The following is a 55,066-nucleotide window of genomic DNA, read 5'->3' on the forward strand; positions in this document are numbered from 1 at the left end:
GTTGTGAGTTGATGGGTGGCTAAGAAGAGGGAGTCTGAAGATGGGTGGGTCAGTTCTTGCAGGACTCCATGTTTCTGGACAGAGTTGCTGCTCCTGGGAACTTTTACTCCCAGGAAAACCCAGGATAGTGTTGGGTCACACTGCAGAGAGGGTCACAAAATTAGAGGACTTAATTGCCACTTAATTGTGGTGCTTAGAAGTAAAACTGGGATCAGAACTCAGTCCACATGCCTTTAGGTGAAGATCATCAGTCTGGGCTAGGAATGGTTTAGACTTGAATGGAAGCACATTGCTTTTCACCCTGACTTCAGCTGATACTCATTGACCAGCATCCCTTCAGCCTAACCTCTTCAATAGCAATGTTTAAAGATGGTCACTGTCATAAGCTGATTCTGGTTTTGTATGGAAGCAAAGTTAAAAGTTTAAAATCTTTCCTGTTTGTAGTTTTAAGATTGAAATAGTGATACCTGAATCTGTCAACTCTTAGTACCTGTCCCTAAGGTACATTACCTAGTGGCTTCCTCATCTTTGTTGCTGGGAAGCTTTGCAAGGCAGGGACACCTGTCATGTTGCCAGAATTTCTTGGAGTTGAGAGTAATATATACATTGGTAGCCATGTTGTGGTGGTGCATGCCTTTAATCTCTGCACTTGGAAGGCAGAGGCCAGCCAGGTCTACAGAAGAGAAATCTTGTCTGGAAAAAAAAAGTACCCCAGTGATTTCTATTGTCCAAGAAAGCTCTGAATGTACGAATGTAGCCGACATGCATAAGATTGACGGGGCCTGTGGGCTATGCAGAGAAGCCCTAAAAGCTTTTTTTTTTTTAAAGCTTCCTCTGTAGAGATTGTCTGTTAAATGGCATACTGTTTTATATTCAAATGCTTTTGATAATCCCATAAGAATCATCCATTAAACGTCACCAATTGGATTAAAAGACTCAGTGTCCGTCATTAAAAAGATTCAACAGGGCTGCTTGGTCTCTAGCCATGATCTCCAATATGGTTGTCTTGAGGGTTTAGAGATGAGGCTTGGCTGGCAGGATTACTTGCTTAGCAGATAAGAGGTTCCACGTTCTGATAACCAGCATTGCACACTGTACATGGTACACATTGGTAGACAATGAGCTGAAAATAACCTGCAATATACAGCACCACGTTGAGGGAAAGAGGAAAAGAGATCCTGAGAATTTAAAAAGTATATGTGCATTAGGTGTTTCACCTGCATGTATGGATACATTGCATGCCTGCCTGGTTCCTCTAGAGGCCAGTAGTTAGCACAGCGTCTCTTGGAGCTGGAATATTTCTTTTTCTCTCTCTCTCTCTCTCTCTCTCTCTCTCTCTGTCTCTCTCTGTCTCTCTCTCTCACATACACACACACCCACCCACCAGTGCTTTTAACTGTTGAGCCATCTTTCTGGCCCCAGGGTCACAGATTTCTGTCCTTGGATTATACTCATAGTTAACATGATCATAACTTTATGCATATTATACTAACCACTAATCTTATAGCAGCTTTGAGCTTTTTGTTTGTTGAGACAAGGTCCCAGGCAAGTGGCTTTCAGTGTTCAAATATGCTGGTCATACAGATGTATTACCTGAATTACACATTACTTTTCTTGACCCCAGAGTTCTACATACGCTAGGAGGCACACAATCACTGAGCAATCACTTCAGGGCAGGAGAGATGGCTCTGAGGTTAAGATGACTCAGAGGTCCTGAGTTCAATTCTCAACAACCACATGGTAGCTTATAACCATCTATAATCAGATCTGGTATTCTCTTCTGGCCTGTAGCTAGTATTATTCATAAATAAATAATACTCTCAAAATCTTTTTTTTTTTTTTTTAATAACCTACTTCAGATGAGAAGACAGGGTCCAGAGAAGTCTCTTGACTTGCCCAAGTAGATGGAAACACTAAAGCAAATATGAGTTTGTCTGGTGTTAATCCTTGAATTCTCGTGGGTGATACAAATGTTGTCTAGTTCCAGAAAGCCTTTATTTTTTGGTTTTATTCTTGAGGTACTAATTCTAAAGTTGCCTGCCTTTCAATTTTTCAAGACAAGGTTTCTGAGTAGCCTTGGGTGTTCTAGAACTTAATTTACTCTGTGGGCCAGGCTGGCCTCAAACTCAGAGATCCTGCCTGCTTCTACCTCTCCAATGCTTCAACTAAAGGTATGAGCCGCCACCACCCACCAGGCTAAAGTAGTTTTCTTTATGAGCGTATGTTAGTTAGACATCATAATGGGTTACACTGTGACAGTTTTACTAAATAATTTGTTCTGCTTGTGCATAACTAAAATTTTTAAATACTTGGTTGGAAAGACTTGGTTTTTGCTATCACACCGACTTTTCCATGGCACCTCTAAACTGTATATAATGGGATGTAATGCATTAAGAGATTGTCCATCACGATCCACTGGAACGCAGACCACCTGCAGCCTGCATTACTCATTTCTTTTGCTACTGCTTTTGCATTAGGTTTCCTCATACAGCTTTATCCTAATAAATGTTTATGAAAATCTGTTTCTGGTTTTTGTCTTTTTTTTTTTTTTGCAACTTTTATGTTAACTTTTTTCATCTTTCAGGCACATAGTTTTTCTGCCTTGTTAAAATTGTTAACCATTTTCTGTTTAGATAACAGCACCTGTCACTCACTGGAATTTGAAGTTAACTCAGGTAGATTTAATGGCCTTGTTCAGAAAGGCAGTACTCAGCAATTTGTCCTTTCATGTGGCTTGTCTGAGTTTTTTTTTTTTTTTTTTTTTTTTTTTTTTTTTTAAAGATTTATTTGTTTTACTTAGGAGTACACTGTCTGTCTTCAGACAGACCAGGAGAGGGCATCAGATCCCATTACAGATGGTTGTGAGCCACCATGTGGTTGTGGTTGTTGGGAATTGAACTCCGGACCTCTGGAAAAGCAGCCAGTGCTCTTAACCTCTGAGCCATTTCGCCAGCCCCTTGTCTGAGTTTTAAAGGCTGTTTAAACGCAGTGGACCATATATAGGGTAGCTGAGAAACACTACTGTTTTTAAAATCATGGCAGGCTTGTGATAGCTGGTTTATGACTCGTTACCTACTTCTTGGGAAACTTGGGTTATAGGGATTTTAGTGGGGACCCAGCTACTGCATCTTTGCCAAGAGCTGGAAAGAAAGGCCATACACTCACCTTGGCAGTACTAGCAAACAGTGTCAGCAAGATGTCACTGAACGTGTATTCTTTGGTATAGTTGACCAAGGCACAAAATGAATGTTCCATTATAGTGTATGCAAAGTAGTACTGGATGTGTGTACACACACACACACACACACACACACACACACACACACACAGAGTGGGATCTTGGTGGAATCAAGGAGTAGGGATCAGAGCCACGCCTAAAAATGAGACCACGAAGAGAATTACGTCTTTTAATTTTATGTGTTGGAGGTATGAGGTCCATCAGTCCTCCACACAATACAGTGTGCTTGTAGAGAGTCTGACTTCCTCAATGTTATAGGTAGAAAGTGTATTCCTGCCAAAACAACATATCTCACAAGTGTGTGGCTCTTAAGCCAGGCCCATGACTCCAGAGTCAAGAGTGGTGTCCAGAGCTGGCCTTTTGCTAAGACATTCTGTATGTTCAGATGGTTAACTGACCTTTAAGCTGATGAAACGTTTTCCTTTTGAACTGTTGAGTATGTTGATCCAAACACCATACTCGGGATTTTTATTCAGGTAGCAATATAATTAAGAGATGAAAGGACCATTTTGAGACAGTCCTGCTGTGTTACTGTTGGCCTCACACTGGGCGGTCTGCCTCTGCTTTCCCAGTATGGCTGGGCTTCCCTATGTAGCCCAGGGCTCGTCTGGAACTTACGATCTTCCTGCTTTGGCTTCCAGAGCCTGGAGATTCCAGGTGTGTGTCCCATGTGCACTGACAGGTCCTTGATTTAAAGGGTTGATTTAAGAGTCACCAGTAGTGAACGCTGGTTTTTTGGTTGCAGAACTTGACTACTCTCTTCCAGTGGTGCTTTCATGATCACAAGATCAGAAGACTCTCCCCAGCTCGAACATTACCTTAGGAAGTCAAAGTGAGAGTTACTACTTTCACGGTAGAACTGAACTTCATTTCCTAAGAAAAAAGGCCATTTTCACTTGGCTCACAACTCCCTAGTGATTGTTCATTGTGTCAAGTTGACAAACCTACCAGCACAGCAATGCAGGCGACTGAAGACTGCTGTTAATGTGTCCCTGGAGGAAGCACTGCCTTTCTCATAAGGAGACACAGGCAGGTGAATGGATACTAGGCTCCACGTGGCAAACTAACAATTAAAGGGAGCCAAGGCTGTCTTGAAAATACAGGACCACACTTAATGCATTTACAAACCAGTCATCTGAAGCAACTACTTAGGAGTAGCATGCAGGGCGGCTGCTGACCTCAATGGTGATGAGGATGACGATCATCCACTCCAGGCGGAGCGCTCGCTTCTCATTGAGGTGATTGCGCATTAGGTCTGTTAGTTCCATGCAGTGTTGCAGTTTTTCATTCATGACCTGCAAGAAAAATCTTAGTGTTGTGCATATCTAGTAAAGAGAATACAGGTAAGAAGGACATGTTAGGTCATCAGATTCTTGCTGCTTAGTCTTCAAAGATGACCAGCTGTTAGCAAAGTGTTTAGTGACTCTATTTAGAAGCATTTTTGTAAGGCAGTTTTGTTTTATTGTGTATGTTATGAATGTGTGTAGATGGTTGTGGGAGCCAGAAATTGTCAAGACCCCTCAGAGCTTGTATTAAGCTTTTGCGAGCTAGCTATATGGGTGCTGGGATCTGTTTTTTTGAGAAGATTTCTCTGCGTAGCCCTGGCTGCCCTGGAGCTCCCTCTGGACACAAACTCTGCCTGCCTCCTGAGAGCTGGGATTAAAGGCATGCACCACCACTGCCCGGCAGGTGCGGATCTCAACTCTGGTAATCAAGCCATCTCTCCAGCACTCATTTATTTTGGGATGGGGGTCTCATAACCTAGGGTGGCCTGGAGTCTTCTTGCTCCCACCTCCAGGAATGCTGGTATCCCATGAACCACCACATCAGTGCTGGTGACTGAACTTGAGGCTTCATGCTTGATGGGCAAACAACCAAATCAGTTATGTTCCTTGGTCCCTTTGTATTGCAGGTTCAAAAGAAATACTTTGCATAATCCATGACTCGTGGATGTTTTAAAAATAGGGTTCCTAGTATTTTATTAGGCGAACTTGAAAGTTTACTCCAGTTTGAGTTCTGCTATGTGTGCTGAAGTAAGCACAAAGGTACCTGCCTTTTTACGAAGACATGTAGTGCCTGTAAACAAACCCGCCACTAGATGGAACCACTATTAGCTGAACTGGCAAAGGTTCTGGGTTATGACGCCCTGCCTTTGATAAGCTGGTTGGAGTTGGGTGTGGATGGGTGTTTCACCAAATAGAATCTACCTTTAAACTTACTTAGAACCTGTGCACTTCTGAAAGCTGTGAAGTCAGGGGTCATTTCTAGTTAGTACAGTTAGGCCAATGTGAGCTGCAGTCCAGGCATGACAGCTTAGCATGTCATACTCAAGTGTTTGCACAGAGTGTTTCACTGCTTTACCAGTGAGGGTCAACACACAGAACACACCAGCTGATAAGGCCACTTTGTAGTTTCTAATCTACAAGTGTTTAGGATGGGCACTGTGGTCCTTTTGTCTTTATCTACTGACTGTTTGGTCTTGGCCTCTAATGTATTTATCTTTTAAGATCCCCTCTCTTGATAGCCCTCTATTTCAAGTACGACCACAGAACAGAGAATGTGTTCTCTCCCAACTTTATTGCTTTAAGAATAATCTGTGCAGTGTTGCTATCACAACTTTAAAGTCTCCTGGGCCTGGGAAGGGCTCAGCAATGGGAGTGGTACTGCTCCTGCAGAGGGCAACCAAGGCTGTTCCCAGTCAGTACTCCTGTCAGGCAGCTTGCTCACAAGTGCCTACAACTCCATTCCAGGGGTTCTCATGCCCCCTTCTGGACTCTGGGCCTCTGCACAGACATAAACATGAGGAACTTTCCTGTAGAAAAGTATTATGAAATCCCAATACCTGGAGCAAAGGCAGGCCAATTTCAGAGTTCAAAGTCAGCATGATCTACATAGCAAGTTCTAGGGCAGCCAGAACTACATAGACACCCACCCCCCCCATCATGAAAAAATTTCTCTTGTTGATTAAACTAAGTTTTCTTTGGTTCAAAGCTGGATTAACCCAAGCATTTGGCATAGGCCAAAGTGGTTTCAAAATCTGGAGAATAAAATGTGTTCCCCTGTTTATTTTACAAATATAGTAGTTATGGGGTTTACACACTAGGGGGGCGGAGTAATTGCTGCTTTAATGGATACCTAAGAATGTCAGTGTGGAGGGCCTGAGATCAGTTGGAGACCCAGGAAGGGAAATGCAGCTAGATGAGTGGCTAAAAGTTACCAAGGAATGGGGGGGAGCAGAGGTCAGGAAAGTGTATGTACAGGTAGCAGTAGAGACAGTCTTGAGCTCATGGCTATATACTAATCCATTAAGTTCATGTGGAAACAGGAACAGGCCGATTCTAAGAGAAGAAACTACCTCTTGGTGGCAGTCAAACTACATCTCATTGTAGTTACTACAATGAAACCCATGGAGAGACATCCAAAAGGGAAATTGGAATACTGGCTGCACCTAAAAACTTGTCACCAGAAGCTTTATTTTCAAAGTAGTGGAGACATAATTTACATAACACACACCCATTCTAAGCATCATATTCTGAGAAACCTCTAGTAACCTCTTCTACCACCACAGTTCACTCGTCCCTCTGCAGCATGTTATCCCACCTGCCAGCCATTCCTTTTGAGACCAGGTCTCATGGAGCCCAGGCTGGCTTCTGACTCACTGTGTAGCCAGGGTAGTATGAGCATATGTAGGTCAGTGTTTATAAAATTAAGCTGCTAAAATTAACTCCCATTTTCTCAAAACCATTCTGGCAGGCAGATTCTAAGATTCCAGCTAAATGTTCCTGATCTGGTAAACTGACTGTTTTAAACAGAACGCAGCAAAAGGGCTGAGTTGCCTGGGCCTGTAATTAGGCTGTGAGATACTGCCTTGTGTGTTGTTCTCTCTAGCACTCTCTTACCATGCACTCAGTAGTAGAAGTCTATGCAGAAGCTTCTCTGGTGAGGAACTGAGACCTTAGTGCAACAGCCTGGAGGGCCTGAGTCCATGTGCAAAGGCAGGGTGTGGATCTTCCCAAGCAGGCCGCAGTTGCTTGCAGCCTTGTGAGGAACCCTGACCCATGAAACTAGGAGAAAGTGCTGCTCTAAGCTGCTAGTTTTAGGGAACCATGTACACCACAGTTAGCTGAGGCCAGTGTTGAAGAGGCCTCATTTACACAGAATTTTGGTCTCCCTCACATCTTCAGCCTGTGTACTCTCCAAACAGGAAAGATGTACTTGTTTCATCTGTCCCAAAAACCTGGATTAGCCAATGGAACTACCTTGACTTAGTCTACTAAAACAAAGCCCTCCAGCACCAGCAGTCAGTCTCTCTGAGCCAGCTAAAGGTGGCATGGTTTGGAATGGCTGTCTTTGTCTGACATTTGGCAAGTTTCTCTACTTTCCTGCATTAGAAGACACAAAGGAACACCAGGATGAGTGAGGACTGTGGGTACCTTTGGTGGGATTATTAATGCACAGGACAAGGGTCTGGGCAAGGTCTTTTTTTTTTTTTAATTACATCTTTTGCTGGATAGGACATGAGATGACTGAGAAGTGAGGGGAAGTAGTATTAAAAAGAGGGACACAGGACAAAGCTGAACTCGCTGCTCTAGGCAACAAAAGAACTGGACTGTAAAAACTGTTGTTTGATAGAATAAAAGTAACAGCAACAGAACCTTTCAGGCTGTTAAGATGGAGCAGTGGGTGGAGGTGCTTGGTGCTGAGCTGAGAACATAAGTTCAGTTCCCACCTCAGGATGGAAGGAAAGAATGGAGTCCTAACAGTCGCCCTCTCACTTACACATGCACACCCTAGCAGCAATGCATTCACCCACTTACTCCCATCCTTGATAAATGTAAAATCGGCATTATGCCTGTACAGTTGAAGCGGATACTAACTGGGCAACAGAGAAGGTGGTGGCTAGGGAGATGGTTCAGCTGATAAAGTGCTTCTCATACAACCAGGGGGACCTGATTTCAGGTCATTAGCACCTAGATTTAAAAAAAAAAAGTCTAGGCACAGGGCCTACAAGAAGGCTCAGCAGGTAATGGCACTACCAACCTGGGTTCAATACCAAGAACCTAAGTGGTAGGAGGAGAATGTTTCCTAATCTGCATGTGTGCTGGCATAAATGCACACACAAGTGGCAAATGCAACTACAAGAGAAAATGGGCATAGAAGCAAATGCCCATAATTCCAGAGCTGGGGAAGGGGTGGGGATGCGGACACCCTTGATGCTTTTGCTGGCCAGCCAGTCTTAGGAACTAGTGAGCTCCATTCACACTGAGAGAGAGACCCTGTGTGAAGAGAATGGTAGAGTATGGAGAGATGGCTTAGCAGTGAGGAATACTTGCTGCTCTTCCAGAAGACCTGAGTTGAGTTAGGTTCCCAGCAACCACACTGGGTAGCTTCTAACAACTGCCAGTAATGCTAACTGCAAGGGATCTAATACTGGCTTCTATACTCATACACCTATACACAGGCACCTATGCATGTGGCAGTACACACACACACACACACACAGAGAGAGAGAGAGATAAATATACTTTTTAAAAGGTGGATAGCCACAGAGTAAGACTGAAGTTACCCTCTAATGCACACACACACACACACACACACACAGAGATAAATATACTTTTTAAAAGGTGGATAGCCACAGAGTAAGACTGAAGTTACCCTCTAATGCACGTGTACATTTACATGTACATGTACAATGAACACAAGCATATACCGCACACATCACATGTAACACACAAACATGTGTAGCTACTTGGGAGGCTGAGGCAGGAGGAGTCCCAAGTTCAAGGCTAGCCTGGCAATATAGTGAGACTTACATTCCCAAAATAAACAAGGACACAAGCATTGAAAACAACAGGGAAATCTCAGGAGTGAACCTTTGACACAGAAAGCTGAGAAGTGGAGCCAAATGTGACTCCTGTTTGTAACCCAAGGACTAGGGTTAGAACAGGAAGATCATGGAGTTTGAGGCTAGCCTGGGCTACAGTGTGATACTTTGTATCTAAAACCCCTCCTGTAAACATGATTTCTACCTTCCTGCAATGTGGTCAAGGCTGAAAGGGTATCTCTAGTCCAGATTGGTCTTGAGTTCAAAAGCAACTGTCCTGCCAATCTCCTGAGAAAAAAGGCTAGAAAGTGGCAGCAGAGAGGACATGAGGAACTGGGAATCCAATAGTATTTTTCCAGATGCTGAAAATTCCAGTCATACTAATTGTAGCAAAGAATGTACTTCCCCACAAACCCTGCCCAAGAGGGTTTCTATGTGCAGTCCTGGCTGTCCTGGCACTCAGAGATCAGCCTGCTTCTCCCTCCAGAGAGTTGGTGTTATAGGCATGCACTGCCACTGGACCACAGACCTTAACTCTTCGAGTGATGCTGAGGAACTGGCAGGTCTTGTCGTAAAGCTCCTCCAGGTTCGCCCTGTCCCAGTAGAAGTCAGGGGTGATCAAGAAGTCTGAGCTCAGGTTTATTCGATGCCTAAATAAAAAACGGACAGCTGAGCTTCTTATTTATGGTGAATTAAAAACCAGCTACTATATAGCCCATATTTTCACAGTGTAATGTGAGCACACTCTTAAATGTCACTCTTCAAAAAATATTGGAGAAATGTACTCGCACACACCTGAGCACCCCAAAACAAAACCAGGAAGTAAGGAACACCAGGAAACCGCACCTCTCCTATACCTGCAGCTTTAGGTTCCTCTATATCCTTTTGGTCATTATGCAAACACAAGACAGGCAAAGATACACTGGATCCCTTTCTGCTAGCTTTGTAGGCTAGCCTGGTCTGGAACTCCTTATGTAGCTCAGGCTAGGTTGGCACTGGGATCTGCAGTCTGTCTCTAGTGTATTAAGAATATTAAGGTACTGTGTGTGCTGCCACCCTGGCCCACTCTCTTTATTTTACCCATCCGTGTATTCCATGTCTGAGCTTACTTTAAAATTACTTAATTATAGGAGACTGATGTTGCGTAGTGTGCTGGCTGGTTCTGTGTGTCAGTCTGACAACAGCCAGTCATCAGAGAGGAAGGGGCCCCGCTGAGATCCAGCTGTAAGGCACTTTCCCTACTAGTGACTGATAAGGGAAGGCCTCGTCAGTGGTGGGTGGGGCCATCCCTGGGCTGCTGTCCTGAGTTCTGTAAGAAAGCAGGCTGAGCAACCCATGGGAAGCAAGCCAGTGACTAACATCCCTCCATGGCCTCTGCATCAGCTCCTGCCTCCAGGCTCTTGCCCTGCTTGAGTGCCTGTCCTGACTTCCTCCAGTGATGAACTCTGAACTAGAAGTATAAGCCAAATAAACCTTTTTCTCCCCAACTTGCTTTTTGGTCATGGTGTTTTGTAGTAGCAACAGGAACCCTAACTAAGACACATAGTAAAACAAATACAAGTAGCTGTCATTCTTTTAAAATGTTGGAGAACAAAGCAGAAATACAGTGGTCTCTTTGGCCCACAAAACAATGCAAAACCCTTTACTCTCCAAGGATAAGGCAGGCCTGAAACACTTGGTATAGCTGTCTGCATATTTCTCATGTATAGATTTGTATGTATGTTTCTATTACGAGAAATAAAAATATTTTGCTATGCAAACGGAATAACTCCATATAATAATTTGAAATTTGATTTTTTTTGTTTTGTTTTTTGGGTTTTTTTTTTTTTTTTTTTTTTTTTTTTTTTTTTTTTTTTTTTTGTGTTTTGAGACAGGATCTCACTGCCTGACCTGGAACTTACTGCATATACCAGGCTGCCCTTCACTTCCTCCCACCTCCAGAGTAATGGGACTAAAAGACTCGAACCACCATATCTGGTACTTTTTAATTTTTCTAAGACAAGGTCTCAGCCAGGCGTACTGGTGCACGTCTTTAATCCCAGCACTTGGAAGGGAGAGACTGGAAGACTTTTGAGTTCCAGGACGGCCCTGTCTACAGATTGAGTTCATCTTGGAAGAAAAGGAGGGAGGGAGGGGGGAGAAAGAGAGAGAGACACAGACAGAGAGACAGAGAGAGAGACAGAGACAGACAAGGTCTCCTGTAATCAGTCTACTTTGGCCCCAGACTTGTTTCCTAGCTTGAGAATTACCTTCTGGTCCTGTCTTCTGCTTCCACGAAGTGCTGGGTGTCAAAGCCAGGGCTGTGCCTGCTAGACAGACACGCTACCAACTGAGCCACAACTGCAGGCTCAGACCTAACTTTTTACCTAAGATACTCACTCAGCTTTGTTTCTTCTCACAGATCATTCTATCTTTAAAAAAAAAAAAAGGTTTATTTATGTGTGCATCTTTGTGTAGATGTGTGTGTGTGTGTGTGTGTGTGTGTGTGTGTGTGTGTGTGTGTGTGTAGATGTCCTTAGAGACCAGAAGAAAGTGTCAGATCTAGATTTGGAGGTACAGGTGGTTGGGAAACAGACTTAAGTTGTCTGTGAGAGCAACAAGACTCTTAATTGCTTTTTTTTTTTTTTTTTTTTTTTGCCTTTTTTTTTTTTCCGGAGCTGGCGACTGAACCCAGGGCCTTGTGCTTGCTAGTCAAGCGCTCTACCACTGAGCTAAATCCCCAACCCCTCTTAATTGCTTTCTAGTCCTATTTTTTTTCGTTTTAAAAAAAGAATTATTAATGTGTTTGTATATGGTGTGTGCGAGAAAGCATGTAGAGGTTAGAGGACAGCTTTGTGGATTGCCTGTGTTTCCAAGCTTTTACTTGGGTTCCTGAGACCAAACTCTGGTTGCCAAGTTTGCTGGCAAGTGCCTCACCAATGAGCCACCTGCTGGCCTGTTACACTCTTTGTAAAGATTAAAACAACAGGGTAAGGAAAGTCAGGCTTTGTAGAAACTATTCAATTTGAGAATTAAGTCTATTTAGTCCTAACTTTTGAGTTTATAGATTATGCTTGTATTAGTTAGTGGGGCAAACAATCTCTCCTACTTCTCACAGAACACAGTCTGTGTGGCTCTATGGTCGGATGCTCTTTATGAATGAATACAAATGAGCATCTCTGCAGTAAGAAAAACACAGATGCTGGAACACAGACCCACTCTCCTGTGGTTGGTCTAAGCTTGTGGGAAGACAGTTCTCAGGAAAACATGTCCAAGGAGCTTTGGGCACGTCATTCTGGAGAAAACTAGATGACACTGCCAGAGAGACCTCCGCAACCAGGATGCATCCCTCCACAACGACAGGAACTTGCCACAGTTAAGTGACAAGCTCTTCCTCACCTGTACAGTGTCAGAAGAGTAAAACTTCCTGGAACCATTGTCTTGTTTTCCTGGGGGTCTTGTGCTAAGTGACAGGTTTAATGTAGATGAGTTTTGCTCTTTCTTGTAAACCCATCAGATTTCCTGACGGTCCTAACAGAGCCTGCCTGCTCCTCACGGGGGTGGAGGCTGGGGGGGGCATTTTTCCTGCTTATTATAGTAAATGTTTTGTCTTAAAGAAAATCCATCATTTACAAGAGAACATCTTACCTGAGGGCAAAGAGCTCACCCATTTTCTGCATAACTTCTTTATGAGACAGTTTGACTTTCTTCCCAGCTTTTAAAGCCTGTTTGGGGACAAAAAAAAACAAAAAAAAACAAACAAACCCAAAACCATATACACAATGGTCCGAGTATGTGGGATGTGCCTTTGTGGACCCCATGAACCGTAGTCAGGAAGTATTAAAAACCATCCGTTTGCCAGCAGGCATCAATGTTTTCTCTGTTATTCTGTATGCATTACAAAGAACACTGACATTTTAGACAAACTGACCATGCACAGCTTTTGTGCCCTGGGTGGTGAAGACTCCTGGAACAGTCAGTCAGTCCTCCAGGCACCAAGGAACACTGCACAGACAGCGTTCTAATACTTGGTCTAATGATGTTAGGTCCATGTAGCCAGTTCTCAGAGGTCACTTCATTTCCTATGGATAATTTAGATGCCTTGCCCAGGTGAAGTCCTAACTCATCTCCAGAGTTCAGAATGCTATTGCCCTGAGGTCCCTCGCTCCTTCCGCTACTGCTCAGACATCTGTCTAAGGCTTTACCCACAGCTTGTATCCTTGGACAACTGTTAAGACTTTCTGAGGTGGAGCAATGGGAAGACACGAGGCCACTGGCTCCACAGCTTGGCAACTGGGGTCACTGTGCCTCCCTTCTCGCTGTTCCCCAGCCACTATGAAGTGAGCAGCACCTTGTCCCAGCAAGTGCTCCTAGCCACAAGGTGCTGCCTCACCAAGGCTTACTAACCAATGTACCTGCTTCAGTATAGCACGAACCTACCAAACTGAGCCAAAATAACTTTCCTCCTAAGATGCTGGTTATCCCAGGTTCATGTCTACAGTAAGAGCAAGCTGATATATCCGAGTATTTGCTCGCATGTATGTCCGTGCACCACATGAGTGCCTAGTGCCAGTGAACACCAGAACCGCGAACTGGACCCCCTGGATCAGGGGTTACCGCAGTTGTGAGCTGCCATCTATGTGCAGGGAACCCAGGTCATCTCTCTGCAGGAGCAGCCCGTGCTCTCCATCCTATGTCCATCTCTGCAGCCCATTCCTATCTCTTAACTGAAAAGTGCGTTCTCTTTCCCTAGAATAATCACATTATTCTGTTATGGTAAAAACCTGGGACTCTGTGAGTGCTGGGCAATTGTGTCACCACTGGGCTCCACGCTGCAGTGTTGTCCCTTCACTGAATCACACTGAAAACACTGCAGTCACAGCAAAGTCATTTCAAGTTTTCAAGTCACAACCAATGTGGAATTCTTGATCCTTACTTCATCGTTTTACGTCTAAGTGTACTATGGTCTCTGTAGCTTTTCTAGGTACTACTTATATTCACTTATGCATATTACTATGTTGAGCAATTAGTACGTTCCCCCAAGAAACCAATTATTGATAAAAAGCACAGAGCTGATATAATTACCTCTGGGATGGACTGAATAGACTCAATAAATTTGTCCAGTGTTGCTTCCCAAATAGCCAGTTTCACTGGGGAAAAAAGGGGGAAGAGGGAAGTTTTCTTAGCATCATGCTCAGACGCTCAGAGTGCATGGTGCACAGTGCCTCTGTTGCCCGTCACTAAGAGGCAAATGCACAGCTGGGCATGGAGCGCACACGTGACGCCTTAATTCTGATGATTTCGAGCCTGACCCAGGCTATAAAAATGATATTTTTGTCCTCTAGTATGACCCAGACATGAGAAGGCAATGAAATATATTTTACTTATTCAATTAATTATTTATTTACTTACTTACTTTTGTTTTTTGTTTTTTTTGTTTTGTTTTTTTTTTTTTGAGACAGTGTTTCTCTGCATAGCCCTGGCTGTCCTTGAACTCACAGAGATCTGCCTGCCTTTGCTGCCTGACTGCTTGGATTAAAGGTGTTGCACCACCTGGCCCAACAATGGAATTTTTAGTCATTTTAATACAAAACAAAACAAAATTTAAAAAAGCCAAAGAACTAAAACTTTAAAGCTAAAGATAAAAGACAGCTTTAAGGAGAAGGAGGGAGTAGACTCCAGACTTCTAAGTCTGTTGGCAGAACACAGTGTATCTCCTAGAATTCCATAGTTCCCCATGTCTCAGAAACCCAGAGGGTTTGAGTCACACCTAGCTTTTACAGGTAGTGCTGTGCTTGAGGCAGGGTTAGACTTTGATGGCCTTTCTATACTCTTCAGGGCTGTGAGTGAATCACAATACCTCAGAGGCTGCACAGAGGAAGCCCTTACAGAGCACCATGGTTTCTAGATCTCAGTATACAGGGCTGGCCTATCTCTGAACTAGAGTACTAAGTAGAGTAGCCATGGAGAGGAGAGAACAAAGGCAGTGCCAGGAATATGAAACACACTTTGGAGAATGGAGCTCTGACAGGACAGTAACAAGGAAGGAGCAACCAGCCCACAGTAGAATTCATACATTTTGTCCTGAGAATCTGAAATCATGATCCAATGCCTAACAATATGGCATCTGTGGCATCTGCAAAGCAGCAGTTTACCTGAGAGGCAAAGAGCGTTGGAGAAGGCAAACTTCTCTAAAATGGAGTCATCTAAGTCCAGCTCAGAATTCAGCTTGATTTCCCCTCTGTGCAGTTTGGATTGCCCCCTATGAAAAGAAAAAGCATGTTCAAACTCGTAAAAGCAGCTGCTCTTCTGAGAAAAACCTTACCATCTTTCAAGAAGCCACTTTGACAATTTTGTTTGTTTGTTTGTTTGTTTGTTTGAGACAGGGTTTCTCTGTGCAGTCCTGGCTGTCCTGGAACTTGCTCTGTAGATAGGCTGGTCTAGAACTCACAGAGCTCAGCCTGCCTCTGCCTTCTGAGGGCTGAGATTAAACGTGTGTGTTGCCAGTTTGGCAACAATGTTTTATTACATTTTATAAATATCCTCCTACCCTTTGACCCACATGATTCTATTCCTAGGAATTAACCCACAAAAATAGTCAGATAAAGCTTGTGTACTCTGAACTTTTTTACTGTATTCCGACAGTGTAACACTAGGCTAGCTCAAACTCATGGGAATTTTCCAGCCTCATCTTCTGAATGCTGGGGTTACAGGTCTGAGATGCTCTACCTAACCAACACGCTGCTGTTGAGCCACTATATGGGTGCTGGGAACTGAACTGGGCCTCTGCAAGAGCAGCCAATGCTCTTGACCACTGAGTCATCTCTTCAACTCCACAATAAACTTTATTGTCAAATGTTCATCATGAAAACATCATGAAAAAATGACTCGATAGAAAGATATAGTAGACTAGTAACTCCACAGAACAAACAGGCTAGACCTAATGGCCTAAGCCTGTAGTCAGAGCACTGAGGCTGAGTAGGGTCTCGAACTACAGTGAGAAACTCAACGAGGCTATTGCCTATCCATGCTTCCTCACCCGAGAATGGCTGTCAGGTCCTCACAGTTCTCAAGGTGGTTCTCTTGTATTCCCTCGTTATGTTTCTGTCTCAGTCAAAGTCAACTGGAAAAACATGGATTTCCTTAAAAGAAAATCCTTCCTGGAACAATCTGATAAATTGTTGGATGACATGGTGAATTTAGGTTGCTTACAAAGAACAGGCTTTAATTTTGGAATAATACTGCTATTTCTTTGCATTAGCTGATACCGCGAGAAGTTAAAAACAAATCCTGCTTTTTGATGTAGGTGCTGGCTATCTACCAGTAGCTTAAAGATCTCCATATATTCGCAATGATCTCTGTTAGCTTCACAGCTCTCCAACCCTCTTCATGCGTGTGCAGAGAAACTGCTTACTCTGTTTTTGTGTAGTTCAGCTCTTCGTTCTCCCAGTGAACCAGAGCCACTTCATAGGGCTGGGTTTCGTGTCTCTCTAGAACTTGCATCACGTGCTTCATCTAGGAGAGAAGGACATTCGTTTGTGTCACACCAACTCCCTTGTAAACCATGTGGGTTTATTTGCTCATGATGGCGTCCACTATTTTAGGAGCATGTTTTCTGAGTCTTAGCTTTAAAGAAAAGGCAAGTTCACTATGACAAGTAAACTAACCGATGACGGGATGTACATTTATTTATTTCAACATTGGAAAGAGCAGATGAGCATAAAAAAGAAAATAAAAATTACCATTATCCAGCAATGGAAAGAAAAACCACTCCTAATATTACAGTTTATTTGTTAAGTCTCTTAAAAAAAGAAAAAAGTACAGACAAATTATTTGTGAAAACTAAAGAAACAGGGATTGGAGAGATGGCTCCTTGGTTAACCTCATTTGTTGCAGAAGACCTAGGTTCAGTTTGCAGCACCCACATGGTGGCAAACTGTAACCCAGTTCCTGAGGACCTGATGCTGTCTTCCGACTCCCTTAGGCACTCAGCATTGACACGGTGCATATACAAACAGGCAGGCAAACCACTCACATACATAAGCTAAATTTAAGAAAAGCTAAAGCAACATAAAGGGGGAAAATGGTCCTGAGTCCTGATCCTGAGGTAACTGTGATTAAACCTCGTAAATACCCTTTACATATTTTTTTCTGCAGGGCTAAGGACAGATCCTACATGTATCCACATGGTTTCTATGAACATCATAAGTGTGATCTGTTTCTTATATGAATGGAATTATACTATGTTGTAGACTGGGTTTATTGCTTATATATGTTAACTGAGTTATCCCAAATTACAACTCGCATGTCTGCATGTAAGATACTGATGGTCCCTGCCTCAAGCTGGTTCTAATTGTTAAATAAAGTTGGCAGCAATCAATAGCTGAGCAGGGAGACAGAGGCAGGACTTTGAGGTTCCTTGGGGATGGGGGGAGGAGAGGAGAAGAACTCAAGGGAAGGAGAGAATGGTCATTGCCCTGAAAGGAGAAGGTCCCTGCCTGAGAAGTGTAGGGCAGAGACCAAGATGCTGCCAATGTGTAAGAGTTGGGGATTGTGGACCATGAGGGTTACTGGCCTGGGTCCATGGTGGCCAAGATAGAACATAGGTTTTAGTAAGTAATGATTCAGGAATACCTGAGGAGTGTGTCAGCCATTATGTTGATAGAAGACTGTGTGTGTGTGTGTGTGTGTGTGTATACGTGTGTCTTTCAGGAAGTTTAGCGGATAGCAATACTACCACTCCAATACTATACATATAGACATCTTCACTGCTAGTCTCCTTAAAGGAATGTGCAATTCATTTATAGACCTTGAATCTTTATCCTTGTGGGATGATTTCCATTCTCTGCCATCTTAGGGCATCAATTCTGCTGCAAATGTCTTTCTGCTGTGAGGTATTTCTGGAAGAACTGCTAAGAGTTAAGGTACAGCCCTATGGCCAAGGCCCACCATCCTAGAAGTGTGACTACTGTTGGTACTGGAAAGAAGGGGGCAAGGGGAAGGGGAGGGAAGAAAGAGGGGTGGGGAGACAGACATGCATGCTTAGAATCCTGGTAAGTATTCCAAATTACTCTCTAAAATAGCTTTTCCTTTTAGAATCTTAAATGTTGATGAGTGCTTATAAGGCGGGGCCTGTTATCAGCCTTATGTCTCTGCAGTGCCAGCCAGCCACTTGTCACATCCACTTTGTTATCCCCACCTGTCCTCCCCTGAGGTGTGTGTATCTCCTTCCTCTTAGTGAATCTGAGAACACAGAGAAGGACCGCTCTGAGATTATTCACAGCTCCCTCTAGGATCAGGATTTCAGGGGGCCGAGAAGGGGTGTGGCTCCTTTCATGTAACCCCAGAGACCACCTCACATAGCAACTGCTCCTTCGATTCTGCATCACAAGTGCCATGATTACAGGCATGTATCACCATGCCCAATTTTCGTTTTGAAGGCAGATTTTCTAACTCAGGTACTGGTCTCTATCTCATAATCCTCCTGCCTCCACCTACTGAGCTCTGGATGACAAACAGTATATTGGTTGCACTTATGAGAGTCTCATTTTGTATCATATATTGAAAATGTAAGACTGGTATATTTTGTAAGGTGAGGGAAATGGGATAAATCCTGGGTGGTACACAGAAAAGCAGCTATGCATTCTATGATGTCCCTGTACTTCAGGCTGCAGATTGCTGAGTGCTAGTGACAAGTTATTCTTAGACTACTCTACTTCTACATGTTTGTGCTTTATTATACTTACAGTTTTGTCTTTTACATTCCAGAACACAGCAGCTCCTTCCCTGATTCAAGAATAGCAGAGTCAACCTCGGCAAAGGGAGAATACATTCTTTTTAGATTATTTATTTTGCCTCCATGCATGTATGTGCACTGTGTGAGTGACTAGTGTCCACAAAGGGTCAGATGAGAGTGAGAGATCCCTGGAACTAGAGTTACAGATGTTTGTGACCCACCAATATATGTGCTGAGAATTGAATGTGCTGGGTCCTCTACAAGAATAACAAGTGCTTTTAACTGCTAGGTCCTCTCTCTAGTACCCAGAAGACATTCTTCAGGGTCAGACTGAAAGCTGTGTTTAGGTAGCCTCTGTCACAGAGCTTCTCAACCTCCCTAATGCTGCGACACTTTTTTTTTTTTCTTTTCTTTTCTTTTTTTCGGAGCTGGGGACCGAACCCAGGACCTTGCGCTTGCTAGGCAAGCGCTCTACCACTGAGCCAAATCCCCAACCCCGCTGCAACATTTTAATACCATGTTGTGATAACTCTTGAACATAAAATATTTTTGTTGCTACTTTATAACTATAGTTTTGCTACCATTATAAATCACAATATAAATACCTGTTTTCTGATGGTCTTAGAGAATCACTGCTCTACAGCATACTGAGAATGCAAGTGAGTAAGATTATTTGGTTGATCATTAAGACTGGCTTGCTTGAGTCCATGGGTGCATTGGGCTTGTGGTGTACATTCTTCTGCATATCCACCTTTCTGTTCTGCTGGTTACTTGTCCCCAGACTATGCTTATTCCCCAAATGCATCTGACTTTCTTTTTCCTCAGTTATGAAAGGGGACAGTTTGTATTTTATGTGGCTGATACTGCCACTGTCACTCATTCAAATCTTGAGACTATGTGAACCAGTGTCCCTCTCTCACGTGTCTGACAGGCAAGCTGAAATACTGCAGAAGGAAAATTAGGACACCACAGACAAGGCTGTTTTGTCCTATTTGCATATTCAGTGAAAGACATACCAGGAAAAGGTGATTTATTTGTTTCAATAAAGTTTGTTAAAACTTATTTTAAAAACTTTCATTTTATAAGATGACATCTACCTGGGGCTGGAGATGGCTCAGTGGCTAAGAAAACTTGTTGCTCTCCCAGCACTTGTTTGAACAGTTGGTTCAGTTTCCAGCACCCACCTATCTACTTACAACTAACTGTAACTCCAGTTCCAGGGAAACTAGTACCCTCTTCTGGTCTCCTCAGACAGGCATGCATGTGGTACACAGACATATAGGTAGGCAAAAACTCATAAACATAAAGTAATAAGATAAATAAACCTTTTATAAAAAGATGTCTGGAACATTCTACAACCTATAGTATTAACAATGTTGTCTGCAACTGCTCGTGTGCTGGCATAGGAAGATCCCAGGAGAGGCGCACCCCATCCTAGAGACTACAAGTATCTGGGTTCACACCATTTTCCCAAAGCCATGCCATTCCTGCCTTACCTGAACAAGAAAATTGTTCCGGCATCGCCTTCTTTTGCAGAACTCTCCACACCCATAACCAAAATATTTGCTGCATCTGTGATATAAAACACCAGTCAAAGCTGTGTCCCGAGTGACATGAGCTACCGAGAGCAACCTGTGCACACCTTAACCTGTTCTTAGGATAACGTCACAATCCAAAGGGCTCCACAATCATCAACTTCTGCTTAAGACTCTGAGGGTTTTAACATGTGAAAGTGGTTAAAAGACTGTTTGCTATTCTTGCAGAGAATCTGCATTTGGCTCCCAAAACCATGTAGTATGGCTTACAACTACGTGTAACTCCAGCTCCAGGTGCTCAAATACCATCTTCTGGCACACACACACATGTGCACGCACACACATATGTGCATGTACACACAGAAACATGCACACTAATAAAAATAAACCTTAGAGGGCTGGAGAGATGGCTCGTAGGTTAAGAGCACTGCCTAGGTTTCATTCTGTGCAACTACACAGTGGCTCACAACCATCTGTAATTTCAGTTTCAGGGGGTCTAACACCTTCTTCTGGACTCTGGAGGACGCCAAGTGTGCACATGATGTACAGACAGAAATATAAATAAAACACCCACACATATAATGAAATGCTTTCTAAAACAGAAAAGTCTTAGAAAATAAAGAGAAGGTAAGAAACTACTTCCTCAGAACATCCTACAACCTACAGTATTAGCAGTGTTGTCTACAACTGCTCATTCGTACTGATGTTGATTCAGTAACCAGTAGTCCAGTTAATAAATAATACAATTTAGGTTCAGTACAACTATAGGTCAAGAATTAAATATCTTTCTACAAAATTAAAATAAAGTACATAGAATCAGTACATTATTTCTTTAAATGACTTAAAAATCTATTTTTTTAGACAAGGTCTCACGTGCTTCAGGTTGGCCTCCAACAGAGCATGTAACTAATGATGACCATGAACTTCTGGTCCTTCTGCCCCCACCTGCTGGGATTACAGGTGTTTGCCACCATGCTTGGTTTTAGTGATGCCGGAGTTCAAACCCAGGGCTGTGGGCATGCTAGGCAAACACTAACAACTGGCCTACATCCCAGGTCCTATTAACTTTTAATTGTATAAAGTTTGGACAAAAGGAAACCCACAGAGAAAACAAGTGTGACAATGTAAAAACCTAGCTAGGTTAATCATGAAAATTACAAGTATAGTCACCTGTAGCCATATACTTTTTAGTCATTCAAATGTTGTAGGCTATATCAATATTCATTTTATCTTTTATATACTGGTGTAATTAGTTCTTATAAGCATATATTCTGTAATGTAAATTGTAAACAATATATCCCAATTAAGATATTGTTACTAATTTATATACAGTTAGGTACAATTTCTTATTTCTTAGTTTTTTGTGTGTTTGAGATACTTCTAGCCATACCCAAGCCTGGCCTACCCCTCACAGTCCTCTCCAGCCCCTCAAGTGCAGACAGTACACTTGGTTTCTCACATTAGGATTCTTAAAGCCTCAGGATTCCTGGAAGGTTTTGATGGGGACAAAAGCCCTAACGACCTTTTAGAGCATATGCCCAACTCCCCTAATCACTTTATACTAACAAGACAGTTTACCTGCATAGCCTCAAGTATTGTAAGGGCAATGTCAAACCCCAGAGCCATTCTAGTGGCAGCCTCCAGTGTCAGTCATGGCTACTCCTGACCAATTTTTCATCTTAGGGTTTCTGGGCAGAGCTTTATTCTTGTAAGTCAACTTGTTTTGTCATCAAATATAGTCTGTTCATACAATTAACAATGAAAGCACATGTCATTTCAGCCGATCATAGGTTAAAAGACCAATGAGTTTTTTTTGGGTTTGTTTTGAGTCAGGGTCTCTATGTAGCCTTGGCTGCCCTGGAACTCACTATGTAGACAAGGCTGCCTTTATACTCCCAAAGATCCGACCTCCTCTACCTCTTGAGTTTTAGAATTAAAGGCATGTACCTTTCTGTACATTTACTACAGGTATTTAATTCAACAACAGGAAGCTAGCACACATGCTCTTTGATCTTCTCCAATAACTGATCCTATATAGATTAAAACAGCATATTTGTCTTAATCTGAAAATTCTCCACAAATACCTCTAGTCATGTCATTTGAATAAAGACCTTTGAGACCATTTTCTTTTTTTTCTGAGATAAGGTCTCACTATATAGCTCTAGCTGTCCTGGAACTCATTGTGTAGATCAGGCTGGCCTTGAACTCAGAGATCCGATTGCCTCTGCTGTCCAAGTGCTGGGTTTAAAGGCCTACACCACTCTGCCTGGCTGGGCCTATTTTCATAATACAAATCAGTGGGAAATGAAGTGGGAACAGATGTGCACCACAAACTCCGTCACAGGAAAGTCACTTTCTAACCCGGTGTACTTGGTGCTGGGTTCAGGCAGCAGTACCTCTAGGCAGGCTTGTCACTTCCACATAGCCACAGGAGACCAGCTCTTGAGAAAGACTTCCCAGGTGATACTCATCTGCTGTTGCAAACGCTGTGCACTGCATCAGGTCCTGTTTGGGGGATGATCACAGGACTGAGGTTAGCGAAGGGCTCAAGCAATGGCAGCTGGAACTCTACTTTGCAAAGCCAGCACTGCAAAGTGTGTGTGAGCCTCAGAGGTGCACATAAAGAGTTCAGTGAGGATGAAGGGGATGAGTTACAGGGAGGCAAATCCCAGCTCCAGTTAAAAAAAAACCCACTTCTGCTAGCCAAAAATGTGGCCTGGGCAGTCCTGAAAGAGAATCCACATTGCACAAGTGGTAGGATCAGGCACACCCTGACAAGGGGAAACCCAGTTGAAAGACATTTCAGTTCTCCAGTCCCAATGGTCTGTGGCTCTGTTCACATCAGCATGAGCAGTTAATGTCACTCAATCCACAAAGGATCCAGTGTTTCCCTGGTTGTAGTAACTAGTGGTCTGCATATCTGAGGGTATGCTGTGATTTGTAGTACAGGACTAAGCAGAGTACAAACTATGCAGACAACACTCACACTGTGTGTGGTAAGCAATGCTCAGGGCTTTTCCAGACAGCAAGTGGCACAGTAACCCATTTGGAAGTTCGCCTATCAATTTAATTGGCTCACACCAGTTTTTTAGATTTATGATTAATTTATGTGTACTGTGTGTGCCTGGGTGAGTGTTTTGTGCACCATGTTTGTGCAGGCTCCCATGGAGGCTAGATGGTATACGATGATCTCCTGGGGATGTAGTCATAGGCAGCTATAAGCGACCAGATGCTAGCTAGGGGCTGAACTTGGGTCCTCTGCTATATCAGGAAGTACTCTTAATTGCTGAGCCATCTCTCCAGCACCTAAACCAGCTTTTCAGACAAATTAGAGGGAGGATGGGCATGCCTAACATAGATGGTTTGATTCCCAGCACTGGAAAACAAGTCAGGAAATACTGCAGATCATTACTCCTAGGATCAAACATTACACAGCTTTCTGACACACATATCTGTTTATGTATGCATTGTGTATCACTCACTATGCATGTAAAGTAGCTTTTTTGTTTGTTTGTTTGTTTTTTTTTTGTTTTGAGACAGGGTTTGTTTCCTGGAACCCAGTCTACAGACCAGGCTGGCTTTGAACTCAGAGATCAGCCTTTCTCTGGCTCTCAAGTGCTGGGATAAAAAGAATGTGCCACTACCATCCAGCTGTAAAATAATTTATTACAAATATGGCCAAAAGTTTGAAAGCTATCAGCATCAGAGCTGATGTCACAGAAAACCAAAAATAAAGATTTCAGATGGGGTTGGGGATTTAGCTCAGTGGTAGAGCGCTTGCCTAGCAAGCGCAAGGCCCTGGGTTCGGTCCCCAGCTCCAAAAAAAAAAAGAAAAAAAAAAGATTTCAGATAATAACTTTGGGGGGAAAAATGTACTTCATTAATAAAATGCTTACTTTATAGAGCTGTTGATAAACTGCTCAGAACTGGTCAGTATTTACTAGAACAGCTTGTCTGTCTCCTTGGCCACGTCAGAAGCCAGACTCTTCCCCATGCTGTCATTCCCAGTAGGAGCCCTGGTGGAGCTGTCTTCTTCATTCTTCCCACTCCCCTGGCCTAACTCTCAACTTCTCAAAGGATGGATTCAGCCAGCCTAGCCTCTTCTGGGTCAGTTATACCTTCTGCCCTGTTTCATAAGCAGCATAGAAGAAAATGGAAGAAAATGTCAGTGTCCACACATATTTTCACACCAAGGAGATATCCACTAAGAAGTGCAGGGAGTAACCCAATGGAAGGAACTAAGCAAGGGCTAGAGGTGGCTTAGCAGTTGGGAGCACTGGCTGCTATTCCAAAGGACCCAGGGTTGACTGCTTAGCGCGTGCGTGCGTGCGTGCGTGCACGTACACGTACACGTACACACACACACACACACACACACACACACACACACAGAGCTCATGACTGTGTCACTCTAGAAGAAACCAAGTCAGATAAGCAGCAACTAGTGAAGAATGTGAGAAGCAGCACCCTCCTCTTGCAGACAACTAACAGACTATGCCAGCCACACAGGGAAAACATGAAAATGCTACCATCCAAGGGTGAAGGGAGCCAAAGATGGGATGGCAGTTTGCAGCAGGCAGCAGCAGGAATGTGCTAATGCTATCGACACAAGGGCCTTGACTCTGACTCCAAACTGTTCATAGCTTAAAGGACAGATGCAAATTGCATCTGAAAAATCTCCAGAAACCCTGTAACAGTAATAATCAAAACAAGAAACACCTGTACTTGCAGAGGGTAAAATAGCCAAGCCCCTACTGCCTCATATGTCACTTCTTTACCCTGTGCAATCACCACAGGCTAGCAACAAACACCCACTGGTTGGCAGTTAAATCTCTTCAGATGCATTTCTGGTTCAGTTCTTAGAAAAACAGGTTGTTTCTCGAAGCTTCATCCTTGCCTGGACTGGATGGCAGTCCCTCTTCTAGCTCTCCCTGGCCTAACTAAGCCTCCTGAATAATGAGGCTTCGCAGTGCTACACTTCTGATATGGGCAATTGACTCCAGCAAGTTAAGCTTTTTGTAGGCTTTAAAAGTTTTATACAGAATTCTGAGCTGGTTGCCCAGTGTTCTTGTGTCAGCAGCAAGGCTATGGTGCAACACGCACTGGTTTAGAGGGTACACAAGGGCAGATGCACTTAAGGGCCTCAGAGCTAGTAGGTTTTACCTCATTCACAGACAGATCTGGAAGGTTGGTCCTGGATGGTTGCCGGGTCCGGGATGCTTTCAGTGGCCTCTTGATCTGGGGAAGGTCTTGTTTGGGAACAAGGGCTTCATTTGATACAGATGAGTGATGCCTTTTCACTGCTTTTATAAACCACTTAGAACACAAGAAATTTGGTTTGTGGGTCATGTTCCTGTGAGTCCCAAAGGCATGCATGCTTGGCTGGTGTTCTTTTCTATCCAACCAATGGACAGCGTTTAACGGAAAGAGTCTGCTTGCGTTTGATATCACCCGGCTCGTTTCCAGGATCTTGGGCTTATTCAAACTGTCAGCTGTTATGCTCGGAAGGAATGAGTCTAAATGTTGCTGTATTGTCAGGCTGTTGTGGCATGCTGTACTTTCGAATTTTGTAAGTGGTCTTAATGTAAGCCTAGTAAGTCTCTGGCACTGATGAGCCTTTGATGATACGCTGTGCAAACCTGCCAGGGTTTGGAGTAGTCTGGCTGGCATGATCACATCTTAGGCTGAAAGAAGAATAATTAAAAGTCAAGTTGGGTTTTAAATATATGTTTAGAGTACACGTATTTCCTTAGGAAATATATTTTATGTTAAAAATTTGTCCAACATGGGCTAGAGAGATGGCTCAGCAGTTATGAGCATTAGCTCTTTTCTGTTTGGTATCGTCACACTATGCAGCCCTACCTGGCCAGGAGTGCAAACTCACTATGTAGAGGAGACTGGCCTCAAACTCATAAAGATCTGGTTGTGTCTGCCTCCTGAATGTGAGGCCTAAAGACTTGTGCAATCCACACCGGGCCCAGCACTTGTTCTTGTAGAAGCCCCAAGTTCAATTTCCAGAATCTACATGGTAGCTCACAACTGCCTAACTCCAGTTGTAGGGAATCTGATGCCCTCTTCTGACACGTACATGCTGTATAAACATTCATAAAACCAAACAAAACACTCATAAAAATTGTAAAACAGAAATATCATAACCTGGATCCCGGCTCACAGCTCCCTGCTCCCAAACCCCGTGGGAGAGAGAGCTCACCGAACGGACAGGTGGGTACTCCTGAGACTGCAGAGCGGGAGAGAAAACCAATACTGCTCACCCCTCCCACATCCCTGGCCCAAGAGGAAACTGTATATGGCCTCTGGGAACTGGAAGACAGGGGCACTAAAGCGGCAGGTTCCCCACAGTCCAGACACCGCCTGGACCTGAAAGGACTGATCAACAGCTCTCTGCACTCAAATCCCGTGGGAGGGAGAGCTAAACCTTCAGAGGGGCAGACAGGCCTGGGAGGCCAGAAGAGACTACACTCTGCCCACATTTCTGACTCCGGAGGAAAACACGTACAGCCATCTAGGACCACGGTGCACGGGGGCTCCGAGAAAAGGCGGCACAGGCCTTCCTGGTTGCTGCCCTCACGAGCAACTTGAGCCGTGGGACCACAGGTAAGACCAACTTTTCTGCTCCAAGCGACCTGCCTGGTGGACTCAGGACAGAGTCCCACAGGAACAGCTGAAGACCAGTAGGCAGGAAAGACTACACGCCCGAAAGCAGAACACTCTGTTCCCATAACTGGCTGAAAGAAAACAGGAAAACAAGTCTACAGCACTCCTGACACCCAGGCCTTATAGGACGGTCTAGCCACTGTCAGAAATAGCAAAACAAGGTAACACCAGAGACAACATGATGGCAAGAGGCAAGTGCAGGAACCCAAGCAACAGAAACCAAGACTACATGGCATCATCGGAGCCCAATTCTCCCACCAAAGCAAACACTGAATATCCAAAACACCAGAAAAGCAAGATTTAGATTTAAAATCACATTTGATCATGATGCTGGAGGACTTCAAGAAAGACATGAAGAACTCCCTTAGAGAAATGCAGGAAAACATAAATAAACAAGCAGAAGCTTATAGAGAGGAATCACCAAAATTCCTGAAAGAATTCCAGGAAAACACAATCAAACAGGTGAAGGAATTAAAAATGGAAATAGAAGCAATAAAGAAAGCACAAAGGGAAACAACCCTGGATATAGAAAACCAAAGGAAGAGACAAGGAGCCGCAGATACAAGCATCACTAACAGAATACAAGAGATAGAAGAGAGAATCTCAGGAGCAGAAGATTCCATAGAAATCATCGACACAACGTTGGTCAAAGATAATGTAAAATGGAAAAAGCTACTGGTCCAAAACACACAGGAAATCCAGAACTTAATGACAAGATCAAACCTAAGGATAATAGGTATAGAAGAGAGTGAAGACTCCCAGCTCAAAGGACCAGTAAATATCTTCAACAAAATCATACAAGAAAACTTTCCTAACCTAAAGAAAGAGATGCCCATAAACATACAAGAAGCCTACAGAAAGCCAAATAGATTGGACCAGAAAAGAAACTCCTTCTGTCACATAATAGTCAAAACACCAAATGCACAAAATAAAGAAAGAATATTAAAAGCAGTAAGGGAAAAAGGTCAAGTAACATATAAAGGCAGACCTATCAGAATCACACCAGACTTCTCACCAGAGACTATGAAGGCCAGAAGATCCTGGACAGATGTCATACAGACCCTAAGAGAACACAAATGCCAGCCCAGGTTACTGTATCCTGCAAAACTCTCAATTAACAGAGATGGAGAAACCAAGATATTCCATGACAAAACCAAATTTACACAATATCTTTCTACAAATCCAGCGCTACAAAGGATAATAAATGGTAAAGCCCAACATAAGGAGGCAAGCTACACCCTAGAAAAAGCAAGAAACTAATCATCTTGGCAACAAAACAAAGAGAAGAAAAGCACACAAACGTAATCTCATACCCAAATATGAATGAAGCAGGAAGCAATAATCACTATTCCTTAATATCTCTCAATATCAATGGTCTCAACTCCCCAATAACAAGACATAGATTAACAAACTGGATATGCAATGAGGACCCTGCATTCTGCTGCCTACAGGAAACATACCTCAGAGACAAAGACAGACACTATCTCAGAGTGAAAGGCTGGAAAACAACTTTCCAAGCAAAGGGTCTGAAGAAGCAAGCTGGAGTAGCCATTCTAATATTGAATAAAATTGATTTTAAACTAAAAGTCATCAAAAAAGATAAGGAAGGACACTTCATATTCATCAAAGGAAAAATCCACCAAGATGAACTCTCAATCCTAAATATCTATGCCCCAAATACAAGGGTACTTACATACATAAAAGAAACCTTACTAAAGCTCAAAACACACATTGCACCTCACACAATAATAGTAGGAGATTTCAACACCCCACTCTCACCAATGGACAGATCATGGAAACAGAAATTAAACAGAGACATAGACAGACTAAGGGAAGTCATGAACCAAATGGACTAAACAGATATTTATAGAACATTATATCCTAAAACAAAAGGATATACCTTCTTCTCACAACCTCATGGTACTTTCTCCAAAATTGATAATATAATAGGTCATAAAACAGGCCTCAACAGATACAGAAAGATAGAAATAATCCCATGCGTCCTATCAGACCACCACGGGCTAAAGCCAGTCTTCAATGACAATAAAGGAAGAACGCCCACATATACATGGAAGTTGTACAATGCTCTACTCAATGATAACCTGGTCAAGGAAGAAATAAAGAAAGAAATTAAAGACTTCCTAGAATTTAATGAAAATGAAGGTACAACATACCCAAACTTATGGGACACAATGAAAGCTGTGCTAAGAGGAAAACTCATAGCCCTGAGTGCCTGCAGAAAGAGTGCCTGCAGGAGAGAGCATATATCAGCAGCTTGACAGCACACCTAAAAGCTCTAGAACAAAAAGAAGCAAATACACCCAGCAGGAGTAGAAGGCAGGAAATAATCAAACTCAGAGCTGAAATCAACCAAGTAGAAACAAAAAGGACCATACAAATAATCAACAGAACCAAAAGCTGGTTCTTTGAGAAAATCAATAATATAGATAAACCCTTAGCCAGATTAACGAGAGGACACAGAGAGTGTGTCCAAATTAACGAAATCAGAAATGAAAAGGGAGACATAACTACAGAATCAGAGGAAATTCAAAAAAATCATCAGATCCTACTACGAAAGCCTATATTCAACAAAACTTGAAAATCTGCAGGAAATGGACAATTTCCTAGAGAGATACCAGGTACCGAAGTTAAATCAGGAACAGATAAACCATTTAAACAACCCCATAACTCCCAAAGAAATAGAAGCAGTAATTAAAGGTCTCCCAACCAAAAAGAGCCCAGGTCCAGACAGGTTTAGTGCAGAATTCTATCAGACCTTCATAGAAGACTTCATACCAATACTATCCAAACTATTCCACAAAATTGAAACAGATGGAGCACTACCGAATTCCTTCTATGAAGCCACAATTACTCTTATACCTAAACCACACAAAGACCCAACAAAGAAAGAGAACTTCAGACCAATTTCCCTTATGAATAGCGATGCAAAAATACTCAATAAAATTCTGGCAAAACAAATCCAAGAGTACATCAAAACAATCATCCACCATGATCAAGTAGGCTTCATCCCAGGAATGCAGGGATGGTTTAATATACGGAAAACCATCAACGTAATCCATTATATAAACACACTGAAAGAACAAAACCACACGATCATTTCATTAAATGCTGAGAAAGCATTTGACAAAATTCAACACCCCTTCATGGTAAAAGTCCTAGAAAGAATAGGAATTCAAGGCCCATACCTAAACATAGTAAAAGCCATATACAGCAAACCAGTAGCTAACATTAAACTAAATGGAGAGAAACTTGAAGCAATCCCACTAAAATCAGGGACTAGACAAGACTGCCCACTCTCTCCCTACTTATTCAATATAGTTCTTGAAGTTCTAGCCAGAGCAATCAGACAACAAAAGGAGATCAAAGGGATACAGATTGGAAAAGAAGAAGTCAAAATATCACTATTCGCAGAGGATATGATAGTATATTTAAGTGATCCCAAAAGTTCCACCAGAGAACTACTAAACCTGATAAAGACCTTCAGCAAAGTGGCTGGGTATAAAATTAACTCAAATAAATCAGTAGCCTTCCTCTACACAAAAGAGAAACAAGCCGAGAAAGAAATTAAGGAAATGACACCCTTCATAATAGTACCAAATAATATAAAATACCTCGGTGTGACTTTAACCAAGCAAGTGAAAGATCTGTATGATAAGAACTTCAAGCCTCCAAAGAAAGAAATTGAAGAAGACCTCAGAAGACAGAAAGATCTCCCATGCTCATGGATTGGCAGGATTAATATAGTAAAAATGGCCATTTTACCAAAAGCGATCTACAGATTCAATGCAATCCCCATCAAAATACCAATCCAATTCTTCAGAGAGTTGGACAGAACAATTTGCAAATTCATCTGGAATAACAAAAAACCCAAGATAGCTAAAACTATCCTAAACAATAAAAGGACTTCTGGGGGAATCACTATCCCTGATCTCAAGCAGTATTACAGAGCAATAGTGATAAAAAACTGCATGATATTGTTACAGAGACAGACAGATAGACCACTGGAATAGAGTTGAAGACCCAGAAATGAAACCACACACTTATGGTCACTTGATTTTTGACAAAGGAGCCAAAACCATCAAATGGAAAAAAGATAGCATTTTCAGCAAATGGTGCTGGTTCAACTGGAGGTCAGTATGTAGAAGAATGCAGATCGATCCATGCTTATCGCCCTGTACAAAGCTTAAATCCAAGTGGATCAAGGACCTCCACATCAAGCCAGATACATTCAAACTAACAGAAGAAAAAGTGGGGAAGAATCTCGAACACATGGGCACTGGAGAAAATTTCCTGAACAAAACACCAATGACTTATGCTCTAAGATCAAGAATTGACAAATGGGATCTCATAAAACTACAAAGCTTCTGTAAGGCAAAGGACACTGTGGTTAGGACAAAATGACAACCAACAGATTGGGAAAAGATCTTTTCCAATCCTACAACTGATAGAGGGCTTATATCCAAAATATACAAAGAACTCAAGAAGTTAGACCGCAGGGAGACAAATAATCCTATTAAAAAATGGGGTTCAGAGCTAAACAAAGAATTCACAGCTGAGGAATGTCGAATGGCTGAGAAACACCTAAAGTAATGTTCAACATCTTTAGTCATAAGGGAAATGCAAATCAAAACAACCCTGAAATTTCACCTCACACCAGTAAGAATGGCTAAGATCAAAAACTCAGGTGACAGCAAATGCTGGCGAGGATGTGGAGAAAGAGGAACACTCCTCCATTGTTGGTGGGATTGCAGACTGGTACAACCATTCTGGAAACCACTCTGGAGGTTCCTCAGAAAATTGGACATTGAACTACCTGAGGACCCATCCATACCTGTCTTGGGCAAATACCCAAAAAGATGCCCCAACATATAACAAAGACACATGCTCCACTATGTTCATAGCAGCCTTATTTATAATAGCCAGAAGCTGGAAAGAACCCAGATGCCCTTCAACAGAGGAATGGATACAGAAAATGTGGTACATCTACACAATGGAATATTACTCAGCTATCAAAAACAATGACTTTATGAAATTCATAGGCAAATGGATGGAACTGGAAAATATCATCCTGAGTGAGGTAACCCAATCACAGAAAAACACACATGGTATGCACTCATTGATAAGTGGCTATTAGCCCAAATGCTTGAATTACCCTAGATGCACAGAACACATGAAACTCAAGAAGGATGACCAAAATGCGAGTCCTGCATTCCTTCTTTAAAAAGGGGAACAAGAATACCCTTGGGAGGGAATAGGGAGGCAAAGTTTAGAGCACAGGCTGAAGGAACCCCATGTGTGGCCCATACATATATACCCACCAAACTAGATGAGTTGGATGAAGCAAAGAAGTGCAGGCTGACAGGAACCGGATGTAGAGCTCTCCTGAGAGACACAGCCAGAATATAGCAAATACAGAGGCGAATGCCAGGAGCAAACCACTGAACTGAGAACAGGACCCCCGTTGAAGGAATCAGAGAAAGGACTGGAAGAGCTTGAAGGGGCTTGAGACCCTTATGAACAACAATGCCAAGCAACCAGAGCTTTCAGGGACTAAGCCACTACCTAAAGACTATACATGGACTGACCCTGGGCTCCAACCTCATAGGTAGCAATGAATAGCCTAGTAAGAGCACCAGTGGAAGGGGAAGCCTTTGGTCCTGCCAAGACTGAACACCCAGTGAACATGATTGGTGGGGGGAGGGTGGTAATGGGGGGGAGGATGGTAATAGGGGGAGGATGGGGAGGACAAGCCCATGTAGAAGGGGAGGGGGAAGGGTTATGGGGATGTTGGCCTGGAAACTGGGAAGGGGAATAACAATCGAAATGTAAATAAGACTCAAGTTAATAAAGATTAAAATAAAAAAATAAAATAGCTGAATAAAAAAAGAAATATCATAACCTCATCCTAACTATATATACACATTTAATGTATATTATGTTAATAACATTTTATTAATATATATTAGTATTTATTATGTTAATATACATGTAGCTGAGGCCATAGTTTGGTGAAAACTTATTTAGGAAAGCAAGGCCCGAGTTTTCTCAGTCTTGCAAATAGACACACTTTTACTTTTTCCATTTACTCATTATTTGGCCTCTTTCTGGGAGATTATAAAATTATAAATCTACTCTCACTAACAAAGATGCTAAAAGAGAAAGAGGTGATGGAACCTCTTCATTACTTTGCAAGAATATCAAATATTTAAAAACAGCTGGGTGTGATGGTGCATGTCTTTAGTCCTAGAAATTAGGAGGCAGAGGCAGGTTCAAGGCTAGCCTGCTCTACATAGTGAGTTCCAAGCCATTAAGAGATATATATGGACACTCAAAAACAAAGCAAGCAAAGAAATGAAAACCTTTAATCAAACCAATATATGCATATGCATACATACACAGACACACCAACCTATGCTTACACATTCTTTTACTCAACCTTTATAATTAAAACATCAACTAGCTGAGGCCACCCATACATCCAAGACCAAGTATCTCTGACATTATATCTTAGCTCCTTTGGAGAAGACAGGCATTTTCTCCTCTTCATTGAAAAGTCATGGAAGAGACCAAACCACAGAGATGAGTACAAGACACCAAGCAAACAGAAAGAGCTCGCTCAGTTCTACTGGAAAGGCTCCCAGAAAGACTGACATGGCTTTCATCTTTCAAGGGGGAAGGTGTTTTCAGGCCGGGGCTGGGCATAGGAGTAGGCTATCAGACATATTACAGACAAATTAGACAGTTAGGCATATTAGACAGGCCCCGAAGGAAATGGGCTGCTATGTGTAATTTCCCTCCTGTACTTAAAATATAAAATAGCACGCTCTTTTAAAAGCAAGCCCATAGTAATCAGTAATAGCAATTCTTAAAAATTAGGTGGCAAAGATTCAAGCATCATTCAGAGACTTCATAATTCACAGAAAACCCAGAGAATTTGACACACAAAATACTATGCAGTCTTGACAAGGGAACACGTGGAGATGAGGAGTGTGGTACACTCGGGTAACATTTGCAATGGTTCATGAAAGGACAGAGAGATCAGCAAAGCAACCAGGCCAGGTACACCGAATTATTTATTTAATAAAAGGGCTGCAACTTCAGCAAAGGAAGAAGTGAGCTACAGGAGATAAGGGTGAAAAACTATCGAGATACAAAAAAAGCACGTTAAAGGATCCTACAGGTTCCACAGCTGGGGAAGTCTGGGCTGTGAAATAAGAGTGTCACATAGTCAGGTGACTCAGAAACGTGTCTCTGCTAATGCTGTGAAGAAAAAGCAGAGAAAGACTCAGACGTGATGTTCCAGTATCTTCTACATTCTAAATGCTCTGTTTTACCTCACAATATAGGAGAAGACTGGGGTCTAAAGGCTAGTTGTTCAGTTAGGCTCAGTGGGTAAACATCCTGCTGTTACGCCTGATGGCCTAAGTTCAATACCCAAAAGCCACATGGTAAGAGAGAATTGGTTCCTGTGGTTGTCTCTGACTGACCTCCATACACTGTGTTATATGTTGAAACTCCACCTCCCACCCCCAATGAAAACAAAGTGAAAAAGCCACCTCAGCTTTCCCTGTTGCAAGGACTATGCTCTTACCACTGTCTTAGTTACCTGGAAAACACCATCAGAAGGGGTTAAATGTTATGAAAGTTAATTTTACTCACTCTTCTATAAATTCAGCATCTACAAAGCCTAACATCTGGACTCATCCCACATTCCGGATTTTGGCCATTACTCCCCAGACTCCACCTATTTCCTGTCCATTCCTTCTACTACCCAAAGCCAACAGCTCTCCCCCTCAGCAGGACCTACAATTTCCAGTCTTTCCTGATTTCCACTTCCTCGACACCCAGCTAATGTTCCATGTCTACTCCTATAATCCTCCCATTCACTGTGAACCCCGCATCCCTCTTCCTCAGCCACTGGCATAACCTCAATCCTGACTCAGCAGGATTCACCTCATTTGTGCCTACACTCTTGCAGCACACTGGAGACAGCCACCACCTCCTAGCTGCCTCTCCAGCCAGGACCACTCTGGGTCTTCTACAATGTCAGGACCCTCTCTCTGCCATATTCTACTGAGCAACCCCCTCCAATTTCCAGGTCTCCACCTAGTTTCTCATTCTCAATAATGACCTCAATTCCTCCTCCACTAACAAAATAGAAACTGAAAGTTCTACAAGATGATTCCTCAGCCATCATGATGAGTCATACATATTTATCTCTAAATCACTCAGAGCACCAATGATATAACAAGCTCAAAACTGGGCATCTGAACTCGTCCACAAAACCATTATGGCTTCCATATTGGTTCCAATTGGAACCACACGCTTCCATATTCAAATGCCAATCATACGCTCGTATTTGCATAAGCCCTAAACTTGGAAGTGGCTTCAACTTTTCTCTTCAGTCCCCATACTCAATCTGTCAGTAAATCCCACTGGCCTTTTCTGACGAGTACCCACCACAAACACCTTTACCAACTGGCCCAAGTTTCTGGCTTTTTCCAGTGGTGATTATAATAGCCACGTACCTGTTTGTGACGGTTGACCTTCATCTGACTAGCTGTAGAACCACTGTGGACACACTCCTATGTCTGCGACAGACTTTTCTGGAGCAGGTGAAGAGGAGTAAGACCTACTGAAACGTGGCTACAGCATGGCGCGGGCTGCCCTCTCTCATCAGCTGCTTTCTAGCTGAGCATGCATGCTCCTGCCTGCTCCCACTTCTGCCTCCATGTCCAATCTGCCACAACAGACTGTAGCTGAGTAGCAAACCCTCCTCCCTTCAGCTGCTTCTCTTCAGGTAGCTTGTCACATGGAGGCCAACTAGCACGCCGGTCCCCTGATTCTGGTCTCAGCCTCCTACAGCTTATTCACAATGGACTTCAGCAAAAGTCCTGAGACCTTAACTAGAATCCTATCCTTTTCCACGGTCGAATTTGATGATTTCCATTTACAATAAAAACCAAAGCTCCTACGACAACCTTCAGAGCTTATCCTTTCCCCGCCTTCTGCACTGCAGTGGCATTTCCTATAGGAAGGCCTGCTTTCTAGGCCCCCTGGGCCTTTCCGGCCCTTTCCACTTACCTGCCTCAAGCTCTCTTCCCAAGGACTTATAAGACTCCCTCCCTTGTCTCTTTCAGGTCTTCCTCAATGACTTGGTATAATACATATAACCAACACCCATCCAATTTGGATTTTCAAGACTGGGTTTCTCTGTTATAACAGCCACAGCACTCCTGGAACTTGCTTTGTAGACCAGGCTGGCCTCTGCCTCCCAAGTGACGGGATTAATATTTATAACCAACACCCACCCATTCTCTCACTTACTTTGTTCCTGTATTTAGCATCACTTACATACCTTGTATTTTTAGTTTCTTAATTCATGCAATGGCTATAAACTGAGTCTTTACTGTGTGTCATGCATTATGATAGCTCTGGAAATGGGGAAATACCCCTCATACCTGGAGTGGCAAATAAATGTGTGTGTGTGTGTATATATATATATATATATATAATATATAATATATATATATGAATGATAGCGACAATGATATCAGAAGGCAATAAAGGAGATTTTTGTCTCTCCTCAAAACAGGTTCAATGACAGTAGTGTCCTTGGACACAGAAGTGTCAACTAAATTTTAAAAATGAAACACAGGGTAGTTGACGTCCTTGGGCATTTATCTTTAAGAATAATTTGCCCATGTGCCTAAGGATAGCACTAACTGCACACTCAGTGTTTTATATAAAAGACATTAAGTTGGGAGTGGGACATGGGTAGGCCTAGGCGTTTTGAGGGGAGGGCTGGGAGGGGGTGGACATTGCCAAAATACATTGTATATGTATTTTGGTTACATTGTATACGTATTTTGGTTATGTATTTTGGTTATGTATAATAACATCAATTAAAAAGGCGGCTGCAACCAGGTTAGATTCAGCGGGCAGGCAGTGCTGACCTTTGGGAGCACGTCTTCCAATTCCTAAGTTCAAGGTGATTTCATGCATCTTGGCAGCTACTACTATGCCCTGCTTCCAACGCGCGGGCTCGGGATTGTTTGTCCTAGGTGCTTTGAATGCCCAGCTAAATCCTGAGGCTGTAGCCGAACCCCAATCGTTTGGCTGGGAAAGTGAAAAGCACTAACCTGTGCGCGGAGAAGACGACCGCGACGCCCACGCGCACGTTCCCGCCGTAGGAACCCCTGCGGAAACACACTCTGCCCCGCCCCGCTGCGGCGCAAGCGCACTAAAAGCCTCAGGCTGGACAGCTGGGACACGTGACTGCCTGAACACGTGACCACTCTGTGCACCCCTTTCCGCTCGACCGGCTACCGCCTCCGGTCCTCTAGAGCTTCCGCTCGCGTAGCCGGAAGCCCTTTGCATCCCATGCTCTGTCCCTGGCCAGGGCACCAAATAAAGTTTCTGAGTTCAAAAGCGCTTTTTACTTAAAAAAAAAAAAAAAAAAAAACCTCCAACGCTTTCTTTCTGGGCGCCGCAGCCGTTACCGTTGAACCCCGAGCAACGCCAGTGAGTGGCGTGTGGCGCCGGCGCGATGGCCGAGTCGCCGGCGTTTCTCTCCGCTCAGGACGTGGGGTGCGTCTCGCTTTTTCTCTTGCGCACTTGGGAGAAAATCCCGTGTTGGGTGAGGAAGCTGCGGGCGGTCGGGAGTGCTGGATCTTCAGGCTGAGAGTTCGAGTCCCGCCTGGGTGGGAGAGAACCGGCTCGCTGTCCTAGCCAGCATCAGGACCTTGCTAGATCCGCTGTGTACCTTCTTCTTTGCTGTCACGTAGTCCCAGCTCTGAAACTGAGGCAGGAGGATTGCTGCGAGTTAAAGCCAGCTTTCATTAGTAGAGAGTTCGAGCCCATTGTGGGACACATTAGAGAAAGCTTGTCTCTGGCGAAGGAGGAGGAAAAGCGCTGCGGGGGCCAACAATTAGGACTCATACCTACTGCGGTGTGTATTAATAATATGGGTCAAACTAACACTCTTACAACATTTAAATACGTCTTAATTTTGTGTGCGCGTGCGCACATGCCATTATTAGCGATAGAGGTCAGAGAATAGCTCTGTGGAGCCGGTTTTCTTTCACCTCTCAAGAGTTCAGAGAGATCTCAGGCGGCGGCCAGATTTACCTTTACCCACTGAGCCATCTCGCTGGTCCCCAAAATAAATATCATTAGAAGTAGTTCACTAGTGGAAACTTGCAATTTTCATATTTAGAGTTTTTTCCCCTATTCGCACTTCTCATGAAAATTATGTTTAGGCACAATAGATTCACCAAAACAGCTAATAGCTAAATGGAACAATTAATGGAACATTAGCTTAATTTAAATTTAATTAAAGTTATTTAAAACTTACTAATTCTTGACTGCTAGAATTTTCCACTTGCAATGTCTTTAGACTGGTTGAGTGCCCTCTGGGAAGGCGAACCTGTGGATAAAGGGGAATTACAGTGTGCTACAATTTTGAGGGCAAAGTTATAAGTAAGAGCAAAAATAAGCATTGGCTTAAATAGCTGATTTTTTTTGTTTGTTTGTTTGATTGGTTGGTTTTCTTTCGACAACAACCTACTGAATTATGTAGTAGAATATGACCTTGAACTCCAGATACTCCTGACCCCTAGTGATGGCATTACAGAGGTGAGCCACCACACCAAGCTCCAAATCCATATTTCACATACATTAATTTTCTGTGTTGGGGGAGGGTGGCACTCACCTGTGACATCACCCAGGAACGGAGGTCAGAGGACAACTTGTGTAGGGAGTCCCCTGTGTTCTTCTACCACTCTGGTTCTGGGCATGGAACTCGGGTGGTCCCTTCCCTTGGTGGCAAGTGCCTTCCCCTGCTGAGGCATCTCACCAGCGCTTGGAATAGTTTCAAGGTCCTTAGGTGTGGCCTTGCCTGGGAATGAGTGCAATGTCTGTGCCTCCAGAATTAAGCTGGCCCTGTTTTGGAATCTTGCCACTAGGAGCCTCCTGGCTTCCTCCTAACCCAAGGATCTCACCAGGGGCAGGCAGGACAGGATTGGGGGTGGGTGGGTAATAGAACAATAGGGCTTTGTAGTCACCTCAGGTTTTGTTTCTGGTGCCTTAGAAAACAGGTGTTGATAGGCTCACTCTCCCTCTGTCTTGACAGTATCACTGATGGGTAAACATTCAGTTCTAATTCTAGGAGTTAAAAAACAGGTTCAAAGCGCCCCAAAACCTCACAGTCCAAATGTGTCTTAGTTTTTGTTGTTGTTTTGTTTTTTAGTTTTTTATACCCCCCATTCAAGGAAGCCTTCTGCAGAATGCTCAATTGAGTCCCCTAGTTCAAAAGTCAGAACAAGGCACTTGTATTTGTAGAAATGTAATAAATTCAAGAGGGGTGATTTGGGCAGAGAAAACTGATGAGCTAAGCACTATACACTGTGTTAAAAGGTTAATGTTTCAGGAGCCAGACAGGGGGCTCAGTTATCAAGAGAGAGTCCTGCTCTTGCGCAGGACCCACAATTCGTTCCCATAATGCAAGTCTGATGGCTCACAACCACTGGTGACTCAGCTCTAGGGATCCATAGCCTCTGGCCTCAGCAGGCACTGGACATACCCCACCCACATCAGGGAAATACAAATCAAAACTACTTTGAGATTTCTCTTTCATCTTTCTGAGCAATTGACCTAGGACCAGAGCCTGGTTGATTGAAGACCAGTCCTTTCTTTGAACTTAACCACATTGCTGGAGTAGTTTCGATTTAGAAAAAGAAATTGAGTAAGGATAGAAAATAAAATGATTCAGTCGAGTTCTGGGGCAGAGCCAGTATTACAGTCTGTTCAGCAGCCATGACGGTAGTTTTCTAGGGTCTTCTGCCTTCTTCCCTCCCGTCCTTCATCCATTCTTCCTTCCTTCCCTTTCTCCTTCCCTCCCTCCTTCCTTTCTTCTTTCCAGATGGATCTTATATAGTTATCCCAGGATAGCTTTAAATTATTGATCCTCCCACCGCCATCTTCCTGGGGCTGGGGTTACAGCTGTGTGCCACTATGTTTTGTCCTGTCTGGGAGCTTCATTCATACAAGACATGTGAGCTACATCCTCAGATAATATCTGTAAAGCAGATAGGACTGGTGTGCTCTTAACAGTCGTATAAAAAGGAATTTGAAATGAGGTGTTCCAGAAACTAAAATCCAGCACGCCTTCTAGTGTTAAAGCTAGTGAGTGATGCATGGTATTGGACTCTCTTTCCTAGGTCCTTCGCATATCTTACGATTAAGGACAGAACACCGCAGATCTTAACCAAGGTTATCGATACATTGCATCGACATAAAAGTGAATTTTTTGAAAAACATGGAGAGGTAAGAATTAATCCCAGCTTTAATTTTGTGCTAGTTCTTCATGAGAATAACAGTATTTATAGATGTTTCAGCTCTCATGTAAAGACTTGTGTCTGGCACAAATACGTACCTGCTTTTCTGTGTATTAAGTAGCCTCCGGTTGACCTGTGTCCTAACAGCCTAGTCTTACTAAATCTTTAGGCTCATAAATGATGACCTTGTCTTTTCTGAAAAGCTTTTGAGGTTTCACAGCTACCTGTCCTACAGCATTTGTATTACTGATTGGAGACCTTGAGTCCCACAAGTGTAAAACTCCAAGTGAAGGGCAGTGTGAATTATACGGGGTTGATTGGCAACACAGTGTGACTTAATATGGGAAAGATTTGCTGGTTGGGGTAGGGTAAGACTTTAAAAGTTGCCTTGCCTGTTTAATCAACAGATGAGGAAAAAACCAAAACTAATCATGTTATTGTGGATAAAGCCATTAAAGCTATGACTCCGGTTATCTTTGGATTGTGCTGTACGCACTTGTACCTTCTTTTCCTTCCGTCTTGTCTGTCTTTGAGACAAGGTATCCAGTATCTAAAGATCTTGAACGCTTGGATTGCAGTTGTGCGCAACCACAAGCAGATTGTACAGGGCTGGGGAATGAGCACAGGAGTCTGCCCCTCCCTTCCCTCGCCCTCCCCTCCCCTCTCCTTTTCACCCAGGACTTCTGCATGGTAGGTATGCACTTTACCAACTGAGCTGCATGCAAAGTCCTAAATATTTCATGAACACATTGCAGCAAAGATTTAGAGTGATGGTTACTGGTTTGTTTGTATTTTTTCGTTTTTTGAGACATTTTGGTTTCTAGTATTTTGGTTTCCCTGTGTAGCTATGGCTGTCCTGGAACTCACTCTGTAGACTGTGCTGGCCTCGAACTCACAGAGAGCCACCTGCTTCTGCCACCTGAGTGCTGGGACTAAGGGCAGCGCTCCCACTGCCAGGTTGTAGTGATCTATATTGGCGGAATTGAAATGGAGCAAGGGTGCACGTGGGTATTTTGAGTGTATAAAGTTATCCTTCCTTCATTTATTTGTTTTATGTGTGTGTATGTATGTTATGGGTGTTTGATCTCTATTTATGTCTGTGTCCCACACACAGCACAGTGGCCATGGAGGTCAGAAGAGGGCATCAGATTGCCAGGAACAGATCTGGGTTCATGTGAATGAGGAAACCAAACTCAGGTCCATAACAATTCTTTTTAAACAAATTCTGATATAATACAGGACCATCTTTTGCTTTCTTCTCCTTTCTTGAGACTATTTAATTTAGGCTGACCTTGAACTCAGAGCCTCTGCTTCCTGGCTAGGTCAGAGTCTTACACCCCCATACCACCATTCCCTGTTATTTTTTATTGCTGACGTCTAGTTCATCTTGGACACTGACATTTGGGTTGATGGATGTTCCCAGGGTTTTAGCTCATACATGCAACTTCATTTGGATGGATGTGCATATTTACTTAAGTATACACCAGCCAAATCTAGGTGCTTTGCTTAAATATTGCCTCCTTTACTTAAACACAAGTATGCAAAAGTAACTTTTATTTTCCTGTTGTAATTTTTTTTCTGGGAGGTTCCTGCCTCTAGCTGCTAGCCTAGGCCTAGTCCTGCAAGCTTCTAGCCTCCCTACAATCTAATCTAGGCCTAGGTTGTTTTCAGCCTCTGAGGTTTGCTGAAAAAGCTCCTTTCTTGTTCTTTCTGAACTCTGGCTGGCTGGTTCAACTCAGATGTTCTGGCTCCAACTCCTCTCCCAGCTGACTAACTCAGTCTGGCTTCTCTCTCTGCCTGAGTTGGCCTCAGACTGACTCTGGCAGTCTGTTCTAATCTTCTGGCTTCTTGTTCTCCGGCTCTTTCTGTGTCCAGCTTGTTCTCGCTTCAGTCTGTCTCTGTAAAACTCTCCCGGTACCACTGCCTCCTTCTCCTCTCCGCTGTTCTGGTGCAGCCTCTTAGTGATCCCACACTTTTTAGCCTCTCTCCTTTGGCTCTTTGTGCAATACCTAGGGAGCCATGTCTGCCTTGTGGTTCTTAAAAGCCCATCCCTTTAGACTACCTGATCGGGTAGATGTTGACTCTCTTGGGGGTGTCACCAGGCCTCATTTAGTTGCCTCTGACTCCAAACACAGTGCCTGGCATAGACAGGACTCAGAAAATATTTGAACTGAAGGGAAGCAAGGTAAGAAATAGGTATTGTCGCCACATTAATTCTTGGCTCTTATAAAAAGATGCCTACAACCCTATATAAATCTCAGCTGGGGCAGGTGTGCTGATGTATGTCTTTAATCCCCACACTTGAGAGGCAGAGGAAGGCGGATCTCTGAGTTCACAGTAGTCTGAGCCACATCGTGAATTCTAGGTCAGCCATTGCTACACAGTGAGACCCTCTCTCCAAGCAAACAAACAAAATCTCAATTATAACTTATCCTTAAATAATGTATTCAAATCAAAGACCTTAGGGCAGAGAGTTGCAGAGGGTTCCTCTCTAGAACAGGAGGCCATGCTGGGGAGATGCTCACTGGTTAGGAGCACATCCTCCGTAAGCAGGAGGACTGGATGTGGATGCCAGCAGCCACAGAGTAAGCCTGCTGTCCTGCAAACCCTGCAGCTCCAGTTCTGAAGGACCTTTGCTCTCTTTTGGCTTTTGCATGTGCACATGAGTACACACATACAGAGGCACATAAACAAGGAAAACTTCCAAAACGAAAGACATGTATTATGTGAGGATGTAGCTCAGTGGCTGGGCATGTGCTTCTAAGCCAGTCTTGGGTTCAGTCTCCAACCACAGGCACATACATAGCACACACACACACACACACACACACACACACACACGCACACGCACACAGACACATGCACACACATACATACATACACATCCATGGACTTTCTCAGGCTTAGTTTCTAAAACTTGATAGTTTTGCATCCTTTAACATTGTGAGCCTGCAAATTTCTTAAAACCTCAGCCTCTAGCAGCAAACTGGATCCTACTTGATACCAAAAAGGTGTGGGTGTGGGTGTGGGTGTGTGTGTGGGTGTGGGTGTGTGTGTGGGTGTGGGTGTGGGTGTGGGTGTGGGTGTAGCTGTAGCTGTAGCTGTAGCTGTAGCTGTAGCTGTAGCATGGTGACTGAGTGCTTGCCGAGCATGAAGTGCTGGCTTCCATTCTGATCAGAGGAGGAGAATGACGATAGATCGGCAAGCTGATGGGATTGAAACACAATAGGGACTTCCCTAATAATGGTCTTACAAAAACCCTCCCTTCACGGAGCCCTGCTGGCCTCGGACTGTACAGCCTGTGCTGGTGTTGGCCCTTTGACTCCTACGTCTCAGCCTCACAAGCACTGGATTGCAGCAGTGCCCCTCCCTGCTTCAACTTTTCCTGTTTTCCAGGAGACATGCATCTTGCTTGTGCGGAATTGAGGCACTGTATGGTTATCCCACCTTGTTCTCCTCTGTCATGTGTCACAGGGATGGGGCATCTGTTTGTCATTGACCTGGGAGCAAGGATACAGACTGGAGAGCTGCAGGAGGGGCTCAGGGAGTCCAGGTTTCCTTCCTAGTCCTGCATTGGAAGGCTGTGCAAGGGGGAACGTGCAGGAATACTAGAGAGTCCTTCCCTCTGCCTTGCCCAGCCTTGAAAACAGGAAAAAAGATTGTTAAGATCTGTGTGTCGGCTGTAGGATCGTATAAAAACCCAAGTGTGCATTTAAAATCCTGTGTTTTTCCTTCTTCACTTAGTGCATAAAGCTATGGATCCCTGAAGAATATGCACCCGTGTATGCACTCACAAACAGCAAAGCTTTTTCTTGTCCTTTTGTACTTTCACAGGAAGGCGTTGAAGCTGAGAAGAAAGCCATCTCTCTTCTTTCTAAATTACGGAATGAACTGCAGACAGATAAACCAATTATCCCCTTGGTGGACAAGTGCGTTGACACGGACATATGGAATCAATACCTGGAGTATCAGCGGAGCCTTTTAAATGAAGGAGACGGGGAGCCACGTTGGTTCTTCTCGCCCTGGTTGTTTGTAGAATGCTACATGTATCGGAGAATTCATGAAGCCATCATGCAGAGGCAAGTGCACAGCCAGTAGATAACCAGTGTTTATGTAATTCACAGTTATTTTGAAATAATTTATTGGGGGCCTGCAAGATGGCTCAGCAGGGTAGGGCTTCCTGCCAAAATGGAAAAACCCATAGAGTGGAAGGAGAGAACTGAATCCCCAAGTTGTTCTTTGATCTGTCTTCCATAGTCATACTATGTCATGTGAGGACCCTCAATAAATAAACAAATGTAATTAGAGAAAAGAATAATTCAGCAAACAGAAACAATACTACTAGACATTTCCACAAATGAGTGAATAATATGACCTTCCTAAAGGCTACATATGTGTGCATGTGGATGTCAGAGAACAGCTTGTGGGCACCAGTCCTTACACCTTCTCGCCCAGTCTTAAAAATGCTTTCAAAAAGATTTCTACAGGAAAAACAAATAGTGCTTACTAAATAAAAATGTTAACTTGAAATTTAACATGGAGCTGGATTTTGTGCTGCTCACCTTTAATCACAGCACTTGAAGGGCAGAGGCAGGTGGATCTCTTGAGTTCAAGACCAGCTAGAACTACATGGTGGGGCCATTTTTTCTTTTTTAAATTAAGGTAGATGCTGGATGGTGGTACAGTCTCTTAATCCCAGCACTTGGGAGGCAGAGGCAGGTGGATCTGTGAGTTTGAGACCAGCCTGGTCTATAGAGGGAGTTCTAGCCCAGCCAAAGCTATACAATGAGAACTTGTCTCTAAAAAATAAACCAGGGGTTGGGGATTTAGCTCAGTGGTAGAGCGCTTGACTAGCAAGCGCAAGGCCCTGGGTTCGGGCCCCAGCTCCAAAAAAAAGAAAATTAAAAAAAAAACAAAAAACAAAAAAAAAACAAAAACAAAAACAAAAACCCAAAACAATTAACAAAGGAGCCAAGAAAGCAAATGTTTCCTTCACAGACAACAAGAAATGTGCTTGGTTACTTTTCTCTTTGTTGTGCTGAGCCCTTGGCTGGAGGCAGCTTAGGGGAGGCAGCTCAGGGGATGGCGACTTGTAACTACAGAACAAGGGTGCATTCCATGGAGGCAGAGAAAGTATGTGGCATGCGTGGAGCGTGTGGGCAGCTGGTCACGTCAGCAGTCAGGAGCAGAGAGTAAGGAGGGCTGGAGCTCAGCTCGCTCTCCTTGTGCAGCTTAGGAAATAGTGCTGCCCACATGAGGATGGGTCTTGATAATCTCACAGATATGTTCAGGGATTTGCCTCCAAGGGGAGTCTCGATCCTTAAGCTGACAATCAGTGTGACCATTACAAATAAGATGTATCAGAGTTTATTCTGTAAAAGGAATAATCAGAAAAGGGACTCTTGTCACATACTCTCTTAATTATCTTCTGCTTTTGTTTTAGTTTTAAAGATTTATTGTGTGTTTATATGCATTGTGTGTGCCTGCATGTGTGTGTGTGAGTGTGTACCAGCGTAGGCTGGATGCCTTTGGATCCCCTAGAACTGGAGTTACCAGAGGCTCTAAGTTAATTGACTTGGGTGCTGGGAACAGAACCTGGAAGAATAGCAAGTTTCTTAGCCACTGTATTTCTCCAGCCCTGGCATTTTGTTTTTAATGGCTAGATTAAAAAAAATCTAAATGTCATATATTCCAAAACCTTTTTATAGATCATTTATTCTGTTTCTCTTAAGAAATTCTTCCCCCCTCCCCCCGGAGCTGGGGACCGAACCCAGGGCCTTGCACTTGCTAGGCAAGCACTCTACCACTGAGCTAAATCCCCAACCCCAATCTCTTAAGAAATTCTTATGTGCATCTGGTTTATAGTACAGAAGAGGTGATATGAATTGTTCTTTTAGTTTATAAGTTCCAAAAATACAAGTTTGCTGTGTAAGAAGTCCTTTAGTACCTGTTTCTAAACACGGTAGTGTAACTCAGGCTCCAGGACGAGCCTGCCACACTGTGGCTGCTATCACAACTGGGGAAGCAAGACAGAAATGGCCGCGCATAGAGACTGCGGCTAGTGAGCATAGTTGAGAAGACCCAAGACTGGCTTCAGTGAGACAGCACATTTAATTGGGAGAACGAAGGCTATTTAAACCTTTAGAGTGTACATTGTTGGTGGGGGTCAGAGCAATGAGGGTGCCTCAGGTGCATAGAGAGGAGTTTCAGATATTGCTGGACATAACCTTACAATGAGAGGAGGCTCACCCTGGCTACTAGGCTATGTGACCTCCTCTGAGGAGCAAGGGCTGGGGCACAGGGCTAAGTGTGGGCTGGGATGTGCAGGCCTGGGCCAGGTGGGGAGCTGTCCTATCCCCGCTGATCTCAGAACCAGATTTCTGGGTTTGAACCCACCTCAACTGCACTCTTGCTCCTGACCAGCTCCCCCAGTCTCACAATAGTAGGATGATTTAAAGTAATAGATCAAAGCCAGTTTGGGAAACTGAGGCAAGAGTAGTGTATTTGAGGACAACCTGAGTTGTATAGCAAGGTTACCCTCGGCATGAGACCCTGGTAAAAGAAAGAAAAAAAGGAAGAAATGAGTCAATCAAACCAATACTAATTATAAAACCAAATAATTTCAGTGTAGGTTTTGCTGAACAGCTACAGCCTAGAACTTTGTTTCATCTTTGGGAACAACTACCTGACCTGGGTCAAGTTTTTTGTTATTTGTTTTGTTTTTTTCCCCTGCTTTTAAGCTATGTATTGATTTACTGATTGTATATGTCTTAGGGTTTTACTGCTGTGAAGAGATACCATGACCAAGGGAACTCTTATAAAACAACATTTAGTTGGGGCTGCCTTACAGGTTCAGAGGTTCAATACAGTATGATTAAGGTAGTAGCGTGACAGCCTCCAGGCAGGCATGGTACAGGTGAAGCTGAGAGATCTGCTATGAAGAGACTCACTTCCAGGCCGCTAGGGTGAGGATCTTACAGCCCGCAGTGACACAGCCACTTAAACAGGGCCACACTTTCTAATAGTGCCACTCTCTCAGTCAAGCATAGACAAACCATCACAATATATCAATGTTTTTTCTTCCTGAAACATGGTCTCGATGTCTTTGAACTCATGTGGCCCAGGCTGGCTTCAAAACCAAGGTCCTCCTGTGTCAGCCTGCTAAGTGCTCAGATTACAGGTGAGTGCCACCACACCTGGCTCCTAGGCTTTATAACTGAAATAGTGGGAACAGCTTATGGAGGCTTCTTCCACGGACTGTTGCATGGTGGGTTCATCAGTATTGATGAACACCATTCTCAGTAGTCCACATTGCTGAAGAATACTGCACATCGTGAGCCTTCAGATGGTCCTCTGTGGTGCTGATAGCTTAGTTGTTCCAGTTTGGGACAAGAATGAAACTACAGACATTGTAATATGGGTTTTTTGGGTTAGACTTATTTCATTTTATTTTTTATTTTGTGTGTATGTGTGCTTTGCATGTATGTATGTCTATGTACCACTTGCATGGCTAGTGCATGCAAATGCCAGAATTGGGCATCAGATCCCCTAGAACTGGAGTTACAGATAGTTAGAGATGCCATGTGAGTGCTGGGAATTGAACCTGGGTCCTCAGGAGGAGTAACCAGTACTTAACCACTGAGCCTCATTTTATCTGCCCAGTTCTGACCTAGTTTTGATGATGATGTGTATGTGTTTCTGTTGGGAATAGTTTCATGTGTATTGTTTGTTCAGGGCATATGGCCATACACAGCCTCTTTAGATTCTGAAGCAGTGAATGATATTAAATGAGAAAGTGCACATATCTATGTGATGTTTGCTCCCTTAATCTTAAACAAAAATTCATGTTTATACATGAGCTGTGACTTTAATCGATAACCATTACAGAACATGAGCTGGCAGACTTTTCTGTAGAGAGCTAGTGTTTTTTAGCTTTCTAGGCCAATGGTCTCTGTCCTGGCCACACACTTTTGCCACCATGATGTGATGGTCATATCCCCCATGGCAGTGCATTCTTCTAGTGCAACACTGAGCTTTCTGTTCCATATGGCACAGAATACGGCTCACACCCTCTTCCTCCCCTCTCTCCCTTCCTCTTTGCCAGCTTAGAATTCACTATGAAGCCCAGGTTGGCCCCGCATTCTAGAAAATCCTCCTGCCTCAAGCCTTCTACAAGCATAGACCACCATGCCTGACCACTTCTCCTCTACTTACCTGTTAACCATTCTTGGTTTTTGGGTCACACAGAACAGGCCTCACTGGGTCTGTGGGCTTTTGTTTGCCTCCCCCCCACATTTGAACTTGTGCATCCAAATGGCCTTTTGCCCTTTTAAATCACCTTGAGGGACTGACTGATTTCAGTAATGCTGTCATTGCTAAAATACCTTTTAATTCTTTGGGATTTATTTCCAAGCTCATTTTCAGTCCTCAAAAGGGAAAATTAGTTTTGTTAATTTTGAGTCACTCCAAGTTTTTTTTTTTTTTTTTTTGTTTTTTTTTTTTTTTTTTTTCTTCTTTTTTTTTTTTTTCTTTTTTCCGGAGCTAGGGACCGAACCCAGGGCCTTGCCGCTTGCTAGGCAAGCGCTCTGCCACTGAGCTAAATCCCCAACCCCCACTCCAAGTTTTTTAATCAAAATGTTTTTACTCAATTTGATTGTGGTGTATTCTACTGTCATTTCTGAGTGACTTTTGCTTGTTGCCAAGAGAGAGTTCCACAGTCACTGACAGAGTGTTTAATAATATGCCACAGGTTCTGAAGAAAGTTCCCAAAGAGGAGCTGCAAAGTGCTTTGGCAATGACAGCACCCTTGGAGTAGAGGTGTGGCTTCCCACACTCACTGCTGGTCCGAAGGAGCAGCAACACCTGGTATGTCATTTTATAAGAACAGTCTTGCTGAAAGTTGAGGCAGGAGGACTGCCAAGGCCAGCCTGGACTACGTAGTGAGAACCAGTCTCAAACACAAGATCAAACAAACAAACCTCATTCTGTGAGACCACCATTATTTTTATCCTAATGTGGATGGCCTATGAAACATCAGTTAATCAGGATGTCTTTTCAGTTCCTTCACGACTGCCATATTAGCACTGACATCTTGTTCATTATTTTCTCATACACCTTCTCGTGAAGATGATAAATCCATAATTCAAGCATCACCTGAGGTCAGAAGTAACCTGGGAGTAAATCTGTACACAGGTGACTTGTTTGTCATTCCACTACCATTTACAGAGCATTCACAGATTTCCTCAAGGGCTCTCTGGCTGTGATTCCTGGTGATCACTGTGGCATTCATGATGTGCGCTTATTCTCCGTTCTTGTTATTAGGAGCCCTCCACATAGGGGACAAAAGGATGTCACTAAAGTAGTTAGTTATCTTGTAATCTAGTTTTGCTTTGTTACTTTGTTTGAGATAGGATCTCACTTTGTAGCCTTAGTTGGCCTGGAATGCACAGCAGGCGTCCTTGAACTCACAGAGATCCATCTGCCTTTGCCTGTGGTGCAGCAGGTTTAAAGGTGTGCACTACCAGCTATTTCTGGCCCAGAGATTTGTTTTTGTATGACTGAGTGGTTGGTGCTGTGTCTCCGATATGTTAGTTACTGGGATGGCAGTGCTGTCCTCCTGTTGGGGAACTGTGGTCACCTGAGAAAGGGGAAGGGTTCTTGTTGAAGGAGAAGGACTCACAGAAATGCCTCACTGCGTTTTTCTCTGCCACAGTCCACCAATCCATGACTTTGATGTGTTTAAGGAAAGTAAAGACGAGAACTTCTTTGAGTCGCAGGACTCCATCAATGCTCTGTGTGCACACTTGCTGCAGCTGAAACCCATCACAGACCTTGGGGAAAACCAGATCCAGGACGAGTTCTTCAAACTCCTGCAGGTAAACGTTACATCAGTCTGATGCTTTTACATCCAGTCTGCAAAGAGTACTACACCATGACTTTATACAAATATATTTTACTTTATACAGATATTATACATCAGTAACACTGTATTATGATTCTTTTTTAGCTACATTGTTTCTTTTCCTTTGGTGTTTTCTTTCTCTGACCTGTCTCTTATGTTAGCCTGAGATTTAAAAAAGAGAGAGAGAACTCTATAAGCCAACTCAATGCTCCTGTGAGCTCACTCTTTCAGGAAATATTCTTTGTGGGGTTGGGTTTAGGGCCCTGGGTTCGGTCCCCAGCTCTGAAAAAAAAAAAAAAAAAAAAAAGGAAATATTCTTTGTAACCTGTGCCCTTTGTCCCATAAGTAGACCCAATCCTAAAGGGGAAAGAGTCAGCCATTCGCCTCCTGTCTCTGATCTTGCTGCTATCCACACTATTTCTGCTCCTTCGCAGTGAAGCCCAGAGTTGTCTTCTTGTCGTAAGGGAAGCCTGAAATTCTTTTAGCTCACAGGGAACAGTGATCTGTTATAGCTCTGTGACCGTCCATGTAAATAATTTTGGACCTACTATGCTAAGCACTTTCGTAGACATAGGGTCACAGAAAAATAAATGGCCATCTTTGCTGCCTTAGCACCTATTTTATGTTTTGAGACAGTCTTACTCTACCCCAACTGGCCCGTAAGTCACGTAGTGCAGGCTAACCTCAAACTCATAGCAGTCCTCCTGCCTCAGCTTCTCAAGTGCTGGGATTACAGGTATGGTGCTTGTGATACTGAGGGCATGTAGATGTACATGTGGAGGTCAGAGAACGAATGCTGTTGTTACCTGCTGAGCCATCTTACCAGTGCCACGTTGTTTTATTTAAGCCTTACGCCTTAAAAACAACTTGCATCAGTTGATCTCAGTGAAGCTCTTGGTTGAAGATGTGTCATGCTGGTTTTAGTGTTTTGTTTGTTTTGAGCCAGGGCCTTTCATCCTGTGCAGGCGGCCTTGGACCCCATGGTGCAGGCATTCCTTTTATTTGAGCCTTCTCTCTCTCTCCCTCCCTCTCTCTCTCTCAAGTAGCTGGGAATGTAGCCATGTGCCACCATACCTAGGCATTTTCCTTACTTTAAGAATGATAGCTGGAAATGGTGGTACACAACTTTAATCCCAGCATTTGAAGATCTTTGTGAATTCAAGGCTATTCAGGGCTGGATAGTAAAAACCTGTTTCAGAAAAAGTGCATATAGATGAGAGTAGAGTCCCTCTGGACTGTGTGTGTGTGTGTGTGTGTGTGTGTGTGTGTGTGTGTGTGTGTGTGTGTGTGTGAATGAGTGATACATGTATGTGAACGAGTATATGTGAATGAGTGTGTATGTGTGTGAGTTTGTGGACGAGTATGAATTAGTGAGTATGTATGTGTGTAATTGAACAAATGTGTGTGTGTGTGAATTAGTGAGTGTGTGTGCATATGTGTGTGTACAAGTGAGTGTATATGTGTGTGCCTGGAAGCCAGGAAAGGTGCCGGATTGCTCAGAGCTGGAGTCAGGGGTCTGGGACTGTGGGTCTGATATGTGGATGCTGGAATCGAGCTTGGGTCCTCACGATTGCACAGCCAGTGCTCTTAGCGCTGAATCATCCCTGCAACCCCTTCGGTGGTATTTTACAACAAAGTGTTATTGGAAGACCACTGTCCATTTCCATACTTCCCTTCTAATCCCTAGAGCTGTGGGGTGTTACAGAGGCCATGTGGTCCATGCATTTTTGTGGTGATGCTGGGGTTGAACTCAGGCCCTCAGGTGTTCCAGGCAAGTGCTGGAAGCCTGAGCTCCCTCCAGCCGCTATGCCGAATGGTTCCTTAGCTGAGACTTTGGTGTGCCATGGCACGCATCGTGTCTCTCTAGGCTTGCAGAACCTGAGCCATAGGGACCTTAACTGCTGTGATCTGTCATGGGTGGTGTTTGAACACAGCTCTGGCTCCAGTCTGCAGTCCTGCATGTGGCATTTTCATAGCTTAGAAACCATAGGATTCACCTGCATATTCCTACAACTTCTCAGAGTCCTGTGGACGATGACTGAGGAGACAAACTATGCAGGAAACAGTCTTAATAAAGAAAAACAAACCAAAAACCAAACAAACAAATAAAAATATAGGATTACATTCTTCCCTAGAAAATAGCAGAGTATTGCTTAGTATGTGGCCAGATAATAAACAAACGGCTACACTGGGCCTGTGGCTAACGCCTTGTCTTAAGGATTAGGTCTTGAGATGTCTCTGTCCGATTTCCATTAGCACACGAACAAACTTGGTCCCGGGCTTCCATGTATGATCGGTACAGAAAGATACAACATTTGGAGATGTAGAGAGTAAAGGAGCTTAGCTTTTTCTCTTGATTTCCAATTCTAAAATAAGTTGTGATCCTCTCTCTTAGAGCGTTGTAACATCTGTGTCTCTAAGTTAGTAATGTAGGTGCTAATGCTACTTAACAGTTTTTACATATTCACCAAAATATCATTGTTCACATGTCTACTAAATACAGGATCATAATAATTCTGTTAGAGAAACTATAGAGTTGGTGAACTTTTTAAGATTTGTATAGAAATATTATGAGTATTTTTGGGAACTTTCTGTACAATGGAGCTGTTGTTTATGAAAAGAGTAATGACTTTTTTTCTTCTTCATTTCAGATTTCTCTCTGGGGGAATAAGTGCGACCTGTCTCTCTCAGGTGGAGAAAGTAGTTCTCAGAAGACCGATATAATAAATTCTTTGAAAGACCTAAAACCATTCATTTTAGTAAATGAGACAGAATCTCTCTGGGCATTGCTTAGTAAGTTAAAGAAAACAGCAGAGCCCCCCGCAGTTAGAGTAGACATCGTTCTGGATAATTCTGGGTTTGAACTGGTTACAGATTTAGTATTTGCAGACTTCTTGTTATCCTCTGAATTAGCTACTGAGATTCATTTTCACGGGAAAACCATCCCATGGTTTGTGTCTGACGTTACTGTGCAGGACTTTGAGTGGATAGTTGAGCATATGAAGGGTAGTCATCTGGAGTCCATGTCTGCCTGTGGGGCTGCCTGGGAGGCCTATGTTAGGATGAAGAAGTGGGTTTACCACGACCATGCCTTTTGGACTCTGCCTCATCCATTCTGTGCAATGCCCCAGGTCGCCCCTGACTTATATGCTGAACTGCAAAAGGCAGGCCTTGTTTTATTTAAGGGAGATTTGAATTATAGGAAGCTGATGGGTGACAGGAAATGGAAGTTCACCGTTCCGTTCCATCAGGCTCTGAGTGGCTTCCACCCTGCACCTCTCTGTAGCATTAGAACATTGAAGTGTGAGCTTCAGGTTGGGCTGCAGCCTGGGCAGGCCGAGCACCTCACAGCGTCTGACCCCCACTGGCTGACCACAGGCAAGTATGGAATATTTCAGTTTGATGGGCCACTTTGACTCCACTCAGGAATTCCTGGTGGCAGAGAATGTTCTGTGAATCTCTCTTCAGCCTCAGAAAAACAGAGCATGGATTCAGGCCTGGCTTCTCCTCAGCATGGGCAGCCCCATGTCTCAGCTCCTGTGCTACCTTACAGACTGTAGATGAGGCTCCTTGGAATGCTTCCCTCCTGCGTTGTTTTGGGTTTTAAGCCAGTTACACTTCTGTTGGAATTTTAGTCACTATTCCAAGTAAATGCAAACTTTCAAGTGGTTTTAATGAACTCATCTTTGACTTCAAAGAATGCAAAAATGTGGGTGACTTTGCTTTAAAAACTAATTTAAATGTTAGCAAATCTTGTTTTCTTAAACTGATTGTTTAATACGAGGAAGCTTATTGTTATTTATCTTAGTTTTGGCTCTTGAGTTAGTGGCCCAGTGAACACATGCCTTGTAAGAGCTCTCCCTGGAGGCGTGTGCATGATGCTTGAACACAATTACCTCAGACCTGAACCACAGCCTGCTCTCTCGCATGCATTAAGTTTTTAAAGCCCATTTTCTTACATAGATTTGTATTTTGATTGATCTATGGAAAAGGTCAAAGCACAAACTGAACATCTAAACAGTGACTGACAAAGTATGAGTACAGTTATGTCCCCATTGTCCTTCCGATTGCCATGGTGACCTCACCACCACAGTGGTGTCCAGATGAAGACAGCTTCGGTTTGCAGTAGCAGACTTAGATGGAAATGACTGTTGGGCATTGTTTTAGTTACTGCCAAGCTGAGTTTAGTCTTCATATCACACGTTGTATAGTTCCTCACCTCAGATATAGAGTCTGTAAATTCTTGTTACTTTGTTTCAAAACAAATTGGAAATAAAGTTGAAATGCTTTCTGTACTGGAATAATAAAATGAATTTTACAGAGAAATCTCACTGGCTTTTATTTGCTTTGGGTATAAGTGAAGACAAGTAGATTAAACTTGAGATCTGCACAGTACGCTAGCTGTTTCCCACAGTCACTGAGACGGTGTGGCAGTGAAGCTGGACTCTGTTCCTGCTCAGGTTGGGGTCTTCAAGATATGTGAAGCCCTCTAGGATATGCTGTCTCCTTGCTCACTTGTCTATATTAAGCGTAAGTCACCAAAATGGTCAGCAAGTTGTAACTTCATGAAGAAGCTGACATTCAGAACATAGGTGTGTGATTGGCTTCATGGTGACCTGAGCTACCAACCGCGTGCCACACTTTGCAAAGCTGTCTTCCAGCATCCCCCTAGTTTTGCAATGTGGTTTCTTAAGAACGTGGATGGATGGCACTGTAGTGTTTTTGAAAGTGTTCAGCTCCACCCTCAGGAAGGGAAAGCAAAGACGCAAGTCAGAGCAAGAAAGGGGCCATCTGGGAGAGGGTGACAAATGCTTAGCACA

General features: G+C 43.4%; 2 protein-coding genes across 3 annotated transcripts; one reads left to right on the forward strand and one right to left on the reverse strand.

Annotated features, from left to right (window-relative positions):
- Positions 1-3,393: 3,393 nt before the first annotated feature.
- Rmnd1 (required for meiotic nuclear division 1 homolog) lies at positions 3,394-37,303 on the reverse strand. Its single transcript, XM_032894800.1, has 12 exons — positions 37,151-37,303; positions 25,476-25,996; positions 22,709-22,817; positions 20,274-20,349; positions 18,788-18,827; positions 16,456-16,556; positions 15,197-15,303; positions 14,127-14,191; positions 12,690-12,766; positions 9,592-9,712; positions 4,417-4,533; positions 3,394-4,056 (listed from the first exon to the last, which is right to left on the reverse strand). Exons 2-12 carry the CDS (start codon positions 25,980-25,982, stop codon positions 4,027-4,029), a joined length of 1,350 nt encoding a protein of 449 aa, XP_032750691.1. The 5' UTR covers positions 25,983-25,996; positions 37,151-37,303; the 3' UTR covers positions 3,394-4,026.
- Positions 37,304-37,385: 82 nt separating this feature from the next.
- On the forward strand, positions 37,386-54,572 carry Armt1 (acidic residue methyltransferase 1). Of its 2 annotated transcripts, XM_032894801.1 has the most exons (5): positions 37,386-37,598; positions 40,229-40,334; positions 44,180-44,424; positions 50,058-50,220; positions 52,898-54,572. In XM_032894801.1, exons 1-5 carry the CDS (start codon positions 37,558-37,560, stop codon positions 53,660-53,662), a joined length of 1,320 nt encoding a protein of 439 aa, XP_032750692.1. In that variant the 5' UTR covers positions 37,386-37,557; the 3' UTR covers positions 53,663-54,572. The 2 variants fall into 2 exon arrangements, with proteins under 2 accessions (XP_032750692.1, XP_032750693.1); XM_032894802.1 differs by lacking the exon at positions 40,229-40,334 and having other exon boundaries at positions 37,479-37,598.
- The last annotated feature ends 494 nt before the right edge of the window (positions 54,573-55,066 follow it).

Source organism: Rattus rattus, chromosome 2, assembly GCF_011064425.1.
Source record: "Rattus rattus isolate New Zealand chromosome 2, Rrattus_CSIRO_v1, whole genome shotgun sequence".
Lineage (NCBI taxonomy): Eukaryota > Metazoa > Chordata > Mammalia > Rodentia > Muridae > Rattus > Rattus rattus.

Coding starts and splice junctions, on each gene's coding strand:
- Rmnd1 (XM_032894800.1), bottom strand. CDS start 25,982: ATGCCAGCCAGACTACTCCAAACCCTGGCAGGTTTGCACAGCGTATCA. Junction 9,713..12,689: donor GGTGAGCTCTTTGCCCTCAG/GTAAGATGTTCT, acceptor TTTTTTATTTAG/GCATCGAATAAACCTGAGCT. Junction 4,534..9,591: donor GCATCACTCGAAGAGTTAAG/GTCTGTGGTCCA, acceptor TTTTTCTTGCAG/GTCATGAATGAAAAACTGCA.
- Armt1 (XM_032894801.1), top strand. CDS start 37,558: ATGGCCGAGTCGCCGGCGTTTCTCTCCGCTCAGGACGTGGG. Junction 44,425..50,057: donor CATGAAGCCATCATGCAGAG/GCAAGTGCACAG, acceptor TCTCTGCCACAG/TCCACCAATCCATGACTTTG. Junction 50,221..52,897: donor AGTTCTTCAAACTCCTGCAG/GTAAACGTTACA, acceptor TCTTCATTTCAG/ATTTCTCTCTGGGGGAATAA.